At 35.6% G+C, this 72,089-nt stretch overlaps 2 protein-coding genes across 8 annotated transcripts; both read left to right on the top strand.

Moving 5' to 3' along the window:
* The first annotated feature begins 4,291 nt into the window (after positions 1–4,291).
* PRXL2C (peroxiredoxin like 2C) lies at positions 4,292–10,861 on the top strand. Its single transcript, XM_070935652.1, has 6 exons — positions 4,292–4,540; positions 5,303–5,371; positions 7,181–7,234; positions 7,659–7,764; positions 8,728–8,859; positions 10,534–10,861. Exons 1-6 carry the CDS (start codon positions 4,316–4,318, stop codon positions 10,659–10,661), a joined length of 714 nt encoding a protein of 237 aa, XP_070791753.1. The 5' UTR covers positions 4,292–4,315; the 3' UTR covers positions 10,662–10,861.
* Positions 10,862–14,657: 3,796 nt separating this feature from the next.
* Positions 14,658–67,785, top strand: CDC14B (cell division cycle 14B). Of its 7 annotated transcripts, none has more exons than XM_070935645.1 (15): positions 14,658–15,247; positions 30,632–30,725; positions 35,132–35,207; positions 37,008–37,100; positions 47,930–48,006; positions 49,220–49,286; positions 49,772–49,834; positions 50,196–50,283; positions 50,509–50,739; positions 51,419–51,557; positions 52,970–53,123; positions 53,543–53,640; positions 58,343–58,459; positions 66,561–66,617; positions 66,888–67,785. In XM_070935645.1, the coding sequence occupies exons 1-15, from the start codon at positions 15,070–15,072 to the stop codon at positions 66,925–66,927; spliced, it is 1,572 nt and encodes a 523-aa protein (XP_070791746.1). In that variant the 5' UTR covers positions 14,658–15,069; the 3' UTR covers positions 66,928–67,785. The 7 variants fall into 7 exon arrangements, with proteins under 7 accessions (XP_070791746.1, XP_070791749.1, XP_070791747.1 ...); XM_070935649.1 differs by lacking the exon at positions 14,658–15,247 and adding an exon at positions 28,582–28,649; XM_070935648.1 differs by lacking the exon at positions 58,343–58,459.
* The last annotated feature ends 4,304 nt before the right edge of the window (positions 67,786–72,089 follow it).

The raw sequence follows: 72,089 nt of genomic DNA, 5'->3' as shown, positions 1-72,089 counted from the left end.
CAGACAATGAAAAGTGTTATTATCAACTCACTTGATCCATCATGGGACAATTATATGTCACATTTAGACACAATCAATCTAGGATACTTATCCATAGAAAGTCTATCCAATAAATTAATAGCAGAAGACAATTCAAGAAGGAATCGTTCTAACAATCACATAGAACACAAAACATATAGGAAAGTAGCTTTCCAAGAAAAATATAATGAAACATTTAAATGTCATAACTGTGGATCCAGGGAACACAATAGAAGGGATTGCCCCAAAATTTCAAAAGAAAGACATAGGTCAGAATATAGAAACAAATACAATTATAGACAGTCTTCCATGGATAGACATAGATACAGAAGCCCACCAAAGTACAAAGACAATAGAGGGGGCAGAGATAATTCAAAGGATAGAAAATCTGGTTCATTGAATGGATTAAATAAACAAGACAACACTAACACACAGCAGAATGAAAATAGTAATTGGCTTATTGATTCTGGAGCAACTAATCACACCACTAATAACAAAGATATATTGTCTTCATTTATAGAAGATAAATTTGTAATAAAGGTAGCTAACCAAGAAAAGGTTCAAGTATTAGGCAGAGGGAATGTAATACTGCCAGGTCTAGGAAAAATAGAGGGGGTATTGCTAATACCTGAAATACCTCATAACATACTAAGTGCCATAAAACTAAGTAGAGATTCTGATATTAACATAGTTTTTTCTAAAGGAAAGGCGACTTTAGAGAAAAATAAAATAGATATAGGCACTGTAATGATTAAAGGAGGCCTACCTTATCTGATAACAAAGGAAAAATGGTTACACAACATTGATTCAAATATGGAAGATTGTATTGAAGTAGATGATGGAAACATTAGCAACAGTGACAATGATGAATGTAAAATATCTCATGATCACAAAGATGTACACAATGAAAAAAAACCAAAAATAGGTAAGCCAATTCATGATGAGTGTGCTCACATCTTACATAGGAAGTTAGGACATGCCAGTTTTCCTGTAGTACAAAAAATGACTGAACACGCAGAAGGTGTCAAAATAAAAAATTGTGAAAACTATTTGGAATGCTCAGTATGTAAATCTACAAAACTAAAAACTAGCCCTAGACCAAGAAAATCCACCAGATCAACCAACCAAATTTTTGATTTAGTACACATGGACTTAGTTGGTCCACTAACTCCATCAATCACTTATAGAAAACGTTACTTCTTAACCATAGTAGACGATTATAGCCGTTATGGATTTGTCTATACATTAAAACACAAAGACGAAACCTTCCAAAAATTTAAAGAATTTTATAAACGCATAGAAACACAACACAATATCAGAATAAAACAAATTATGACAGATAGGGGATGTGAATTCATGTCTAAAGAATTCTCCCAATGGTTAAAGGACAGAGGAATGTTACATTACACGTCTAGTCCATTTTCTGCGTTCCAGAACGGGATTGCAGAGAGGAAGAACTCAACATTACAAACCATGATTAGATGCACATTGGAAGATGCTGGCTTAAGCAAACAATTCTGGTCAGAAGCCTTACATTATTCCAATTACACACAGAATAGAACCTGGTCCAGCATTGTAAATAAAACACCATATGAAGTAATGTATAATAGAAAACCAAAATTGGCACACATGCACATATTTGGGGTCACTGCAGACGTACACATACCTAAGCAACTGAGAAGAAAGGGAGAAAACGTGTCCAGAAGACTCAGATTTATGGGATATGAGACAGGTACTAAAGGGTACAGATTCATTGATAGTAATAACAAATTTATAGTCTCCAGAACAGCTGTATTCCATGAACAGGCCAACTGGTCTAAAATACATCTTAATGAAATATTTCCAAGTGACAACAAAGATACAAAATCTCAAGAGAAAGGGACCATAGAAAAGCAAAACATCAACAAATATAAAAACAAAACCAAAACATGGACAAATAGCCAACACAAAATAAAGACAGACACACTAACTAAAAAGGAAGCAAGATATTTGCATGATAACAATAGTAAACCTGAAAAAACAATTAGAAACACCAGAAATCAGATGCCAAATAAATATAAAGACTATATAATGCATATGGATGATGAGTCAAAGACACCTAATACATATGAGGAAGTGTTAAAACTCCCTCGTGAAGAAAAAGAAAAATGGGAATTAGCAATGAAAAAAGAAATGGAAAGCTTACAAGGACTAAATGTATTTACACCTGCAATTGCACCAAAGGATAAAACAATTATTGGTACCAGGTGGATATATAAAATTAAGAACTTAGAGGGAGGCAATACCCTATACAAAGCTAGACTAGTTGCACAAGGTTATGCACAGAAATATCCGGAGGATTACACTGACACGTATTCCCCCACAGTAAGAACCGAGAGTGTCAAAACAGCTCTAGTGGTAGCATCAGCACTTAATCTCGATGTATTCCAATATGACATACAGACAGCGTACCTACACGCAAAACTAGATAAGGAAATATATGTAAGAGCACCCCACAGTCAATACACAAACAGAAATGAGACTTGGTTGTTAAACAAGAGTTTATACGGGTTAAAACAATCTGGTAAACGATGGTATGATTGCTTAGTAAAAGTACTTAAAACCATGGACTTCAATGCCACCACTGCTGATAACTGTTTTTTCGTTAAAAAGGGTGATGATTACATGGAATTTGTATTGATCTATGTGGATGACATTTTATACATAGGAAAACATAAAGAGAGAAGAGAAACCTTTGTAACTAAGCTAAATGAACATTTCTCATTGAAATCTTTAGGCAAAGTAAACAAATATCTTGGTGTTCAAATTAATAAAACAAAAAGAGGATTCAAACTTACTCAGAGAGATAAGATCATAGAGCTTTTAAATAAATGCAATCTAAGTAATGCCAAACCTTGTGATACTCCTATGCAAACTGACTTTCTAAGAAATACTGATGAATCATCCCCTGAATTCAAAGATAACACATTTTATAGATCAGTCATAGGTTCACTTCTTTATATATCTAATTGGACAAGACCAGATATCGCTTTACCCCTCAATTTATTATCCAGACATGTCAGCAAGCCAACAATGTACCACTGGGAAGCTGTTAAAAGAATATTAAGATATCTGAAAAGTACACTAGACTTTTGTTTAATGTTGGAACCTAACGATAATAAAGAACCAAAGCTTACATGTTATGCAAATGCAGACTGGGCTGGAGACACATCATGTAGAAAAAGTACATCTGGTTATATATTCCTCTTAAATGACTGTCCAGTTTACTGGTACACTGGTAAACAAGAATTAGTGGCCACTTCAACGACAGAAGCAGAATATGTTTGTTTATCTAAAGCTGCAAATAACCTTGTATGGTTTAATGATTTGATTTCAGATGTTTGGAAAAAACCTGCTTTACCTTTTATTATGTGTGAAGATAATAAAGCAGCTATTGAAATATCCAGATCTGACGCCATTGGACAAAGGTCCAGACACATAGATATAAAATTTAAACATGTGAGACAATTATCTCAGGATGGATTTATTAAAGCTGTGCATTGTGAAACTTCAGAACAATTAGCTGACATATTGACAAAGCCTTTACCTGCCAAGCAGCATAAATACTTAACTTCTAAATTGTATGTTTTGTACTGTCCTGAATCTGAATGTAATTGGTGTTGTATAACGAATCGGCATTTAGAGGGGGATTTGTCAGATGTAAATGCCTTATTCTATAATGTGTAAATAATATATAAACGGGGTATCAGGGGTTAACTTATTCTTCACTTCTTAATGTATTCATGATTCACCACTCCCACATCTAGCTCCACCCATTGCATATATAAGGAGCTGTTTGCCCCCATTTACTTGCTTCTACCTATGAATATTCAGTGAATATAGAATGCCTATTGTAAATAAAAGGAGATATATTTAAACCTTTAACTCTTACTAAATTTATTGAGTCTGATCCTGAAAAATATTGCAACAAACACGAAAGATTTTAAAGTTCCAATCTTGAGAAGTTTAAGACTTGTGAACTTCAACTCCCAGGATTCCCATGGCTGGCTAGGGAATTCTGGGAGTTGAAGTCCAGAAATCTTAAAAGTTACCAAGGCTGGATACCCCTGCTCTAAACAATAAAGCATCGCTGCTCGAAAGACCACCAGTATAGTCAGGCCCGATCTGACTTCTCCGACTGCTTTTCCGGCATCCAGGAAACTTCCAAATAACCCTCCTTTAAGCGCTTGTGCGGCTTCCACTGGAGGAGGAGCTCATCCCTCAACGGGAAAGAAAACCCCACCCTGGGAATCCGCACATGCCTCTTGGCTCCGTTAGCCGGGATCGGTTTGGGTTGGGGCGTTGCAGCATGGCAGATCCGGTCACGGAGCAAATCGGCGCTCGAACTGATTGGCAGCGCGCCCGGGAAGACCCCGCGGAATTGTCATTCGCAGCTCAGCGCTTGGTAGAGGACGCGGTGGGGAACAGGATCCCCTTCGGGACTCTTTACAAGGAACAGAAGACGATCGTGATCTTTTTGCGGGTGAGAGAGACCCCCCCCTTCTCCCTCCCCCCCTCCCCCGGCCAGCTGGGGATTGACATCTCAGTTGCAGCCTCCGAGTTGATTGAAGGGTTCCTGGCTAAGCTATAGCCTTATAGCTGTAGCTTTATGTAAACAGGTTTGTAAACAGGCTTTGGATTTCTATTATTAAAGTTTATGATTGACAACCCCGAGAGATCCGCCGGACAAGTACTGCAAATGGTAACCATAAAATGATGGTATTCTGCGTAGCTGTTTGGAGATTGAGCTGGGCTAAGCATTGGGGGGGGAGGGGTATTTCGCCCAGGGCGAGGGGCTTCCCGCAGCCGCCACCGATTTCTTTTTTAGGGATCGCGGCCTACTTCCGAATAAGCATGTGCAGGCTAGGATCATGGGTATCCGCCAAACGCGTGAGCCAATGCTAAGTAACTTAATATAAAAAATTAAACTTAATTCGGGAATGGTTCACACAAAAATGGAAGCAAAGCAATCACACCAAGGCTGTGCCTGTTGTGTGAACCGGCCACTGTAGCTTGTGGTTTAGGATGTTCTGTAAACACCCCTCTTCATAATTTAGACAGGAAAAAAGTTGGTAAACTAGATCAGTGCTGTGCCTGAAGGTTGTAGAACATTTATTTATTGCTTTCTGGTAACCTGATTTTTATGAATTCAACACACAGGAACAAATAAAACAGATTTCAATAAACAAAAGGTTATCTTGCAAATGTATGATTTGACACCCATTGTTTTTTCCCCCCACCCCAGCATTTTTTGTGCTATGTCTGTAAAGAATATGTGGAGGATCTGGGCAAAATTCCCAAGAAATTTTTGCAAGTAAGTGCAAGCAAAAGTTATATATGTTCTGGTTACTAACAAAGAAGTTTGCAGTCTCCCTAAAATTGCATAGTGTGAAGTTGTTTTCATATATGTGTTGTGTGTGTTTTAGAAAAAGAATGATTAGCTGGGGTTGTTTATTGATATGACTCCTAAGATAATGCATCTATATTTTAATCTTAGAATTGCGTGTTCAAGATCATTAGCCTTTGAAATACTGTGTCATTTTAAGATGTTGCTTAATACAGTACACTATAGAAGTAAATATTGTCAGATTATAGAGATCTGAAGAAAATCCATTGATGTGTGTTTTAGCTAATCATCCACTATGGAAATTTCATCTGCCCTCAGCTAATCTCTCCTTAAAGAATCATAATTGCCTATCTGAAGATTGTAGACCTTTGAGGTCACTAAACCCCAATAGATTTTGAAATATATAGAGCCCTTTGAAGATTGTATAGACTTTGAAATCAGGTATATGAAAGATACTTACAGTTACACTGGTCAGTTCATAGCACACTTAATTGTTAAGAGCCTAAATGATTTGGAAACCACTAGAGGGTTTAAAGACTGGATTTTCCCATAGGTAACTCAGATCTTTTTGAAAATTGCCCTGCCTTTGTGGTTAAATAAATGATGGGATAAGGGCATTTCAGTTTTGCCAGTTGGTTTTGAGATATTTTTCAAATTAGGTAAATTAGTTAAATTCCAGGCCTTTTAGATATTCTAACATGCTACATATTTGGAAACATTGCTTAGCCATTCCTATTATTTACAGTGATGATTTTAAATTCCTTGATAAGCCTCTAAGAATTCCTTTGAACAAAGAAAGCTGAGCTCCCCTCAGTATCTTAGACAGTCCTAGTTCTAATTTAATGCTTGTTGCATCAGGTTGCTTTTCAACAAGGAGTTAGGGCAGAAGTGGCAAAATGAACCCTGCAGAGGGCCTTATCCACTTTCTAAAGAGCTCTGTAATAAAAGTTGTTAATACTATCTCAAGTGTTTACAGCCTCTGGCATCAGCAAACAATGACTCATGGTGATGTTGATTTAATTATCACTAAATGGCTAACATTCAAATAACCATTCTAAAGTATTAATAGTGTAATCAGTAATATTATACCATTAACTCAGATAGGCTGCCTTAAATACTTTTAGATCACTATCTCCACTAATGGAAATTTATTGTAAATTCCTAGATGACCATTAATATTAGGGTGATAGGCTGGTCTCAACCCCATCCTGACACAGGTTATTGGGTTAACTTGAGTCTGGGTTTGCACAATTCATTGAATTATCAAATAACCACAGGAGATAAATTCATATACTCTGCTATGCCAAAACAAATATTCTACCCAAATTTAACTTAATATATTATGCAATGCAAACACTAGGTCTTTAATTACATGATACCTCAGCTGCTTGGAGTCCAGGTTTCTTGTATTGCTGTATAAAACAGAATGGTCCATACTGAGAAAGTAACTTGATCTGCTCTGTTATCAGGGTATAAATGTCGAGACCCATTGCTTTTGGTTAAAAGTTGCTTCCGATGCTTTTCTCAGTGGGAAAAGGGCTGCTGCATATGTACAGGAGCTCATTTCCTGTAGCTAAGCGATACAGTTGTTCCACTCGGTTATTTAAAAAGAGAGGTCATGCCATTTTATGAAGTTGTTTTAAAGAAGGCCAAGCCTTTGCTAAAACAAAAATTGTTCAAAGATTTACACGAATCTCATCTTTAGTTTGGCACAGAGATTGGGTTGTTAAGTATCGGCAAATTTAAAATCAATATTTATTTATTTTTTTGCTTTAGGATGCAAAAGTTAGACTTGTGGTTATTGGGCAATCAGCACATCATCACATTCGGGTAAGTGTAATTGAAAATCCAGTTTATTCTGTTAAGGTGGTTGTAAATGCAGCTCTTTTGTTTCAGGGTTTGCACCTCTAAGCTTGTCCATCCATAAACACAATCACACATATATACTATATATACATGTGTGCATATCCCGATATAAGTAAGACTGCTTAAATAAGATGGGATAAACTAAATCTGCTTTGAAGGCGTCTTTCCAAGTTCCTGGAAATTATCCCCATTCATTTTAGGAGGAGGTACTTTCATCATGTTTGCTTAGAGCTGCCAAAGCTCAGATTAAATATGTTTAATTGGAAGAAAATTCCGCTCAGTGGAATGGGACTTAATTAAAAGCAAGACTGACAGGATTGCACCATTTGCTTTCAAAAATAGAACTGCATTGTGTATTACATTGATACCTAACATATATTGTTTGCAGCCATTTTGTAATCTGACAGGTTACCCTCATGAAATATATGTAGATCCACAAAGAGAAATTTATAAAATTCTTGGCATGAAAAGAGGGGAATCCTCCGGCTCAGCAGGTGGGTTGTGCTACTGACTTACAGTATCAGAAACTACTAATATATCTTTATCTAATGATATGTAAACTGAAACTGAACTTTCATTGTACAAAGTACTGTACTTTGTTACATATATACAAAATCAGGAATACCATTCCCATCACATTTGATTATAGAATTGGGGAGGCCATTTTGGCCATTGTATAACCTCCTGCTCAGTGCAGGAATCCAAATGAAAGCATTTCTGTCAGGTGATTGTCTAGTCTGTCCTATAGCAACGTTAGCTGGGGAATTCTGGAAGTTGAAGTCCACCCACTTTAAAGCTGCCAAGGTTGAGAAACACTGATCTATAACAGCCATCAATTGAAGAAAAGTTCATCACATACCTTAGGAGTTTGTTACTTTGCCAAGCTGCATCTGATTTTGATTCAAACCTGAATGTATTCTCCAACCATGGAATATCCTAGACCAGGCCTGTAGGCCAGATGCGTCTCATGCAAGCCACACCCGCCCTGGCTCTGCAAAGGCAAAAACCATCGCGATACATCACAATACATCATATGACGCGATCGAGTTTGACACCCATGTATGTCCTAGACAGTGCAAAATCATGCAGAAATATTTCTCATGTAAGATGTGTTAGAATCCAAGGTACTTTGATCTAAAATAGGGGTCCTCAATCCCTGGGCCGTGGCATGCCAGAAACCAGGCCAGGCAAACAAGTGAAGCCCAATCCGCAGGATGCAGGCAGCACACAAAACTATACCCCCTCCAGTCTGCATCTCTTCACGGAACTGATCCCTGGTGCCTAAAAAGTTGGAGGCCGCTCATCTAAAGCACATTTCTTTCCTTTGAATTTAGTTCTGATCTTCCTGGAATTGGTAGTAACTGCCCAGAGGACTATAGCCTAATGTATTCATAATGACAACAGAGCTAATGTATGCTTTTTGCCAAATAAACTTCCTCTTCTGCTATCGTTTTCAGTGCACAGCCCTCATGTTAAATCCAGTTTGCTATCAGGAAGCATTAAAAGCATGTGGAGGGCAATGACGAGCCCTGCATTCGATTTTCAGGGTGATCCAGCTCAGCAGGGAGGCACTTTCATTTTAGGACCAGGTAAAGTAACTATAAATTTAGAGCTTTTTGTTGGCTAGGCCAGTGGTCCCCAACCCCCGGTCCGCGGACCGGTGCCGGGCCGTGGAGTACCTGGCACCGGGCCGCGCAGCGGCCGGGGGACATGAACGCTGCAGCGCAAAGGCTCCTGGGCCGTGCGCAATGGGCTGTGCGCAAAAGCTCCTGGGCTGTGCCCCCACCTCTGCGCGCGCTCAGCGGGCCGTGGCGATAAAAAGGTTGGGGACCACTGGGCTAGGCAATCTATTTTATAGTCATAAAAGCATAAGCCTCTTGAGTTTAAATCCTGATAAAAAGTTGATCATGCCACGTATAAGATCTGTCATGTCTGAAGAATCGGGACCACATATTAAGTTCCAGTTAAGATTTATTACTCAAATCTATACACAAGAATTTAGTTAACTAATCTTCAGCACTAAATTGGTGCTAGTTAACAGAATTTAAGGGGAGGCTGGACTTTTATCACTTGTGGGAACGTAACAACTCCAGAGTGGACTTGGCTTACTTGTGAGAACGTAAGGACTCTTCAGTCCACCCCCAGATTCTTACCCTAATGAGTTATTACAGAAGAAGCTGGTTATATTGGCACAAACACATTTGTAATGAAGGGAGGTTTGTGGTGGTGGTAGGCCTCTGCCTAACAAATTGCTTTCTCCTGGGTTTGCATGGCAAATGGACACAGTCCTCTTCCTGACTTGACTGATGAAGTTTCATCTATCAGAATTTTCTATTTTCATTCTTGGTCAATGCCCAAACAGATGACAACATAAATGATCTTGCTGATCTTAAAAATTTAAACAGACTATGATCTAGTTAGTACTTGGATAGGAGACTACTAGGAACCTCTTGGCCTGTAGGCTAAAAAGGGAAATTGGAAAGAAAAAAAAAAAAAATCCAGACGAAGGCAGTGGCAAATCAGCGCTCTCTCTCTCTTTTTCTCTGTGTGTATATATGTGTGTCTGTGCACACACACAAGAGAATTGCATATCACCAGTTATTGGATGACAAGCTCTATTTGACAGTTTTACTTTTTTAAAAAAAAAAAAAGTTTATCACAACCAATTCAATGATCTTTATACTGATGTAGCAACACCTCCTTTTTATTCTTATTCCCAAGCTTAATAGGATTTCTTGATGGAAAGGGTATTTTGTCCAGATGCAGTGCTCAGGGAAAATATGCAGGTAGTCCTCAACGTACAAATAGTCCAAAATTTCCATTGATAAGCAAGGCAGTTGTTAAGTGAGTCAGATCCCATTTTGCGACTTTTTTGGCACACTGGTTAAGCAAATCACAGCAGTTGTTAAAAGCACCGTGCGGTTGTTAACTGAATGTGGCTTCCCCCATTTTTTTGCTTCTTGGAAACCAGCTGGAAAGGTTACAAATGTGGAATACAGGACCCCAGGACAGTGCAACTCTCATAAGTACATGTGAATTGCCAAGTGCCCAAATTTTTATCACATGGCCATGGGGATGCTGCAATGGTTGTAAGCGTGAAAACTGATCGTGTGACTTTTTTTAGTGCCATTGTAACTTTGAACATTATGTTTGCAAATTGAGGACTATCTGTAGTAAATATTGGCTAGATGGCATGCTGCTGCTGCTGTACGTGTTTTGTGGAGATGAGAGTGTTAATATTATTTGTTTCCCATTTGTTCCAGGTGATGAGATTCACTTTGTGCACCTTGACCAAAACAGGTTGGACCATATCCCCATTAATAATGTTTTGCAGCTTGCTGGAGTTGAAACAGTAGATTTTACCTACAGATCTCAGATTATTGATATATGAATTTTAGAAGAAAAATACATCTGCCAAGACAAGTGATATATATATATCAGCAGACTATTGTGGCAATTCACATTTAATGAGGTTACTGTGAAATTAATAAAACAGAAATAGCTCCAGAATAGATTTTTACACCCAAAAAAATTAGCCTTTAAACTTAATATTGTGCTCAAGACACAATAACAAGAAAAAAAATCATTACACCTGCTGAACAAAAGTAATGATTTTATGGAGTCTGTGAGTTTATTTCAATCATACTATTCCACTTAAAATTTAACTGTTTTGTGTTAATGATTGAAACATATGGATAACAATTAATGTCCTTTTGCCTCTTCAGTGTTTAATTAAATCAAGACCTCAGATCAAAACAAAAATGCAAACTTTAATTGTCTATAATTGCTTCCTTGGAAGCCAAATTGGCGTGAATATTGTTCTGAAGTCTGTAAACTAGAAGATGAGAAAAAAGTGTTTAGAGAATTAATTTCATGGTAGACTACTGACTGGGTAACCTTTATTTTTAGTCTTGATGCCCCACTAATCTTGAATTAAAAGTTATCTGCAATTTTTTTCTGCAGTATTTTGTTAAGGTGCATGCAACAGAACAATCAGTGTTACACCCAACTAATGGTTTCAGATTATAGTTTTCACACTTTTGCTCACTTTGATCCCAAGAGTTCAGAAAAGGAAAGATCAATTATATAATGCAGAGGTGGTAAAATTATAATCATGCAAGTGTTGTTAACATACAGTTAACCAGAAGTCCTCAGCAACAATACAGGTAGTCCTTGATTTGCAACCATTTGTTTAGTGACCATTCAAAATTACAAATGCATTGAAAAAAGTGACTTATGACCAGTTTTCACATTTACAACCATTGCAGCATTAGTTTATTGTCATTGCACCTCATACAGTGAAATTAAATGCCATCCCCATGATCACATGATCAAAATTTGGGCACTTGGCAACTGGCATGTATTTATGATAGTTGCATTGTCTCCAGGTCATGTGATAACCATTTGTAACTTTCCCAGCTAGCTTCCAACAAGCAAAGTCAATGGAGAAAGCCAGATTCACTTAATAACCGTCTGATTCACTTAACAATGGTTATGTTTGCTTGACAACTGTGGCAAAAAAGGTCATAAAGTGGGATGTGACTCATTTAACAACTGCATTGCTTAACAACTGAAATGTTGGGTTCAATTGTGGTTGTAAGCCAAGGACTACTTATAATGCTCCTTGGTGCCACCAGGAGTTCTAGTTGAGAAATATTGGTTAAAACTGTTATAAAGAATTATAGAGAATGAGAGAGTCTCCAGCTTTGATACTTTAAGATTATTTATGAAGACAAAAATAAAAATTGAAAATGCAAAATGTATATAATACAGGGATTTAGTGTTTTATTTAGTCTGACATTGGAAATTATCTAAAAATCAATGCAGAATTGGAATATAATCATTGTTAAGACAAAACCCAAATAAGTGTTATATAAGTAGCAATTTTCATACCTGCCAACTACTTTAGCCATATATAAGATTTTATTTAAAAAGTATTTATGATATATTATAATCCTCTCCCCCCCCAAAAAAAAAAACTAGCAATAAACACATTTTACCGAGGACTTTTAGCCTATTTTTTCTAGCAATGTATTTTATGTATTTTATGTAATTTTAGCCTTTACCAAGTAGTAAATGTAAGGGATATGATCAGTTTTATAAATAATAAAAAAATGTTAGGGGTTTACCTAACAGTAAATCATTGGTTAATTTGATCTATGATTTACAATACCATTATTCCACATAGTCCTCAAATACTTTACCTAAAAATTTATTTCCATGAGGCTTGATACTGTATTTATTTCCTGGACATATATTCTGCTTTATATTTTCCCAATCACAACCCTATGCAGTAGATTGGGCTGAAACACTGTGACTTTCATGGTTGAAGATGCATTTCCCAGCTTCTGGTCCAGTTCTATAGCCATTCCGCCATATTAGCTCTTGTCTGATGTTTGAGCATTACAAATAAAGGTTTCATCTTTATTCCCTAAATATACACTGAAACATTTAATGTGTAATCCCATTCGGAACAAATATTTTTATCACTGATCAGTCATTTTCTGTCAATGGCATGTGAGCATATATATCTTAAAAGTATTAGTCTCTTTCTCCATAACAGTAATTTGTCTCTATTCTTCATTTCTTTTAACATTGTCAATTGATATCTATTCTTATGATCATATGGTTAGTCCATCTGACTTCACTGATGTCTAAGATGTCCATTTGTGATCATTTAATTTAATCATTCACTGGGTTGAGCTTTTCCATGTTCACACTTCTTACCTTCCATTTTCCCAGTGTAATTCTGTCCTTGCAACTTTGGATTTTCTTTTCCTGTGTGACAACATCAACAAATTGCAGCAACATTATGATATGGCTATATTATAATGGTATATACACAAAATTACATTGCAAGTACTGTTAACTTGACGATTCATTATGATTCCTTTTTGGTTTTCAGTTGAACAAATTAACAAGAGAGTTTTCAAAGTTTTTCAGGCCACAGAACCTGTTTTTTAAAAAATAAAAAATCCTGGAACCTCAATTCAGGTGGTAAAGTTTTAATTATAGAAAATTGGCTGTATTAAAGTGAATGTTTTTCCTCTTCATCTCTGACAAAACCTTATCAATATTCTTGGAATCCTAGGATTCCACAAAATATAGTTCAAAATCCCCTGGATTTGCCTATAAATAAGTTGGTGGAACAAAACCTGTCCTTTGAAGAATCTTGTTTGTGGCGTGACACTAGAAATGGCTGCTTTTCTAAGAACTTACCATGCTGACTTTCTTTGCCCATGAAAATTTGTAATGGACATAAGGGATTAAAAATGGCCTTTGAAATGTGAGAATGTGAATATCCAGCAGATGGCACACTTCCCCCAAAGGGAAGCCACAACAGTAAGTAGGGTAGCTGCACTATATGTGAATATTTCCACACGCCCCCAAAACAGGCAGGAAAATTGAGAATGAAGAGCACAGCTGGTAACATTTTATAGATGCACTATGCAAAAACTCCATGCATATTATGAGGTGTGTTCCAAAACAGTTTGCCTTATACTGTAATTTTATAATTGCTCTTTCCTCACATCTATGTAGTCATCAGCAGGTGTAGCCTCAAGCAAGGGAAACTAGAAGTGTTCAAATTTCCCCTCTAGTTTTATTGGACAGGCAGATTTTTTCAAACGGCAACTGCTGGAATTGTTTTCAGTAAATTCATAGAGGCTAATGTATTTGAGATTGAGCAAACATGGATATGTATGCATGTATCTTATCATTACTAGTCAATTTATTATGTTGTTGATTTTTAATCAGTTTTCAGTTGCCAGCCTGGTTCTCTGCCTATCTGCAAAATTTAAAGCAATTTTATAAATGTAAAATCAAGAAATTCACAGTAATGCTTATTTTAACTATTCAGTACAAGCATGCCAGGAATCAAGATATAAACCACTGAAAGCTCTTCTCTTGTGACAGCCATGGAATTCAACCATTTCCTGGAAATGGTTCATCAGTTCCATGCCAATTCCTGCTAAGTAACATGCATAAAATAAACCTATAATCCTTGTTCTCTATAGAAGTCACTTTTAATACACCGTCTTCTACCATGTGAAAGAGACTCATCTAGTGAATTGGGGCTTTCTTGATGTGTAAAAATGAAATATTAACTGCCTCCTCTATACTATGTTTAACTTTTTGCGTGGTATGTTTATTACAAAGGCTCAATATATTTTATCACTTTAGAAATGACACGCCACGGAAAGTAAAATTATTCAAAATTTTCCTCTTAAGTTTTAGTTGGTTTTTGAGACACGGGGCCAACAGTTCACAACCGAAGATATTACATATGTCAGGCGGGGAGGTTGCATCACCCTGATAAATTAAGTGATCCTTTTTTTTTTTTTTTGCAATTTCTTTTGGGGTGGGGGGAGAAGATTAGAGCCGCGGTGCAGGCACTCTTGGGACTAGTTCGCCTTTGTGACGCAGGTGTTCAGGTGTATCGCTATGACATCACTCTGTCAGAGGCTCTGCGATTGTGACCTCACACCGGCCCGGCCCAATGAGGAGCGAGCGTGAGGGGAGGCCGAAGAGGGAGCGCTGGCTGAGAGCGGGAGCCGCGGCGGCAAGTGGCAGGTTGGGAGCAGCTGGGGGGGAGGGGGCGGCGCTTCAGAAAGCGGCCGCAGTTGCCTTCCCTCCTCTTCCTCTTGCTGGTCCTGCTGCTGCTGCTGCTCCTCCTCCTGCTTTGGCTCCCGTTGGGCTGCTTGTACCCCTACTGGGGGCGAGGCGGCGGGGATGAGCCCCGGTGCCCTGCAGCCGCCGCCGCCGCCGCCTCCGTCGTCTCCTCCGCTACCGCCGCCGCCATGAAGCGGAAGACCTCGGGGGTGGGGAGCCGAAGACACTCGGCCCCGGCTACTCTGCCGGCCACGGCACCGCCGGCATCCAAGAAAACTCGAAGCTCCGCCACCCTGCAGGTCTTGGGCGAAGCAGAGGAGCAGACCCTCCAGACCCCCAGGCGCGAGATCTGCTTACAAATCTCCGGTGAGGAGTGGCAGAAGAAAGGGGCGCCGCGGGGAATCGGGGCGACTGAACCCCCCCAAGTAGCGGGGCGGTTCGTACGGGGCGTGTCTGCGGGCGGACGACTTCTCGGTCTCTTGAAGTGTGGGATTCGGGGGGCCCTTCCGAGCCTAATTGTAGTAAACAACTCCCGTGGAGTTAGTTTCTAGAAGTGTTTCTTGGTTCCTCCGATATGGGGCTTTGATGGTTGTTTGCAGTGCTTGGGGGTCGGGGACGACCCATAAACGGGCGCAAGCGTCTCTGGATCCGTTTCTCGTTTGAGGTGCCTCCCAGTCTCGAGTTAAAACTGGAGGAAAATCTCACTGAATGTATGTTTTGAGAGAAGGTTTCTAATCCCCGTGGCTGTCCCTCTGGGGGAAAAAATGCTGTAATTGTCTGAGGAAAACATAAGGTTACCGTAATACTCAGATCGTATCTTATCCAAATTGCAGGTCAAACCTTGGAAAATAACTTAAATGCTTCAAGCGTGAAGATGCAGTTTGAAAAAGACGAGCACTTCTTTCACTTTTTCTTGTGCTAGCTTCTGCAGGATTGGTAATACATACGAGTATAGAGGGAAACAATACTTTTTAATTTTTTGCTTAATGGATCTATTTTCCTGGCTCCTGTTTTGCAAAAATATTTTTATGATTCAATACTGTTTTGGTATTAAAAATAATGGATAAAAAGGACATCTAGATTGTTTTGCCAGTGGTTCCATTGTTGTGTTTTATTGTTGAGTTGTGTTAAAAATACGATGGAAAATATGATGGAAAGCATTGTACAGCTGCTTGGAGTTATAAATAGGCAACTTTAGTGGCTTCCTTCTCTTTCTCCTTTGCATTTTAAATTTTAAATTTTGTAGCCTGCATATTAACAAATATTTTGTGTTTTACATAAAATGAATGTACAATCTATGAAATACAATTCATCACAGTACAAATATTAATTTTAATTATTAATATTAAAAATTAAATCTAACTGCAAAATTATTTTCCTGTTAAATTTTTAAAAAATGGTGATGGGGAGAGATGGGAAAGGGACAGGATGAAATTTTGCCAGACCTCTTTAAGGCTTCCACTTGAATTGTCCTGTGCCCTTCTTTTTCCTCAAGAATTTGCATGGAGTTTTGTTATCTCTATTGAGACAAGAAAAGAGATGTCCAGAGGCAATTTCCTGAAAACTATGTTATGATGATTAGTGATGATTTCAGAACATTCATTTAGCCTGAGGAGATCTCCAGGAATTTTTTTTTGGGGGGGGGAGGGTTTGAGGGAACAATCCTACCTGGCATGTCAAAAGTAATTTCCTGTAGTTATGACTTTTCTCTGTAAAAGCTAAATGAAAAAAACAAAGTTGATGGATGTATAAGGCACAGATACTGTGAAAGACATGAGGTGACTAAACACCATAATGATTTCCAATCTATTATTCATTACCATGGATTGGGACCACAACCACCCCCCACCTGAATGAAAACAGCTTTGACTATTCAGATCATTTAAATTAAAACCTACAGTGGGTGTCTGCTGTCTATGTGTTACAATTGTGACAATGGGAGTTTATGTTGAGGAAACTCCAGCTAGAGTGTAGGAACTAGATTACCTTTTTCATTTGACTCTTACCCAGGGGCCCCATTCACTACTGGCATGTCCACCTTCTTGTCCACTACTGGCATGGTTCACCTTCTTGTCCAAGAAGGTGAACCAAAAGGCAGAGTAGGCCTCAAGTGAAAAGTTTTAAGCATTATAGGCCTATACTCTTACATGAAAATAGTTCATCTCATAAAAAGGGCTTACCTGAAGTTCCTCTTTCAGCAACAGGCCCCTTCACTAGATCTCAAGCCCTTCTAAAAGACAGAAATTCTCCAGGTTGTTATGAATGGTTAACTTAAAAAGCTGCTGAAAAAATAAGGGAAGGAGACAACTATGTTTAGTAACTGGTTTCTGTATGATTGTCTGGATTCAATTCCAGGGAAACGGTGACCATTGTGGCCAGACCCCCTACAGGATGATTATGGCTCTTTAGAGACTGGTTTTAGTTTCAGATTTCAAGTCAATCAACTTCCTTCTGATATGTTTACCCAAAAGAAAGACAAGCCTGAAATTTATATAACCCCACTTCCCAAGGGAATTAATCTGCCTGTTTTATTGCTATACTGTCACCAAAATTAAGTTTTGAGTAAATTATTTTTTATATGTCTAGAGCCAATTTGCAATTGTTTTTTTCTTAAAATATAAATTCCTTGTTGTAAAGTTTTGTAAACTACATTGCTGGAGGTTTTGAATTATGCATAAACTCTATAACTTGGAATGCTTTCAATTAGAATCACTATTTGTTAGAAAACGTACAAAATTGTCTGACATAAATTATTTGGTTCTTTTTTCTTGGTAATTTAAATTATTTAAACCAGCAGTTCAAGTTGCCTGGATTTAATCTGACCAGGGCACAATAGTAAACTCAGTATTGCTCTGAATCTTGACTTAAAAAGCATTATGTATACAGAAAAGCAGTCCAGACTAGATTATTACAATTGAACAGAAAAAAAAATACTCAAGAAAACATCATTGTTTTCGTATGGGGTTTTATGACACTTACCCTTGCCCCCTTGAAATCAGTCTTTTAACAGTTAATCTTTAACTTTTAATAAAATAAAAGGAATTATAACTGGCAATAATATAAAAGGATATATATATTATGAATATTATATGCAAATTCAACAGCTATATTACAGCTAATAAAGAAGGCAGCTAGCAAAACCCTAATTATATTTTAGTCTTGTTTTTCTTTTCCAAAGTTCTTAAAGCCTGTATGTATTGTAATTCTTGTCCACATATCAGCTTCATGTATTGGTTGTTAATGGGAATTATGTTTTTTCATAGTCATGCAACAGCTTCTTCATAGTGTAGCATGCCATCATGATTTTACTACTATAATTGAAAAATATATGCACCCTATTATTTACTATGAGTTAAGTAAAACAAGACTTGTATTCACAGTCAAATCAGGTCTGTTGTAAAACCTTTTAGTTCCAAGCTTTTGCAGTGGAAAATAAAACAGTTGCATCATAACAGTGTTGCCTTTTAACTTATTAAGCAAAAGCTGCATTTGGCTGCGCTCACACATCAGTGTCAGTGATTAGGTTCTTTTATCATTTAACCCCAAATCAAACTACAATTATGACTTACTTCAATGTGTGAAGCAGCCATTTCATCCCAGAAGTTACCAATTTTTTATTATTAAGTATTTCTCAAGTATCTCAAGGGGTAGTCCTTTACAAGCCCTTAATTTTTAAAAAGACATGATTGACTGTTGCTTCTTCTGCTATATTATGGTTGAAAAACCTCTGTTCAGATTTAAAAACTTTTAGTGACATGCAGCTTCACCATAGATATTTATACTGAAAGATTTACAATTGCTTTACAATAATTCTTAGAGAGAAATAGTGTATTTTCAGAATATAACCTGTTTTGACAAGGAGCTATCTATTCATATAAATGTCATAGTAGTCACTACCTCTGTAAAGATACTAGACAGAATTGTAATGCATGTTTGTGTGTTGAAATATACTTGGCAAATCTGTCCTATAAAAGATTAAATAATACATTCTGAAGGACTGCTTTGACAGAACAACTCTTCAGTCTGGATTAGTCTGGAGCTTGTCTGGAGTTTCAGTGCAGGAACTCAATATTTTAGTAGTGTAGTATTATATCCGTCATGGGGCCACAGAAATATTTACCATCAACAGCTGCTCACAATAATATATAAACTATTTTTAGAAAGACTGTGATAAATACAAATTGGCAGATCATCAACATCATATGTACTGTAATATGTGTACAATATATACTCCATGTACCCAAATTCAGTAATATTTGCTTTGAGAAACTATTATTTATTAAATTATTGTTGTAAGTCATTGAGAGTTGCATACAAGTTTAATACATTATTATCATTATTACTATTATTATAAATACAACAATGTGAAATAATAGCTAGTTCTTTATCTGGTGTTGACCTTCATACATATATTCTTCTCAAAAACCTAGGGAGTTGTAATTTATCCAAGCATTGTGGCCTTTTGTAATTGACAGTTGGAAATTTTGTCAAACGTACAAAAAACCACTAGGACCAACACAGCTAGTTTATGCCATAATCTTTTCGATTTTCAGTGCTTGATACTTTGTGATCTACTCCCATTCTTTGTCTTCTATTTTATTGTCTCCTGGTATTGCCACATCAATTATCCACACATTCTTCTTTTTATTATTATATGGACAGAAGTCTGAATCAGAAGCTTTGTGGTTTACTTATGCAGATTTGTAAAGCGGGAGACACAAAGCAGGAAAAATACAAAAGAGAAGCTATCTAAAAAAGGCATAATGTTAATTACAATGCAATATTAATTACAGTATTTGAGAAACATGTATAGCTTCAATGCTTCAATAGCATTGTATTATATATCCCTATTCTCTGAATAAGCATAAGCAACCTTGAGAAATAATACTACCATAAGCCATTACCATAGACTATTTATTTTCCATTTTATTTTAACAGTCATTTAAAAATACAACCAAATAGAAAAGAAATACATAAAAATAGATTTACAGGCTATATAAAATTGACAAGAATTTTCAAAGTAGCATTAGATTAATACTACATATAAAGATAAAATATCAGTTTTAACTATTACTGAAATTAAATCAATCATTAATTAGCAAAGGTATAATAAGAAGAATCATCAATCAGAATAAATAAGAGAAATTTCTATTATAATCAAGTCCTATCCTTACTAAAATATTTTAACAACTTACATAATACAAATCTGTGTGTAAAAATATAGTCCATAGTTTCCAGATTGAATTCTATATTAAATGTGTTTTTAACTACAAAGTCATTGTTTACATTGATGCATACTCCCATGCCTTAGTCTGCTGTTCTTCTAAAGAATTAATTTTGTATAATTTCTAGTAAAAAGCGTAACATTTCTTGACAGTTGTTATCATATAGAGAACTAATAGCTGTTACCATGTAGAGAACTAATATACTTTGTATACTTTGTAGAAATATAAGGCTAAGTAATATTTAGTAGAAAAATAGCTCTCAGGAAAGAAAAGTCAGTATTTCATTCTATGGTGAATCACCTTCTAGAATGATTGAGCTTGAAGTTTGCCATTAAGTGCAATGGAGCTATATAGGTGGTGGGGGGATCTTGTATCAGTTTTCTCTAATGTCATATTCACAATAAATTTGATACTTATCTTCCATGGGTATGCCTATTGTTATCAGTTGTCATGTAAGTAAGCCTCAACAGATATTCTTAATTTTGTTGGTAAGTTTTCCAAATTTAGTCAAATCCACCTTGTTTTTTTGCAATTCCTTTTGAACTATGCTATTCATTGAAGATGATGGAACCAATGAGTATTTTTGGCTATTCCAAAGAGAAAGCTACCCAAGATTTTGTTTTTGTTTTATCCAAAATTTAATATTGATGTCTATATGAATGATCTCTCCATGGAACAATTTTTTAATACATTCATTTTCATGAAAAATGATCATAGATTTTTCAAATTATAGCATCTTTGCCCATTTGGTTATAGAGAATACTCTGTGTGGCTAAGCAAATCATGACTATTTATAGAAGGGATATAATGGAACGTGCACCTGGAGGAACAGTGAGGGAAAGTATTGGCAACACACAGCTTTCCCAGAGAGAGGTCCGGATTAAGATACTGTGTAATCCCAAACTGATGGGAGGAGATGAGGATTCAGGATAGCCACACTTTATAATCCCTCTGGTTATATCTAGTAGGTTAGAAGGTTAAGTAGCTAGCTTTTGTTTAGCAAGAGTCTGTCTATTATCAGTAGGTGAAAACAAATGATTGAACTCGATTGGACTTGCAGAGTCATCTCTGGGCTTGGGACTTAATAGGGACCCAGATATTTTACAGAATGTATGATGGTGAAGTATTTCCAGGGAAGAAATGGTAACAGAGCTGACAATTGATAGAATTAAGAGCTGGTGAGTAGGCCAGCTCTTCCTAATTCTTGCCTGGACAAGGAAAAGACCTGAAGTTGCCCACAAATGCTCTAGACCAGGGAAGCCATCTTCACTCAAACCATGGTCAGCACCCGAATTTGCATGTTTCTTTTTTTAATGTTTTCAGAAATCGGTTGCTATCTGCTTTTTAGCTATTAGTAATCTTTGAATCAACAGGTTTTAAAGCGGTGAATGAGTTTTGTTCAATCAATCCTAAAGAAAAAAGTTTTAACTACAATTTTAAGAACTTTATTTTTTTTAATAAAAAACAAAAGGGTGATCAGAACATTGGTTTGAAAAGTTATAATGGACTAAAAGCCCAGATGGATTTGAAATAAATTATAAGAATCCTTCCTGTGGAAAAATGTTTTCGTTCTGAATTCTTAAAAAAAATGATAGGATGGAACTTTGAAGGTTGAACACCTGAGGGAATCAGAAGGAATGAAAGGTTACAATTAAAGAAGAATGACATTTAAATATGATTTACGAATACAGAATGATGCAAAATACATTGGATCTATTGAAGGATATTTGTGAACAATGGACCCAATTACTTTTAAGAATGTCTGCTGCTATAAATAGATTGTGCTTAAAAGATATTATGGGAGAGGAGCAGTTTGCTGTGTCAGAGAGACTGAGCTAAAAAGTGGGTTTTGAAATGATAAGCTATAAGAATGATATGGAAAAAGATGCTCTATACTGGATATACAAATGAAGCTGATTTCGTAATAATTTGTGGGAAATGGAACAGATTTAGGATAGCCACTCCCTAGAAATTCCCAAGGTATATTTGTTATGTTATGTTGTTATGTTATGTTGCACCTTCTATTTTTTATTGCTTTTACTTTGTTTTAGTTTCTGTCAGTGCAATTATAATTTTTAATAACATTACTATTTAAAACAAAGTGTGTATGGTATGTAATAGGTAAAGAGAATGACATGCATACATGGTCATATGCAGCCTCCAAAAATTTTAGCTGTGCCTCCTTATCACTTTCAAAACCTGTTACAAATTGTAACTGTTAATGTGATACTAGGAGAAAAGTGTTAATAATAGACAGTTTTTTAAAAAAACTTACCATGGATGTTTTAATATTTCTATATTAAGGTAAGATATCCATTTATTTTACAGCAGGTTATAAATTGATTAAATAATAAGTATTAACTAAACTATATACTTCAAATTATTTTTGGCTTTGCCTCGCCTTTTTTTTTTTTTTTTTTTTTTTTTAGAATTTCAAGCCTTTTTCCATACTTTTGAATAGTTTGTTGTTGTTGTTGTTTAGATTTTATGCTGCCCTTTACATACCTAATACTGCTGCCTTCTATTTTCTCCACAACAGCAATTCTGTGAAGTGGGTTGGACTGAGAAAATGACTGGCCCGAAGTCACCCAGCTGGCTTTCATGCCTAAGCCCTAGAACTCACCTGATTTCTAGCCCAGAACCTTAACAACTACACCATATTGGGCCTAAATTCATGATCTACTTCAGATTAAGCAACCAAAATCACTAGGGTATAAGTAGATGAGGTAGATAAAACAAGCTGGGGTCAGTTTCTGGAGCAAAGTAAGGTACTCAGAATGAGGGGAATTATAGAATTGGACTGTTTCTTGGTGGCCTGTTACATTAGAGAACTACATTGTTAGAACTTGGCACAAAAGATACCTTTTGTCCGAAAATCCAAATAGAGTAAGCCTGCTATTATACCAGAGCACTAATGCCATTTGTCCCAATCTGAAATACAACTATGTATTGAAATAAATAATGTTTTCACTAAATTTTATAGCTCTAACAGAAATCAGGGCAAGATAAGAGTGGGAGAATGGATTTTATTCCAGGTGATGGGGATTTTTTTTCAGCATCTTAAAAGTTGAGTGTGTGTGCATTGAACTAGCAATGCCTATTTAATAACAAAAGAAAATGGCTGAATTAAATTTGGTAAAGTTGCAAGCGAGCTGTAAAAGCTTGTGGTTCTTAAAATCATAGAATTAGAAGGGATGCTAGAGGTCTTCTAGTCCAGCGCCCTGCCCAAGGCAGGAGTCTTTATATCATCTGAGACAAATGGCTGTCCAGTCTTTTGAAAACCTGTAGCAATTGAACTAAAATTCCATTGATTTTAATTGTTCTTACTGTCAGGAGATTTCTCCTTATTTCCAGTTTGAATCTCCCTCTGATGAGTTTCACCCATTGCTTTTAGTCCTGTCCTCAGGTGCTGTAGAGAATAAATCTTCCCTCTTCCCTATGACAGCCATTCAAGTATTGAAAGACTGCTATCATGTCTCCCCTGGCCTTCTCTTCATTATGCCTAGTTCCCTTAGCTGTTCTTTGTATGATTTAGCCTCCAGACCTGTTACCATCTTTGTTGCTTTTCTCTGCACTCTTTGTAAGACCACATCCTCTTGTTTCATTCTGATGAATGCAGAATTTTTAAAACATCTAACAGCCATATTGGCCCTCAGGAAAACAAATATAAACAAGTAATCCCATGGATTGTTAATTCAGAAATAGGTCCCATAAACTCTTGTTTGCTTACTGTTAAGTGTACACAATATTGAGTCTAAGTTATGTTGTAAATGTACATTTCCCATTACTTAATACAAAGTATTCCATTATTCAAGGAAATTGTTCTGCATTGTCTGTTTTGATTATTGCAAAGCTTTTTCATGAAACATTAAACACACTCTAACTGCAGTTATTACTCTGCAAATATTGATAATTGATTTAGAAAGGTACAGCACTCTCTCTTTTTGTGTAGTAGTTTAAAGAAGTTAATTTTAAACTTGAATGATCTATTTTAGTAAAGAAGTAAACATATTACAAGAAAATAAAATATGCCTTGTCGGTAGGATTTCATCAATGTTTTAATTACAGATAATCCTCACTTAGCAACCAGCACAATTGGGTTCAGGGACTCTGTTGCTAAACACTATGATTGCTAAGCAAAGTATCATAGGCCCATGATGGATTTACTATCATTTACTAAATGCTACTAAGGCAGCATTTAACATCCAGCTGCCTGCAATTACTGCGAGTTCAATTCTCACCAGGCTCAAGGTCGACTCAGCCTTCCATCCTTTCTAAAGTGGGTAAAATGAGGACCCGGTTTGTGGGGGCAATAAGCTGACTTTGTATAAAATATACAAAATTATGAAGGCTATTGCTTAACGCACTGTAAGCCGCCCTGAGTCTCCGGAGAAGGGCAGCATATAAAAATAAATTAAAAAATTAAAAAAATTAAAAAATATATATCATTTCGCATTTGGTTATATTAAGCAAGTCACCCTGGGTTATTAAGTGAGACATCATCATGTGACTGCAGCTTATGATTTTAAATGCCCACTGGTTGCCAAACATCTGAATGTAGATCACATGACCATGGGCATGGTTGTAAATACGAGAAACATAACTGCAATAGTCATAAATGCGAGGACTGATCATAAAGTTACAGTGCAGTTGTAACTTCAGATGGTCCCTAAACAGAACAGTTGTTATGCTTTCAGAAGTCTACCTATATTTGACATATATACTATGGTTATAGCTATTAAAGCATTTAAATCAGACCTGTCAAACGCAGGCCGGATACGGCCCATGCAGGCCACACCCATCCCGGCTCCGCAAAGGCAAAAACATCCTGATATGTCATGATACTGCCTGCGATGCGATTGGGTTTGACACCTCTGATTTAAAACACTGATTTATAGCATTAACACAGTTCAAATACTAACTATAACAGGTTTGATTGATTTTTCCTTTGCATAATACATGTGCAGTGTCTAGTCATTGTACAGTGTAAACCAAGACTTAGCATTAAGTGTGTAACAGTCACTCTGGTTTAGTCAATAAGTCAGGAGTTAAACAATACTGTATATATCTTGACCATTGGCTGTGAATGTGATATGCAATTTAGAACAATTATTACGGTATATATAAACCATACTGAAGCTGTGAAACAAGAATAGTGATGTTAGTATTTAAGAAATACTGGTAGTTGAAAATATGGAAGAGACTAGGATGGTACCTTGCTTTAAGATGGAGTGCCCTATCTATGTCCAACTTAGGCAGTGAAGAACAAGCAGATATCCATGCTTATTATGGATTATTTCATTCTACTGACTAGCCCTCTGGGACAAAATTTCCAGATTCACAATATGTACCTTTGACTGCATGAGCTTAATCTTTAAGAAGTCTTTCAGGAATAATTGTATTTTAACACCTTGCCTTTTAAGGAAGCCAGGTATTCCCCTCAAATTATGCAGTATTCTTTCAGTCTGCAGTAGTAGCTTAGTCTTTTCTTTTTCTGAAAGAAAGGAGGTCAAAGATATAGTGATCACATTTCATGCTATTCTATATTGGCTGTCATCCCTGTGAAATTCAAAAGCTTTTCATTTAGTAGTGTCAAAGCTCATCCAACTGTTCATGTAACTGTCAAAGGACAACGCTTACTCAGAGTGGCTTTGCACAGACAAGTAACAGTCACCTAAACTATGACACAGCTTCTAACTTTTTTCTTCCTTGGATTGGTTGGCACTTTGGGGAACCAATGTGCCTAGCTGTGCCTTGCAGCATGTGCTTCATGCCTTGCTGTAGCTGGATGCAAACCTAGCCCTTAGTGGGAGGAGCAAGATTTTACTACTGAGAGGGGCAATATTTGTTCTTGTTGAAGAAATATGACATATCTGAGAAGTGCAGAACTTGGAAGTTTTCTGGAGCTCAACTGCAATGTTATGTTGTACTTTAAAAAGACAACAAAATTACTGAGTTTGTTTCAGGTGTATTAAGAGGTATATTAAGAGATTTTTAAAAATCTGAGTGTTTTTTTTTTAATTTGTACCCTGAAACTCCTTCACACTCTACACTTAGCATCTTAAGTATGCTGCAACTAACTTATTACCATATCTCTTGTTTGAAACAGAAGAGAGCCTTAGGCATACAAAATAAATATACAATATTTTTGTGTATTTAAGGACTATTGCCTACTAGACTATTAAAATAATGAGAAGTACATGATAAACTTATACAGAATTTTAAAAGCATTATTTTAAACAGTTTTATTTTGTGGAAATGGGACCACATCCAGTTTTCTTTTCCCATTACACGTAGTCTTTGACTTCAACAGTTTGTTTAGTGACCGTTCAAAGTTACAATGGCACTGACAAATACGATTTAGGACTTTTTTTTCAGAGTTATGACCTTTGCAGCATCCCCATGATCATGGGACCAAAATTCAGATGCTTGGCAACTGGTTCATATTTATGACCATTGCTGTGTCATGGAGTCATGTCACCTTTTGCAACCTTCTCACAAGCAAAGTTAATGGGGAAACCAGATTCATTTAACAATCAAGTTACTAACTTATCAACTGCAGTGATTCACTTAACTGTGGCAAGAAAGGTTGTAAAATGGGGCAAAACCCACTTAACAAATCTCTCACTTAACTACCGAAATTTTGGGCTCAATTCAGTGGTGGGCTGCTAACAGTTTAATAATCGGTTCGCCCAGCACCGAAAATGTGAGTGTGCGTGTGCCTTCAAAAACACAGCGATATAGGATTGTATAGTGCCAGGGTGGGTGGGCGGGCCCACCTGGCAGTCGCAACTACCAGTTTGCCCGAACTGGCAGCAGCCCACCACTGGCTCAATTGTGGTTGTAAGTCAAGGACTACCTTTATTACACAAAATGAAAACTTTTCTGCAAAAAATCAGATGACCACCAGATGGCAACAAACAGATTTTTAAAAAGCTAACACTATGCTGCCTTCTACTGGTCACTTTAATCTTTACATTGATAGCCTGGCCTGGCGGAACAACAAGGTTTTGAGGGCACAGTGAAATATACGGAGGTCGGAGATCTTACGCATTTCTGGGGGCAGTTCATTCCAAAGGGCAGGGGCTCCCACAGAGAAGGCCCTCCCCCTGGGTGTCGCCAGCAGACATAAGCTCATAATATGAGCTATCCTTTACAGTGACATTTGCACTGCAGTGCCAAATAATTATTTTGTACTATGGTCTTAATATGAACAGTTTAAAGCCCTTTGTGATGTAATTACAACTTTACCTGTAAGTTTAGGATGATTATTGACCTTATTCTGCAGATAGGGCTTGAGCCTGCCCATTGTTGGTTTACTAACAGTTCTTGATCAGATGTAATCTCAAATGCAAACAATAATTTACCCGTTTGATTAGTTAGTTGTTAAAGAGTTGTAAACAAACAAATTGCCCCATTTGTTTTCCCCCTATAAACGCTTCTGAAAAATAAGTGAGTTTTGAATAGAATATCTAGCGCTTTTTTATATCAGATGTACCAGTGCTTGTTCAACATTTGAAATCAACTTGGTGTCTTAGTATGACTAACCCCAAAAAAATGCAGCAAGTGCTTGTCGTGCGTGGGCCGGCACCACTTCCACACAGTGGAAGTTAAGATCATTTTTGTGATCCTTTTTCAAGCGCCTTTACAAGTGTTGCTAAACGTGTTTGCGGTGGAGCGGGTGTAGTTTTCTGCCAGAATGGCACGAGAAAAGACACAAAGCGGCCATGGGGTGGGGAAAAAAAAACCGGAGGCCAGGCAGTGACCAAAATCTTCCTTTCCTCCCACGAGGAAACTAGGCCAGGCCGAGGTTTCAGGGAGCTCCTAGCCTGGGCCAAGGCCCATGGTTGCAGTGCCAAGTGGCCAGCAGTTGGCAAGGAGGGGCTCTGCTTCCTTCGCCAGCCAATGGCCGCTTCTCGGTGCGAAGCTTTCGAGAGCTGCCTCCTTGACTGAAGGAAGGGGACGCGTTAATGATTGTTGGGAAAGTGTTAGTCGGCGCCTTTGGCAGAAGCGGAGGAGCTGGAGCCGCGTTCGGAAAAGCGAGCTGGGACGCTCTTGAGGCTCCTTTGCAGGCAAGCGCGGCGGGCCGGCATTTGGGAACTGCTCCTTGGGCCGAACAAATCAGTGACACGGGGAGGTCGAGAAAGCGCGCGGGAAGGACTGGCGGCCCTCTCAGGCTGCCTGTTGAAGGAGGGAGCTGCAGTAAACCCAGAAGGTTTAGGGGAAGAGGATTTTGTGGCGCCTTTTTTCAGAGCGCCCCCTCGCCCCGCCGTTCGAGTTGGCGCGGGGAAACGCTGCTTTCTCTCCCACCCACCGGGAAGCAAGAGTAGGGACTTTGCGGTTAGTACTCCGAGGAGGGAGGGAGGGAGAGATTAAGGAGTTTCTGACCGCGGCTGCAAAAGTCAGCAGCGACCTCCGCAAGCAGCCATTTCCAGCAAGCTCCGTGCCGCTGCTCGCCCAGTCCTTGGTTTCTCGGTTGAATGTTGAATAAACGGAGATGAACGCCGCCAAGCGTTTGCCCTTCGGCGCGGAGTTAGTTAAAGGTAAGCAAACAGCGGGGCTTTAAAGAAAATGCGGGGGTGGAGAATGGCTTTCCCCTGTTGGTGCTTTTAAAATTCCGACGGAAGTTTTCCGCCAAGTGGGGGGGAGAGGCCAACTTTTGCTCACTCGGTGCGGGGTTTCACGTTCTTTCTTTGATGCAGGGTAAGCGGTTTAAAACAAAACGCCAAAACAAGGTGCCGCAGGTATGTTGCACAAACAAAGAACTTTTCTGCCTCCCATGTCTTTGTCGGAGCTTAAGCCCTTTAAATCTTTGGAGTAAGTGGGATGATTGTATCTGTAGGGTTATTAGTCTGTTCCACAAAACTCCCCAAAATTGGGAATCACCACAGCAGTTGGTAATGTGTCTTACTGGCTTCCTTGCCCGCCCGTATACAACTTTTTTGGTGCCATTTTTATTAAAGTGTGGGCAACATTTTTGAATTTTGTTAGGATTTCCACATGTTGTGGTATGTAAGCTCACATGTTTTTCAATAAATACTTATTTTAGATAGTCTTATGCTTCTTTGTAGCAAAACCATATTTATTTGGAAATAATGTAACAAATCATGAAGCAGTTTGTTGAACTTTATTCAGAATAAATTAATTTACCCTTGTTCACAGTTTTGTTTTTTTGTGCAATTTGGGTGTACACTGTTATAATTTTAAACTTTTAATTGGGGAGTTGATTTTAATTTTTTATCTTGTTGAGATTTGTATTGGAAATTGTCATTTTGTAAGCCGCCTTGAGTCCCTCGGGAGAAAGGCGGCATATAAATCGCAATAATAAATAAATAAATAAATAAATAAATAAATAAATAAATAAATAAATAAATAAATAAATAAAGTTTCTTTGCTTTTAAGAGAGAGTTCTAAAAATATCTCTCATCTTTATGTTCTTTCCCCAGTTAGATTTCAGAGCTTTTCCAACCAATTAGAAATGAATTAGGTCTTAACCGCTACTGTTTAATCTGTATTTCCTGCCAGACTTTCCTCTGTTTAAGAAATCCTAATAATTGATAGTAATTTAATTCACTGATAGTAATTTGAAATCTCTTAGTCATGGGAAGGAAGACTTGCAAGGCTCTGCCCCTTCTGCAACTCTGCTTAGAGACCATGTTAACTTAGTTACATTGTAGTTAGTGTGTATGAGTAAGCAACATGAATATATCTGCAAGAGAAGTCTATACATGCAGTAGCTACCAACAGTGGATTTTCGTCATTCTCTGAAGCACTAAAAATTTTCAACATGGAAATTGCGAAGACTAGAAAACAATGTGTTGAGATTGATTGATTTATCTCCCCTTTTATTATTTTTTATAAATACCAAGACAGCAAACATATCTAATATAATAACATAATACTTCTTCCTCCTATTTCCCCCACAACAACCCGGTGAAGGAAGTTGGGCTGAGAGAGTGACAGGCCCAAGCTCACCCAGCTGGCTTTCATGCCTAAGGCGGGATTAGAAGTCATGCATTCTAACATCAATAGCATAATTAACAAAACAGTGCTTTCTTGATGAAAGAAACTTACAAACTTAAACGTTTCTAACCTGGTGATTTAACCATTGACCAAATTTTTCTTGCATAACTCTATTTCTAACGTGTTAAGAAGTGATGCCAATAATTTCAAAAGTAGCCCGTAAATACAATGTTCCTTCACATGATTCATTGTAATTACCTTAATGTTGCACAGAAAAGGATTGTAGTTTTAGTGAGGTAGGTAAGAGTTCTTTTTGACAACTCAGGTTATGAATTTGAATTTCTTATATCCAAATTTAACAGTTCATCCTCTATGCTATATTGAATAATTATTAATATTTATATTGCCAATTTTCTGAAAGCATCAAATTCTGAATGGAAGTTTTTATTTTTGCTGTTGTAACTTGGCTAAAAAGAAATAGATAAATCTATCAACCCATTTTCTACAATTGTCTTTGTGTTCATTATAAATACTATTTTGGTGTTTTTGTTTTCAATTTCAGATCGTCTTTATTTTGCCATTCTGTTCCATAAACCAAAAAGCGGTAGTACAAGTACACACTATTTCTGCATAGATGATGAATTTGTGTATGAAAAGTAAGTATAATATTATTCCCTTGTTCTGCAAGACAGAAATAAAAAATAAGAGCAACAGCATATATAAAAAATACATTGTGAAGCTTTCTGATAAAATAAATATAATAGGTATCTAGTCTTCTATCATTGGCCAATTTTGGCCAGTTAGAAACCTTTGATTCTAGAAGCGTTGTTTACTATACACATTATTTGTGTATAGTAATCTTACAACTTTATTCCTCATAAATTTTACTCACATAGTTTGTACTTCAGTGTGTGTGTGTGAATTTTATATATTTGATTCAAGTCAATCTTGACTCCTAGAAGTAGCCTAGACAGATCCATGCAATTTTCTCAATAACATTTTTTGCCATTGCGTTCTTCCCATACTGCTCAAAGTCACCTGGCTGTGGTTTCTAGCCTGATGCATTTAATCAAAAAATTGGGTCTCTAGAAAGAAATTGCTCCCTTTTTTAATCCTGAATTTTCCAGCATTCATCTTCTTAGGTGGCTATGGTATAGAACATCTTAGTCTATTCAAAATGGTTCAGTTCAGAAATTGAAATTGAAACTGAAACACAAAGTTTGGTTGATATTTTTTGCTTTGCAAAGATGTTTTATTGAATTTGGAATAAAGCAGTCAAGTCTGCCTTGAACTGAATATTCCTAGAGTCCAGTTTTCTAATAAGATAGGAAATGCTTATTGAAAAACTACTAAAATGTACTAAAGTAGATGGTTTTCATATTTTCAAATACATATTTTCAGAAATTCTGCATCTGTAGGTCCTTTATCAGTTAGATACAGTGAAAAAGTGGGTCAGTTAAAACACCAAGCCTATTGGCATATATAGAAAGGCAATGATTTACAGTGATTCATTTAGTGACCGTTCAAAATTAAAAGTGCACTGAAAATAGTGCACTTTCACACTTATGACTGTTGCAGCATCCCCCTGGTCACTTGATTTAAAACGGATGCTTCATATTTATGACAGTTGCAATGTTCCAGGATCATGTGATCAGCTTTTCAGTCTTCTGACAAGCCAAGTCAATGGGGAAGCCAGATTCACTTGGCAAATGTGACAAGAAAAATCATAAAATGAGCTAAAACTCACTTAACATATGTCTCACTTAGCGACATACATTTTGGGCTCAATTGTGGTTGTAAGTCAAGGACTACCTGTATCTGGGGTACTCAAAGCATCATTAAAGAAGTCTATCCCAGAGGGTGGCATTTTTTTGCATTTGCCTCCTTCCTAGGGTTGAGAGAAAGTGCCTGGCCCAAGGTCATCCAGCTGCTTTCATGCCCAGGATGGGATTAGAATGCAAGGTCTCCCATTTCTAGCCTGATGCCTTAACCACTACACCAATCTGGCTCTATCTTGAGGGGTTGCGTGGTTGCTAAGAATGGGGGGATAATATAGGAAGACAGTATGAGTATACTTTCTGTCTCAAAATATAGTAATGTGTTTACTGCAAAAATAACTTTAAGCTGATTGAATTTCTGAAAAACAATATCCAGCATATTTATTTCCTTTCCCAATTTTTAAATTAAAAAGCAAAGGTCAGAAGGACTTGGCAAATACTTAGGGAGTGCCATAGTGAATCATGTAGTTCAGAAGAAGTACTTTTATAAAATGCAGTTGGAACAATTAGCAGCTCAAATTAGTGGCAGTGGAAAGGGAAGAAGAAAAGATGTTAATAAATAAGGAAATGTATTTTTGCTTTATTTCTTTGAGAATAAATAAAAGGAACCATTGAGTACTAAATATTGGTACTAGTATTAAGTATTTGCACAACTTTATTGTGCAAATGTTATTTAATTTTTATAGTGAGATTGCTTGAAGCTTGTTTAAAGCTTTTGTAGTACTGTATGCATATTGTTTTTCTAAATGAACATTATATAGCAGTCAAGAAGGCTTATTTGAAACAGAACTCGTTATTGTAGAGTAAGAATCTGGCATTTGTATCCATCAGTGTTGTCCAAGAACTGAAAAATGGAATGCCAGAAGTGGGAAAGAGCATTTTAAGTTGTAGGTTTCTAACTTAATTATGTCCTTCCTAGAATACTAGGCAAAAAAAGAAGAAGAATTTCAAAGAGTTTAAGAATGGTTAAGATTTTTTCTAAGGTGTAAACCTGGAAGCAAATTGATACATTTCTTTCTTTAACTCTATAAATATTGTGATGTTTTAAAATTATTGTTTCTTTAACTCTATAAATATTGCGATGTTTTAAAATTATTGTTGTATTTGTTAACTGATTGGAAGCATGATTTATGTTGAAGAATCAAGTTTCATGTTAAATTAAAGAATAATGGTAAATATCCATCTCCACAGAGTCTCCATTGAGTTGAGCTTTTACTTCTGGTAACTTCATAAACTTTTCCATGTAGCTTTCTTAACAACAAAATGGAAATAATTTGCCACTGCATTCTTTTAGGATGTTTTTTTGACTTCCCAGTCTAGCTTATAACTTAATGGTATCCCATCCAAGTATTAATCAGATCCAGCCCTTCTTTGTTTCCAAAACCAGAAAGGTCAGTTGGAAATACATTTTCTACTACAGAGGCTAAACATGCTTCCTTGATTAGTTATTGTGACTAAAATACTTGAAAGAACTATGTTTCATAAATTTACACTGGGAAACTTGTGGCATATTCTAGAATTCTTACCTCCAGATAAAAGTTAATACTAATGGCAGTGGATATCCAGTACATCTGGAGAGTCCTGAGTAGGGAATTGTGGCTTGGATGGTGTATCCTTGAATGAAAAGCAGTTGAAAGAAAGATAAGATCTTATGTTGGAATACAGTATTCTCATTATTGGCCTCCAGAAATTACAAATATTAATCCAAAGAACTGAATATGGGAGTGTATAGCATTGTTTATTGCATTTATTACAAATGAAAATGGAGTTGCAGTGTTATTTTTCTTGATAGATTCAAAAATATTTCCTAACTTTCCATGGTATCTCACCATCCCTTTAAGGAGAGTTATTTTTACAGAAATCAAAAAGTTTGTATTTACCCCAGATGGTTGAAATTATTGACTGTGTTGAAGCTAGAGACTTCAATTCATTTTAATAATATGAATCAGTTGAATTGTATTAGAAAAGGCCTGCAGTCCAGAAAAATTGATAGAAAATAATTCTAGGTGTCAATTTTATGCAGATGAAACCTGTCTAAGTGGCTTTCTCATAACATTTCACTATGCTAAGAACAAACGGTTGTTCAGTTTTCAAGCTGTCAGAGAAATTGCCATCTATATGCCTGAAATGTTTAGATGCTGATTTGTCTTCCTCTAGTCTAGGGCACTATCCCTATTCTAGTTCCCTCCAGTTATTTGGAAATTGAACTCAACACATCTGAAGGAATACAATAGAAAATTCTATTCTAGGTTTAGGATTTTCTCAGTTGTGAAATGTTTTGCCCTAGATATCACTAGTTGACTAAGAATTTTCATGTTATCTCTTGCATATTATTCACAGAAGATACAGTATATCCATCATGGATGCGAAGCAAAATAGTTTGAATTTAGGTAGCTTGTTTGGACTGGCTTTGTTCCCAACTATCTTATGTGACTGAGTTGATTGCGGAATTCTGGAAAGAAAATCTACACTTACGCATCGTTCATCCATAAATTGATACATATCATTTGGGATATGTATACCCTGCATGACTCATGGATATGTTTCTTTGTATTCTCCTGGAGATCAGGATGGTACAAATGATGACCTGCCTTTATAATCTCACTTTTAGTACTGTCATACTAGTTATTTCTTTGGTGCCTCTCTGTCAGTATAACCTGCCATAAGATCCTCTAAATAGTATTTTCCCTATTTAGCCATGACGAACATTAGGATTTCTGCATCTGTAGGTCCTTTATCAGTTACATACAGTGAAGAAGTGGGTCAGTTAAAACACCAAGCCTATTGGCATATACAGAGAGGCAAGCTCAAATCAATGAATCACGCAGAGTTGAGTCAATTAGCTCTCTTTGTGGGTTGATACTTCAGGCTTACAAGTATCCTTAGTAGTGTAATCTATTTGCAGCATGTTACATGTTCTGTTGAATTAGGCACGTTTACATTTTAATCGAAGATATGCCTACAAAATATTGTATTGCCTATTCTAAAATGGTCTCACCATTTATTGACTTCATAATCTAGGAGGTATTGCTGACTTACTTGACAATATATGTAAAGCTTACAAGATTTCCCCCCCCCCTCCATTAATTAAATTGTGTTTCAGTGGTTATCTTGAAAGAGATGAGGGGAATGTGACAGTTATAATGTCTATTTATAAAAATTTAAAACGCTGCAGTGGGAATGTGTGGAGAGAATGTGGGATTTTTTAAAACAGACATTTCAATAAGGTCTTTTTTTTCCCTTCCCTGTCCTTCTCTTCTCCTTCCCCCTCCCCTTTTTCCAAGCTTCTATGCAGATTTTGGCCCTCTCAATCTGGCAATGATTTACAGATACTGTTGCAAGCTAAATAAAAAATTAAAGGTAACATCTAATAGTTTGGTCATTCTCAGTTTCTTTATAAAATGTTACAGGGAGTGAACATTCTTTTCTATTTGTCTTGTTTGCACTTTTTTATTATTGCATATTCCCCGCCCAGAAGAAATAATAAAATCAAGATTTATTTAGGCACTGTAGTTACTCTAGTGCAGGAGAATATGCCAGAAGAGTGGGAAAATACACGATCAGTTTTAGATTTTTATTTCAGAGTATAAATAATTTTGAATTCATAATGTGGCTAATGATTAAAGGCAGAAATGTAAACTTATAAAACTTGAAGCCCTAGTAATCAGGAGCAGAAGAAATTATTGAGAAACTGTTGGCTCTCTTCCCTGGAATACATTGGAGTGGTTGGTTATCAATATCTGGCTTTTAGTTACAGAAGGAAATTTCTTTAGTATATTTTTAACAGTTTATGCTTATTCATAGTTATTCACATTCTTGAATATTTTAGTCAACTTTATATAAAGCATAATACTGAAAATACAGTTCTTATATTTTATGGGAATGTACTTTAATGTATAAATAAATCACAGGAATGAAATCTGTTTCCCGTTTCATGATTCCTCTGAAAATGAAATAATTTTTAGTTACTATGTTTGTTTTCATCAGTTGTGTCATAGTACAAATAAATAGCTTGTAATTTATCTCTCTTTTTTCATTGTAAATAGTCACATGCAACAGCTGACAGAGCTGCATGGTAACTAGCCAGTTATTTTCATATGTGAAAGTAGTATCCATAGTGTCAGTAATAATTGACACTATTGCAATATGTGGCATTGTAAAAACCACTGGAACTTCTAAAATCAACAAAACATAATTCAAACTATTTTCCAGATGTTTTATGCAGCATCCAATTACTTACTATTAATCTATTAAAATATAATTTATATTAAAAATATCAAAAGTACTTCGTATTATTGTGTAACAGTATATTTTAATTCAGTTTTTGAAATTCCATTGAAATATGAAAATCTTTTATTCAACATATAGCTGTAGTTTTAAGATTTTCAGCAGATGAGTTACTATGGAATTCAAAATATGTGGTGGCCTAATTCTTGAATTCTCTTATTCAAATTACTCTGCAAAATTTGGTTTCATGGTAATTATGCTTTCAGTGATCTAGTATTCTTAAGAACTGGCCTTTTTATAGATACACATCTTTAAGGATATAATCTCTGTATGTTCTAGGTTATATCAGTATGTGTCTGTCCCTTTTCTGCTGTAAATGAATAATGATTTCTCACAGGCAGGAAAGTAATTAATGCATCTTAAATCACTTTGTAAATTAGTTGGACTTATTAAATCAGCAAAGCTGAGAAACATTGCTCTATAGTAACTTCATTCTATAATTGAGTCAAAAATATTGAACAAACCCACCACTGAAGCATGCTGGAACCTTCTAAATTATTTCATTAAGCTAGTGGTTGTTTAAAATTTTGTTTCTTATATTTTTTTCTCTCAGGACACCTTCCCAATATTAAAAATTATGAATGAAATAATGCTTGTATGGATTATATTTATTAATATTTGCCATATTAAAAATAAAATTGATACATTTGAAGACTATTTGGAATCCTTATATGGAATTATGTAAAAAAAAAATAAATGCATTAGATATTAGATATGCCACATTCTGTTTTTATAGTGGATGTTGTCATGGAACTACTACTTAAATGTAGCATCTCTGCATTTGACTATTTAAATTGTATTTGGAATATTTACATTCATTAATATATTTAAAATCCAAGGATTACAATTATAATTCTGTTCATTTCTTGATAGTCTTTTACCATGTTAAGGAAGAAGATTGTTCATTATTGTGGTTCGGATCAGAAAAAGCAAGCCAATGCAGCCTTCCTCATAGGCTGTTACACAGTAAGTATTTTAACATTTTAAACTGGCAAGGTTCACAAATTTGACTTCTATTCAGTGTCAGAATTGGAAATAACTTTCAGCTTATTTGCTTTTTTACATAGTATATGAGTAGAAACATATTCTTCTGTGTTTAAAGATTAAAGAGTTTTGTGATGCATTTTCTTTCATTAAGAGCACTTCAGTATAAATTCTCTAGATGTCACACAGAACTTATTTAAGTAAAACAAAAATTAAGTTGAAAAACAGAACACTTTGAAATGGCAATCACAAAGTGGACTCAATTTGAGTGACAGATAGTAAAGAAGGAGGGGAAAGGCTTGTTTGAAAACAAGGGTAAAGTCCAAAAAGTGCCCCTAAACCAGAAGTCTTCAAACCTGGCAGCTTTAAGACTTTTTGACTTCAACTCCCAGAATTCTCCAGCCAGAAGCCCACAAGTTTCAAAGCTGCCAAGTTTGAAGACCTCTGCCCTAAACAAACAAAGCTAAACTCCATTATAGTAAGCATCCCAGGGGCTAGAAAAAGTGGGAGAAAATGATCCATTTGGTTTCATGGCTCACTACTTTATAACATTCATTGTTTTAAAAAATGACATACTTTGTATCAGTACTTTTATCTTAGATGTAGTTTCTGCAAACATGACTCCTGCTGATTTTGATAGCTTTGAAGTTCGCAAGTTTGCGATTGCAGCTTTAATTTCCATCTTTATTAATTATACCCACTCCTTATTTAGCCACTATGTCAGTTAGCAATCATTTGCAAATACATTGATAATAAATTACAACAAAAATTCATTCTTTTGACCAATGCAGACATTTAGAATCAATGTTCCTATGCCTGACAAGGAACATTTTCAGTGTGAGACGGATTAAGGTCTGATTAGTTTCAGTTTCAAGCCACAGATGAGCCAGTGGAAGGGTTCTAATCACTACTTAAGGTCACAGAACAGAGCTTCTTGACCTGTGGTTAGCACTTTTTAAGGAAATACTGTGCTGCAAAGAAAAGCAGCTCAGGAAGAGATAGCTTGTTAAGCCATCTCTCCACCCCATAGAGGCAAAGAAAAGCGGGAATGGGTATGGCACGGGTCACTGTAGGAGAAAACTGAAAGAAGCCAGTAGTAACCAGTGATCTTTGCTCTCTTTCTCAATCATGAGTTTGCTTAGCAACCATTTTACTTAATGGCAAAGTCGCTAGAATGCTACCTGAGGATAGGGTGTACTTATAATTTTTATGTAAAAGGTGCTGTTGAGGGTAAAACTGCCGTCTGCAAAGTGGTGCAATGGACCAGAGAGCAAATAGATACGTTGCTTAGCAAAACACACAGATACTCACAGACTCTGAATGTTTAAAGAAAAATAAACAGTCTTTACTTGTAGTAGAAAAAACTTGGCTTCTCAAAACAAAGATAACACTTCTTCAAACAATCACGGTTCAACACAAAACATAGTTTGCTTACAATTCCAGTTCTCTTCAGTAACACAGACACAGTTCCTTTCAGCAGTTCAACCTTCTAATAGCAGGAGCAGAAGTGAATGAACTTCCTGCCTTCTTTTATATCTGCTTAGCACAGCCACTTAGTCATCTTGTAGCGGTTAAAGTTACAGAACATAGTTTTGTATATATTACCTACCCAACCGTAGGATAAGCATCCAACAGGTGCTTTCATTCATGTAATGAAGGAATCAACCAATGAGGACAGGGTGGAAATCCTTTCGCATGTTACCTGTACATGTTAAAGTATGCTTGCTTTATGAAGAGTAAGTGGCATGATCCACTGATTCTGATCTGATTATCCAAGAATAAGAGTCCTATTGAAAGTGACAGTCCTTCCTATTCTTAATAGCATTTGGAATTGTGATTTAATATTTTTCATAAAATCATTGTGCTATTCCTGTATTTGTTAATAGTGCACAAAAATCTGTTTTAAGTTATTCTTAAAGTAAGATCCAGGATAGTAGTCATAATTATTTTCTCCTATGCATGAGAGTGGATGAGTGTCATGGCTTTGAAGACTATGCCTGAGAGCCATATGGTCGATGTGCTTTGTTCAACTAACAGTTTATCATTGTGCAGTGTAACACAGAGCTTTTATTCAGAGAATCACACTGTTCACACTTGCTTATTTAATTGTGCTGAGGTACACATTCTTTTAATCCAATTCAGTTACTGCTAGCAACTGGGAAGGAAGGCATAATCCATTTTTTATTAATTATTTTTGGGCTCAGTGCTTGATCTGTGACATATTATCACCCAAGGGGCTAGTTTTGACTGATTTGGGTGGATTGTAAGATTTAAATAGCAGAAACTACACTATCATAAAACAGTATTTTTTATATGATCTGGGAATGCTCTGGGGCTCCGTTAGTGACAGCGGCATGCAGCCAATGTGCCACTACTTGTCATCTCCAATTTACAGCATTCAACATTGTCAAACTTGATTTATCTTTCTGTTGTTATAGCAGAAGAATGTGGGTAAAATCATCTTTATTTTAACACAAGTATAGCCTGATCTGTTTTCATTCTAATTCCAAATGTATCTTTACTGCAGATTTATCTAAATTAATATTCTAGAAGGAATTTAAATATTTAGTTTGCGCAATTACTTAATCAAAAAATAATATAGTTTAATCAAATTAATTATTGATATAAATTAATTGGATAGTTGTTAACATGAAAACTTCAGCTGTAGTTATCTTAGAGACTTTTCTACTTTTGTGCACACAATGAAATGCCTTTACTAGGATGTGTAATATATGTATTATAAGATATACAATGTTACCCATGTATGTAATTGTAAACAAAATACATTTGCTGAAAACCAGTGGTTTTATTCATATAAAATATCTTCATGTTTGTTTAGATGATTGAGAATATAATTAAAAACATGATTTTCTTGCTTATATAAAAATTATGATATATAATGTCTTTCAATCTAATAGGAATTTCTTCTTCTTTAAGATGTTTCAACAGATTTATTCCCTTCTATGATATGTGTGTGTGTGAGAGAGAGAGAGAGAGAGGGAGGGAGGGAGGGAGGGAGGGAGGGAGAGAGAGAGAGAGAGCTCAATTGATCTGGTCTTTTCAAGTTGAAACCCCAAATGCCTTGAACAGATTACACAGGATAAGAATGAATAGTCTGCATTATATTTTATTTTTGAATTGGCTTATGCCCTTAAGGATGAAAGTAGTTGTATTTAAGATAGAGAGATTTATATTGCTCAATGCTAAATTCCTTTTTCGAAGAACTTGTTATGGTTGTTAATAGCCTTTCTGTTCTGGTCTCTACTAGGGTTTGAAGTTGTATTAGATGTTTCTAGAGGACATGTTAAAAATATTTAGTAAGATTTGAAGGCATATTAAATATGAAGAGTTATAATAACTTTCTACTTGATGTGACAATTCTTAATCATTATTACAATGCAAGTTCTTGTGTTAATTAACTGGGTTACTATAGCTTAGAATTTAATGTATCTAATTATCATCAGAATGTTAATATTTTCAAGCATCTCTAATGTATTAATAGTAAATGCGTTTTTCTAATGGTTATTGTATTCCTCAAAATATAACTGACAAAATATTTTCAAATTTTACAGTGCATTGCAATTCTGAAATATATTTTCAGTCTTAGAAATAAAGTTATTTACAAAGTTGTCCTATGTAACACAATTCAGAGAAAGTTAGAAAAACTTTCAGGTCAGTGACTCTTATGTGCTTAATTGGTTCTGGGACCCAGTTCAGAATGTCATGTGCAAGCTTAGGCAAAGAAGAGGGAGCCTAAAATGTTCTTTTTCATAACTTTATCAGTAACACTTTCTGAAAATGTGTACTGTACACTGAATCAAGAGATTGCTGCTTGCTTCTTCTGCTCCATCAAGGTTACAAAACGTTGTAAGAACAGATTTTTCTCTTTATGGATGTTTTTCATCTGGTGATATACCTATTTTTGTTGTTGTTAAATCCTGTCAAGTCCTTTACTTTCCTACCATATTCAGTAAGAATTTCAAACACAAAGAATGATTAGCTATGTAAAGTTCTGCAGCAGAAGAAAGAGGGGTTTGAAATAACAAAAAGATTGCAAAATTCCTTAAGACCCCATATATATTCTTAGTAATCTAGTTTTTAGTCTTTTGTAATAATTTCTCATCTCTATATGCCTTCTTATTTCACTTCTTATATGCCAAGCAGTATTGAAGTAATTAGAATGTATAACCATGGACTTGTGCTGTTGGAAAAGCATGTAGGAAATGCTGAGGAAATGAAATAGCAATTAGAAATAAGATGCCGTTGTTTTTGCTTTGCTTAACTAAAGATTAATATGCCAATTTTGTCTTAAAAGGGAGCACTGTGTGGGAAGAAACATATTCATGTTATCACACTAAACTTCTACAGTAGATGCTTTCAGTCTACTAATATTACAAGAATTAACACAGAATGTCCTTTCTTCTGTTTCCTTCATGTGTCTTAATTTAGAAATAGCTTCTATATGTCTTGTCCTCCTTTCTTTGTCTTCTGCCTCCATCTCACTTCTTCCTTCCCAACCCTGCATTAACTTAGTAACAGTGTTTCTTTTTCTCAGGCTTGGCACTAATTATGTTTGGAGGGCTACCGTTCTTGGGTCCTACCCCCCAAGAATTGCTGTAATTCAGGTGATCTTCTCCAGGACTCATCTCTGTGTACTTTATTTTCTCATCTTCTTCCTTCAGGGTAAGCAGTTTCCTTCACCTCTTGTGCTCCCCCTCCCTTTTTTTTCTAAAAATCCTTCCTAGGTTTCAACATTTCTAGTTGTAACCCTGTTTTAGATGCCGCTGTTGAAGCAGACACATCATCTCTGATGTAGCTTTCAAACATGTAACTTCTTTCCCATTAGTAGTTTGAAACTAGATGAAATTAAATATATGCCAGTAAAATCAGTTTTAATTTCTAGGTTAATGCATAAAACATAATGCCAGAAGTATGTTTCATGTTCAGTGTGTAGATTTTCATAGGCATTTCCTTATTTTATTTTTTTAAAAAGTGTTCTTCAGATTTTATGTGGCTGCTGGTATTTTTCTTTTTGCTTTGTATAATGCTCTCCTTTTCTTTGAGTGTGTACTTCATACAGAACTCTTGTGTGTATTTTATCCAAGAGATGATATACTACCTTATCTTTTCCTATATTAGATGTCAAGGTTTACTTTCCACTGTACAAAGGTTTAAGAAATTTCTGCTGCTTTTATTTTTGCATTGTCAATTCATAAGTTTTATTTATGTACTGGTTTAGGATTATAATTTTGTAGGGATAGACTTTTTTTTTTTAACTTTATGAAAAGATACCTTTTAAATAAAAGATATAAACTGCTGGAGACTTGAAACTATCCTAAGACCATTTGTTTTTTCTAAAAATGTGCTTAACCTTACAGGTCTCCCTCTCTTCCAAACTTCGTGACAGCTGTTTTAACTTTGATTCAACTTCATTGCATGTTTTCAACTAGAAAATATGAGTAACAGTTTTGTATGCGTTCTATAAATAAGTTACTTTCGATGCTGCAGACATGCTGTTTCCCAACTGTTAACCTAGTTAAGAATGTTTCCTTCTTTCCTTTATTTGAGTTCAGGAACCTTCCTTCACAATAATTCAGTGTTAACATCTCCATCAATATTAAAAGTAATTGAACTAGAAGAATTCACTCCTAGGTTGGGGAAGAGAAAATGAAATCCATGACCTTAATTTTTTTTCCCAACATGATTGCAGCCAGCTCTATTGTGCCTTTATTGAATCTTTGAATAAATGTCAGAAGAAAATAAGGACTCTACTACTCAATGAGAATTGCAAATATATATAGATTTGTGTTGCAGGTTAATCCAGTTCTGTTATCGCAAAATGTATTCTGCAAATTGATACTCTTAACACCTAGCTGTCAATGATTAATTTGGTGGAATCAGTTCCTCTAAAGCATTGTTACAATTAAATAAATATGAACTAATCAGTTTCTAGGAAGGAGACTGAGACTATAGGGATAGAATAACTTCTTCATAGTAAATATTAGTTTACTAATATTTATTTATTAGTAAATATTTAGTTTTAAACCAGAGTTATAAAAGATATAAAATAATGGTTATTTTTTTAAAAAAAATCTAAAACATTTCAAAGAAGTTAATTGTTGAAAAGCAAAGGTATTTCAGTTATAATACATGTCTTTCTGGATTTATAGATAGACCTTGGGTTACAGTAATTTATTCAGTGACAGGCTGCCAGTTTGACATCCCTGTTCTAAGCAGTTGACAGACTCAGCATACTGCCCTCAACAATCTGGCTCCTCATTTTACCAATCTCAGAAGGATGGAAGGCTGAGTCAACCTTGAGTTGGTCAGGATCAACAGTGGCAGTGGAATGCAGAGTTAGCCTGCAGTACTGCATTCTAACCAGTGCGCCACCACAGCTACACATGTAGTGTCTTCCTTCCCAGGCTTCTTGAGCTCGAGCCACTCACACCATACCACCAATTTCTCAACCCATGCACTGCCTGCACTGGGTCTCAGGGCCTTCTCTACCCACCCACATTTAAGACCGTATTGCTTAGCGATGGCAATCCCAGTCCCAATTGTAGTCAAAAATTGAAGACTCCCTTAATGTACTGTACTATTCTCTCATATTTTCTTAACAGTAAATCTTCTCTGCCTTCCTCTCAGAAATTGTAATTCTCCTTGCAGAACTAAGATGAGAGTTTTTTGCTTGCTGCCTTTCTACTTCTGTCTGTTTAAAATTAGTTTTTACTGTTTTTTTAAAGTAAAATCCAGGGAACAAATTTTCTTAATTGCATCCATGGTATTTGCCTAAGTGTACAATATAGTACCGCTTGGTACAGCTTTTCTTTTTTTTTTTTTTTTTTTATTGAAAAAGTTTTCAAATACAAATTTTTCCCCCTTTTTCCCCCCCTCTCCCTCCCCCTCCCTAACCCCCCCTCCCCACCCATCCCCCCCTGTGACTTCTTCGTAACAAAAAAACCCCTAATTCATAACAGATTACTTACTCCCTCCTCAAAATACTGACCTTTACTTACTAAAAATATTATAAATATCATAACATCCCCCTTTATCCATACGTTTCAGAAAAGAAGAGAACAAAAAAAAAACAAAAAAACATTATACTATAACTATTATAAAATAACTTCTAATTTAACATAATAGTGTTTTATATCTATATATTATTACAACAATTCAAAACCACCTTCCACTTTAAAACTATACGATAAATCCTACTTTAATATTTAATCTTCTATATATATTACTATAACATTTCAAAGCGGCCTCCCCTTAAAATCTAATTTAACATTTATTCCACTCTATCCATTTCCTCCACTCCCCTAAATATATCACTTAAAAATCCCTTTTCTTAAACTAATCAGTCTGTAGTTAGCTTATTCACCCACTGTCCTGCAAATTTACCATACACAACAATTCTTAATATCTTTAATTCACTGCCCACACTACTTAAATATATATATATATATATTCCATTATATCTAAATAAAAAAAAAGAAAAGACAATAACTTTAAATTTATAGTCCATATAATATCTTCTTTGAGGTCTTTCCGCTGGATTGTTAAAACCAACATCCATAATAGGGTAACATAGCTTACTGATGCAACAGTTTATTCAAGATCTTCAATCATATCTGCCCCCATCAGTAATAAATATCTTCTTATATGTATAAAAGTAAAAACAACCACCCGAGTGACATTATAATTATATTCCATATAATAATAATTGTGGGTTTCATCAGGATTATTGATTTCCATCATCGTAGTGGGTAACAACCGGATCTTCTGCATGCCCCAGCATGATTCTCTTGCCTTATGATTCAAGATAATTATAATATATTTATCAACACAAAAAGAAATTTCAAAGTAGATAATTCAAATCCATCAGTTTGAGGTACAGCTTTTCTTGTCTCTAAGGGAAAAAAGCATAAGCCTGCATTTTGCAAGTTAATTGCGTTCATCCAGCATGGTAAATATGGCAAGATTGAGCAGCATCTTTGTCTATTTTGCGCCTGGCAGGAAAAGGAACAGCAAACATAATTCCATTACAGCCTGTTATATGTGAATATGTGCATTCACATTCTTCCTGTGTACAGATCACTCAAAATTCGTTGTGAAGTATAGGAGTTATGTGCGGTAGAAAGACCAAAAGTGTGAAAATGATACTCCATACAGGTTATATTTCTTACGAAAAATACAACATTCTGAAGAAAACAGAATTAAGCACTGTAGCAGGCATGTCCAACTCATGGCTTTGGACAGCTAGTAATGCAGCCCCACAAGATTGTAAATTTAAAAAAATAGTATGATTTTTAGTGATATTTATATACATTAACTATATTGACCAAAAATAATTCCTCTTCATGTAATTCTGCCCAGGTAAGCCAAACGTTTTGACACCCATGCACTATAAATTAATGGCTTTGTATAAATTTTCTAGAGCAGACATAGAACAGAGGTAAAGAACGATGGCCTCTTTATGACTTGTGGACTTCAACTCCCAGAGTTCCTGAGTCAGCAAGAATTCTGGGAGTTCAAGTCCACAAGTCATAAATGGGCCATCGTTCCCCACTCCTGTTGTAGAATGTGTTGCAATGTACCTACTTCAGGGGATAAGGCAATTATAAACACCGCCATTTTAGAAATCAACACTTTTTCTTAGAAATTTGTTAAATTTAAATTCCACCTTTTTTTCAAGAATTCAAGTGATATACTGTACATAATGCTTCCTGCATCTTTTCCCCCAGTGTGTAGGATAGGCCAAGGAATGTGACTGGCTCAAAGTCACCCAATGAGCTGCTCCAGATGAAGTTATTTCCCCATTTCTAGTGCAGCACTTTAACTATTACACCATACTAATTCTTCTTCATTTATGCTCCCGCTGGATCCAACATTAAAACCACTAATTCTAACAGAATTAAAAGGATTATCAAGTAGCTTTGGTTAGAGCAGGGGAACATATCATTTCTGGGCTATATGCGAAGTCAGAAAATATGTCCTTGCTTAATGACACTAATTGAAACTGGAATTTCTGTCATTAAGCAATGCAGTCATAAAGTGCAACATCACATGATCATACCATTTAACACTGCCGGGTTACTGTCATTAACTCAGGACTTCCTATGATGGCAATTTCTGGCTTCCTGCTGCTTCCCCGTTGACTTTGCTTGTGGGAAGCCAGCAGGGAAGGTTACAAATTGTGCCTGTGGGATGTTGCAGTAGTCAGAAATCCAGGCCAGCTGCCAGGCACCCTTATCATAGTCACATGACCACAAGGGCAATTTGACAGAACTTTGAAGACTGATCAAGAGTACTACTTGCTCAGTGCTATGTCAAGTTTGAATGGTTGTTGAATGATTGGTCATTAAATGAGGACCACCTGTAAAGTACAGTTGGAATGGAAGGTATATTTTCTTTTCATCTTAGGACAGCCTTAATCTAATCCTTGAATCTCCTAGCCAGGAGGTCAAATGAAACTATTAGTTTTGAAATTGGGTGTTTAGAAATGGTGCTAAATGTTATTTTATAAACATTTCCCCATTTTATATGAATGCACTTCTGCTTGTACAAAGTGTTTTACTTAATGTATATCTTCCTCATATTTGAAGTTCAAACTTAACATTTTGTAGTTATTGTCAGTATGACTTTTCACAGCAGTTTCTAATTAAGGTGTTGTTTTTTTTGAAGCTTACATTAACTACATTAATTAACATGGCCTGTGAATTTCCTCTTCAAGGTTTATGGTAATAGCTAGTTCTGCTCATGAGAATGTAGCGTCTATTCATCAAGAGATTTGGGTGTTCTTGAAACAGGACCTGCAATTTTAATCTGTGTAAAGGATAATTACTTTGTGTACAGCTATATTGTCTTGGGGATGCTAATTGGATAATAAAGAGTTGCAGCCATAGAATTATGTTTCACCTATAATTTTAGTCTTTACTTCATCTCCTAGGAGAACATTGCCAGTTTGGGAGACAGAAATTTTGTGTTATTTCGCTTTTAGAATGTTTTTAGTCTAAAACTGGGGTTGAAATTTATTAGAAATTGCTAATCGTTGAGGGGTCTTTTTCTTGCTTTCATTTTTTAATGATCAGAGTAGGTATCTATTTTATTAGTTATTACTGTTAACAGTTAAAATTAAATGGGTGATCTGAATACCTGGCTTGATGAGGAGCAATTAAATCACAGTACAATGTTAAATATTTAAGATGTTGCCAGAAATCCTCAGTTTATTGTTCTATTAAATAAACAATAGAGATAGAATTAATGGACCCAATTTTTTTAGGACTGGTGGGAGTTCTGTGTCACCATTGTGCTAAAATGATACAGTATGAGTATGATGCAGTTCCTCGAGTATTGAGGTATTGGTAAAAGCAATTTGTCTAAAATAGTTCCCAAATGGTTATATTAATAGTAACTGTATAACTACAACACAGAACAGAATAATGTTGTGCTTCTTTAAACATTGATTTAACAATTCTTACTCATGTATGAAATAAATGACCTTTTGAATCATATTATATGGCTTATGTTATGAAGCAAATATTACAATGAACGCATAATTAATTTTGAATTGTAGATTTCCTACAGTGGCTCTATATGGAACTTGAAAAGTACTCACATTTGTATGACTTTTTGTTCAGTTTCACTTACCTTATTACTGATTTCATGTTGGCTAGTATTTTTCATTTTTCAGTTCCATTCTCAAACTGCGTGTCTCATTTATTTAGCAGGTAAAAATACTAGATAATTTAATAATGAATTTCTTAAAACTTCCATAAGAATGTTTTTCCCTTTCTTTCTTGAAACAGATAATATACCTGAGAGAATCTCCAGAAAGTGTGTACAGGCATTTACTATTTGGGAATGTTTCATATCTTCCATTCAGGTAAATAAAAGCATGCAATTGAACAGTGTCTACTTTTAAAAAAAGATATTACACTGATCTCTAACCCTTTGGAATATGTAAATTGGTATTTTCCACTTTGGCAGTTTTGAAATAAGTGGACTCCCAACTCCTCGTATACTTAATTTAATTAATAAATAAATAAATACTTACCCCTAGCTATGTTAGGATTAGGGAGTTGAAGTCCATATATTGTGTCAAGGTTTTCTGTATAATGGCTACATTTCTTATTCTGTAATTGAGTAGTAACTGATTCATAAAATATGCAGCCTTGCAGATGAGAATAGTATTTATACCTTATTTGTGGTTAATTCTTACTTTGTGTGTGGTGGGAGGGGTTTGTTATGGTTGTTATTGTGCGTGTGTGTGTGTGTGTGTGTGTGTGTATGAATTTGGCAAGGAATTAAAGTGAATATCAAGGACGAGAAAGAGAATCATAAATAATCAGTGTTCCTAATTGCAGTTTGCAATGGTGGGTTAGCATAATGAATGAGGAAAATGTAAGCCATTATTTCAAAACGACTTATTGCTATAAAACAAGTAATGATTTGGCAACCCTCTCAGTACCTCATATTAAATTTAAAACATATCAAATACATTGTGACGATGTAATACCCGAACTCAGATCCATAAAAAGAGAGATTCTCTGTTCTCAGAGAAGGGAATGGGGTAGGAAAAGGAAAAGAGGAGTAGATATCTATTCTTAATATTACTATTGAGGCTACTAAATCTGTTCTCTTGCTGGTGGAATTGGTTTGGATAATGGAAAAGACTGATGGGACTGCTTGTCAAGATGATAGATGGTGTCTATTTTCTCTCTCTCTCTCCCACATCTTGGTGGAATGGAATTTATTTCTTGTTTTTGGATCAGCAGCCTTTAAAATGCCATGCGATAGAGATTATGCCCATCGTGTGCTCTGTTTCACTGCTGTGGCTATTTGATGTGTCAGATTTTATCTGTTTAACAACTTTATTTATAAGCCCTCACTAGCATAATATGTTGGTGTAAGTAGAGTCTGGAAAAGCAATAAATAGATGCTAAAGAACTGGAGAACATCTGGTGGGTTTTCAGTCCTTACTAGACCACTTAGTGCTGATGTAGTGAAAATGGGTATACAGAAATATAGGAAAATGAGAAACATCAGCTATTTTGTCTTGCAAACTGAATTTGAGCTCATATATGTATTCCTCACAGGGATGCTGCATTTGGTACCTGCACTTTTCATCTAACTTTGCTTGACTGTTTCCATGCCATAAATAAGGTTAGTATGTTCATGTAATATATGATGATTGTTGTTTATTTAAACTTGTTGGAATCCTAGGGAAATTTAATCTCTGAAATTAGATAAACCAGAGAAATAAGTTAAAACAAATTCTGAGATGGTTCCAGGAGTGAGTATGCAAGAAGACTCTCAAGAATTCTATGGTTGCCTTTCTATGTTATACTATTCATGCATTCTGACTTTCAAGATTGACTGCTTGTCTATGTTAACTTGAGCGATGAAAGCTTCATTATAAAGCTAAATAGCATTTAAGCAGTAATACCTGTTATATGGCACTTTTTAAGTATTCAAAGTCTCCAACTTTGATACGTTGGATTTGAATTTACCATGTCTGCTAGTTTACAGAAGTTGTGCAGCTAGTTTGGAAGGTTTCTGATGATTGGTAAATAAAGTGTTTAGAAAGAATGTTTATTATCAACTCTACTGGATTTCTACATGTTAAATTTATTTCTTATGGATTATAGGCATTGCAGTATGGCTTCCTTGATTTTAATACATTTGATGTAAATGAATATGAGCATTATGAAGTAAGTATCATTCACTTTTCTAGTAATTACTTAGTTACTGTTGAGACTATATTTGCATAAAATTGGCACCTATTATTTACATCTCTTGAATTTTTGAAAATATAAACGAGGTGGAAAAAATAAGTAACCAAATTAAACTTAAAATTGTCACATCACCATGTGAGATGGGTTCTCAAGTAAGATTAAAAGTGTGATAGCATGTGGGCTATGATCCCAGATAAAATTGATAGTATATATTCTTATATACAACAAGACCTTTACATTAACAATCCTTGTCTCCTTTGTTTCGTTCACTAAAACAAGTAGATTTGAATGCTATATATCAGAAATGAAGTTTTAAAAATGTGTTATTTCTTAACAGAGGGCAGAAAATGGAGACTTCAACTGGATAATACCCCAAAAAATCATGGCCTTCAGTGGACCTCACTCAAGAAGTAGAATTGAAAATGGTATGTATTAAATTATAAAGAATTTTATGACATTCCATAGGAAACTACCAGATACAGAATCAGACTGATGGTCAATCTGGTAGTTACAGCTGCTTCATATTTACAGCAGAATATTCCCTTATCAGATTGAATGTGGCGAAAAACACCTTTGTATAGATTTGGATGCTCTTTTACCAATGGGTTGTATCTGATATATTTTTCTGCATTTGTTTTTTTTCCTTCAAGGGTATCCACATCATGCTCCCGAAGCCTATTTTCCATACTTCAGAAGACATAATGTTACCACTGTAATCCGCCTGAATAAGAAGATGTATGACTCTAGAAGATTTAAAGATTCAGGGTTTGACCATTATGATCTCTTCTTTGCTGATGGAAGCATACCCAATGATGCTATCATCAAAGCATTTCTGAATATTTGTGAGAACGCTGAAGGTGCTATAGCAGTTCATTGCAAAGGTATTAAAAGTGATGAATTCAGATCATTAATGTCTCATTGCTTATAATTGTGTTCATAACATGCCTTACCACCCCCTGCAGAACTCATCAGACTTGGCTCTGCCTCAGGATGTATTTTTAATGAGTTTGATCAAAATTAGATCATTTCACTCAAAAAGTTGAAATTAATCATAGCAGAACATACTCTTTTTTCTCATTCTTAAAGAAGATAAGAGGTTATTTTGTCTTAGGCTAAACTATTGTGGCCTCTTGCTACAAATCTAATGACTCTGTCTTTGCCATTATCTGTATGGAAGCATGCTAATCTAATATGCTTGAAACGCAAGTTACGAAATGTTAATGTTTTCTGCTAAAAGCCCAATCTTACAGTAGATGCATGTAATTGTTCCAAGTATTTTCAATCAAAATTATTTGCACAAATGAGTAATAATGTAGAGTAGATCCAGGATACTATTTATACAAAACTTCAAACCCTCTCAAAGGTTGTATTATTGGTTTTGTTATCCTTGAATTGGTGTAATAAAGTTTTTAGGATTTTTTTTTTCCTAATAGCAAATTCAACCGCCTTAGGTTTTTGAAAAACAGCTTTCAAGATTTTCCTATTCTTAAAACTTTAAATTGAAGGTTCTTCAATTTCTTCAAACCCAAATAAAGTAAATTTCCTTATGTTTTTATTCAGCTGGACTTGGCAGAACTGGTACACTTATAGCATGTTACATTATGAAGCATTACAGGATGACTGCTGCTGAAACTATTGCCTGGATTAGAATTTGTAGACCTGGCTCTGTGATTGGAACTCAACAACATTTCTTGTTGGAGTATGTAAACATTTAAATAGTTATGCCTGTATTTATGTCTGTAGGCAATTCCAGGATGATTAAGTGTTAAATATAATAATTGTTTTTAGTACCAAATTGGACCTCTTTAATCTGGTGTCCTTCAGATATGTTATCTAGCCTGGCCATTGATGACAGTCCATTCATGTCTGGAAAGTACCAATTTTAAAGAAAGCTACACTTAAATGTATAATAGTTTTTCTTTTTTCAATACATATACATACATACATACATACATACATACATACATACATACATACATACGAAATAGGTGTTGATGTACTCACATACAGGTAGTCCTAGTTTAGTGACTACAGTTGGGATCAGCAACTTGATCACTAAATGAAGCGATCATAAACAGGTCGTAAACAGGGATTGATTGTAAAGTTTATTTTTCATCAGTGTTGTAACTGCAAATGGTCACTAAACAAGGACAACCTGCATATGTTGCAGTTATCATTGGATATTTGAACCATATAGCCATATAGAGAGTTACTAGTTATTTGCTTTTTAAGGAACTGGTCATTACTTTATGTTCTGAATGGGATAAGACACTGCATTATGAACAACCTGCAATTGTCACTGTTTGGTCAGAATTATCCATGTCTATTCAGTGGCTAAGTGTGTTTTACCACATTAGGATAAAATACTAGGTTCAGGCCTTTTAACCTAAAATACTGTTTATGTATTTGGTTTAACAAATTATATGAATCCAGTCATTGTTTTTTTAAAATTATGATTTATAGCAGTCCAATGTGGAAAATGACTTTATAATTAACAAATCTTGCATAACAAGATAATGGATTAATCAGGGTATTGTCCTAAACTATAACTATGATTGCAAGTGTATCATTCCATATGGTCAGTTTTGCTTATTAAATATGTTCTTTGACAATCATTCCATTAACGCTGAAAAATAAAGTTTAGCCTCCATTTTCAAAATCACATTTCATCAGATCTGACTCTCTTTTCTGGTAGGTCTTTATACTCAAAAAAGCCAAGCTTCTACTGTTTAGGGATGAAGATGGCTTTTGCTGAGCCTCTGCATCTCGCCAGGCTGCCTTTCAAACTGTCCCAGTAGCTCAACATTTTGGAAGAGGCACAGAGAACAATGCGGGGAAGAAGATTGAGTGACAGTTGTGGCCTTTTCCATTAGCAGACATTCTGTTAGAGCAAAATGGATGGAACCAGATAGAAGACAGAAATAGTTGCATGCAATTCAATAGTGGCATTGTATAATTTCTAGGAAACATACGATGCTAGAACTAGAACTGATGTTATAGATGTGTCCTTGCAACGATTAATGTCTGATACTGAAACAACTTCATTTTAATTATAAATATGGTCATACATTGAAATGAGCTGGTTTCTAACTTAGCTTCTTTCTATTATAGGAAACAGCCAGAACTTTGGCTGGAAGGTGATGTTTATCGTTCAAAGCTAAAGAAGACTCAAAAGCTTGCAGTGACAAAAATCCTTTCAGGAGTAGATGACATTTCAATTAACGATTCAAAAAATCAGAATGCCAGCAGAAAAGATTCTGAACCGGTAATCATCCGCATGGTGTGCTGTTGGAAACCTTAGGACTGGTTTTTGTTGTTGTTTTTTTTATGTGGGTATAATAAAGCAAAAGTGATTGTATTCATTTGTATGGCTGTTCTGTATTTCTGTTCCTATCAAGCATTCCAAAAAATAGAGAAAATAATGAACAGGACATTCTGCAAGACAAATATGGGCATAATAGTACTTTTTGCCAAAATACCTTTCTGTTGCTTGGAGTTACCTTTTGTCTTACTGATTTGACCTTCACAAAAACTAAAATAAAATGCTCAGAACACTTTTCATAAGAACTATTGGAACTGGGTTAAGCAATCACTCCTATAGTACTGTGGTAAATATGAATCTTCAGTAGTAGGACTTGGAAGCTTTGTTATAAATAACTTTAATGGCTTACCATTTATTTGCAGTACAGTGATGAAGAAGAAACACACACAGTAACACAAGGGGACAAGCTCCGTGCCCTTAAAAGTAAAAGGCAGGCAAAAGCATATTCAGTTCCATTAACGTAAGTTTAACTTTATTTTGATTTTGTAAATACAAACACTTTTTTCTTTGAAATTTGATTTGGTTATGTTCCGTGTTATTTTAAAAAACTTGTTGTAATTCTTTGTGATTGAATCACTTACAAGCCTGCTCGTGATTTTATTTTATTATCACCAAATTCTTTGGTCTGTCACTAAGGCGTTCATGTAACCTTTCTCAAATGCTTTTTTAAACTGAATGTTACACCAACATCTCAAAGCATTTTTACATTTTGCTATCAACGTCAGCAGTATTGAAAATGACTCCTGAATGAAAGGTCAGACTCATTGTTTTGGTCAGAATAATCTTGTTTTTAGGGACTTTTGCTTAGGAAGCTGTTGTCATTCATTGTGCTGGGATGGGTTGTGCTATATCTTTAAATGTGTACGGTAAGTTTGCTTTTATTAAGGTTAGGAAAAGAAGCATAACTGATTAAAATTGCCATGCTTTTAAGATACATATTTAAATATTGAAAAACAACAGTTTCCTCAGTGCTACATTTTGTGTGTACAGTATAGGTAAAATATAATATACATAGAACAGATTTAATCTGTTAATCATCCACAGAGTGCATGCGATATTGGGAGATCATTTTGTAAATAAGGGGGTGGTTGGGCATTTTTTTAAACAAAACAACAACAACAAAAAAAAAAACAGTACTTGAACCAGTCTAGGAATAATTCATACTTTAAGATGAAAGTGAGTTGCAGAATAATGGCAAAGGTACTCCTTAAAAAACAGCTAACCTTTGCCCGGTGAATGGAAAACATTTTCCATAGTGAAAATTAATGGACATTTCTTTTAAATGAAATGTACCACTCATCTGCAAAGTTCTTGATTTTCCCACCCCCTTTTGACTTCATGTTCATCTCTTCCTCCCCACCCTCACTCCTTTTTAGATGTCTCCTAGCTATACTGGCCTCTGCTCTGAGTAGCATTGTCATCTGGTGGATTGTGTGTGGCTCCCTTCTTCCCAACCTGCTATTCTGTCTAGATGGTTTAAGAACATAGGTCCATCAGAACCTCCCTTGGGAGAGCCACTGTGTAAGTGTCCCTATTACATTCTCTTCAGTAGCTCATTTTCTTGCCTTAATCATAAGCGCATTGCATCTAGCTTTTATTACCATCTCCCCCCTGCCCCTCCTTTATTTAACTTCTCTAGGTACTTTTAGAAGCAAAAAGGGATGTAGTACAAGGGGTGATTTACCGTATCTGCCTTAGAATTTTCTTTTGAGCTGTAAGTCTCTTCTTGTCTGTGTGCTGGTCCAGATATTTTGTGTAGAAAACGTATGTATGTGTGGTGCTGTTTTTATTGTATGATGAGATTGCTTCCTTTTATCTGCATGTACAAGGAATTTAGTCTCTTCCTGGAATCCTTTGGGGTTGGACCTGCTGACTTGTGTTTTCACTCCATAAGTGTGAAGAGCTGTAAACAAATAAGCCCGTAGTCTAGGCATTCAGTGCTATAGTTCTGTTATATACCCGCTTCTCATTTAGTGACCAAGTTCATTTCCAGTGACCAAATTGTTAAGTGAAATGATCACTAATTTAAATAGGTGACTGAAAGAGAGAGAGGGAGGGAAGGAGATGAAAGTCATAGGTTGTTTCCGTCTCATTCAACTAAGTTCTCTCTTGCAGCTCTGCCAGCATTACTCTTACTGGCATGCATTGTTGCCAAGCACATGAAATTTGGTGATAAATGCATGCATTGGTCAGAAAATGAATGATTTATTACAGTAGTATTTGCAAATGGTTGCTAAACAAGGAGTGGGTGTATGCCCTTTTCCTTTCCTTCCTCTCCTGTCTCCATGAATGCTTTGAAGTAATTGGAGCATTCCAATTAGTCAACATAGTATGTGGTTGTACACAAAGTAATTCAATTAATAAAAAAGGTTAACATTTTTTAGATTGTTGTTATTTTAGACCATCAGTGGGAGCAGTGTTTTAAGTCTTAAGAATACTGAATAGAATATTAAGAGAGGGGTCAAGTTCACAACTCTATTCATATTTATTTCTTGTTTGACTGACTGACTTTTCTCTGCTGCCAAATTCCCATAGGCTGTAAGAAGTTTACAAACCACCAAAACAAATTTTACGAATAAAAAAAAATCAAATATATAAGAATCCCGGAAAACAACAGGTAAAATGCCATCCCATGATGTTTGGCAAAATCTCCACATTCCCAAATATCTTCCTAAAGATCCAGATCTTCATAGCCTTTTGGAAGCCCAGTATTGGGAGGAGGACAGGTAAACTGTTCCAAAGGGGTCATCACTGAAAAAGTTTAACCCCAAAGTCAATAGCATCTGAAGGGATCTTCAGAAAGCTAGAATTACCTGATTTCATTGGATGTTCAGTCCGGAGAATGTGGTCTCATAAGTATCCATGTCTGAGCCATAAAGCTTTTAAAGTTGAAAAATAGAATCTTGAATAGCAATGAAAAGCTAATTGATACATGTTGCACCTGCTGAAGTACTGTCATGCTGTCACGGGGGCAAATTTTGATGCACCCACAACTATACAGGGAGATGCATGCTATACTAGTTGAACTTTTTGAATGTTCTTCTAAGACAGACCAAGCAGATGAAATTGCAGTAGTCCATCTGTAAGATGATTGACTGTGTGCAAAATTCCTTGATCCAGAAATGGCTGCATTTAATGCACAGGGTGCAATTGAAGAAAGAACCTGCTATCCACAGCCTCTAGGTGCTATTTTAACTGTAGCGGTGAATCCAGGACAATTCCCAGATTGTCAGCCAAATCTGTTCATGGCAGCGGAACCTAATCTAGTATTATAAACTTTCAAGTCATCAAATACATAACCCCTCATTCTTGGCTAAGATTCAGTCAGACCTTATTTTTCTCCATCTATATCTTTCCAGCTTTCCACATTGTTGTCACAAGCATACCCTTTCCTTCTGCAGTGTCCTGTGGCAGATAATTTGATAATTTGATAGTTTAATTTTTCAGCTACTTAGGGGGACAAGAGCCACATGTGACCTTCTAAATGTGGCCCCCCATTTCTCTCTCTTCCTAATATTGTTTGTTCTTTGCTCTTATTTTCTTATTTGGATAGTAATGAAATATGATTAACAGTACAGTAAAATTATTTGAATTACATTTAGGCATATTAATCATTGGACATTGTGCCTCCTAATAATTCTTTGGAATATTTCACGTTTTTCTATACTTGTCTTAGAATCTTGTATTGACCACCTTTTCTTTTGTTGTAGTATTTAGCTCAGAATTCTTCTGTTTTTCTGATTCTTACTGATAATATGCTATAATGCATAACCAGATTATATTCATCTTGAGAAAACTGCTCGTTTTATTTGAATTATTATTACTGAAAGATAGCACACTTTGTATTTTTATTTTTAAAATTGCAAAATATGTGACATTTTTACTGTATATATTGTGTAAGGTGTTTGAAACATTAATGCCAGGTTTCCTGGGGATGATTAATTCCATTTTTCATTTTTAACTATACCAATAATGAAATATTCACTCCAACTCAGTGAGATAAGTTATTGGATGGCAGCACGTTACCAAGAGGATGAGTCATTTAATCATTAACTATTCTTTACAATTTTCATTACAGTGGTAGTCATGAGTAGATGTTGCTCATTTAAAAATTAGCAGAATTTGTGGGATAAAAAATTGTAGTTCATTGTTGGACGAAAACTGTTACCATCTCCAATTTCCCTTCCAAGTGAGATTTTTGTTACTTTGTGGAGGAAAGTCTAATATCTAAGGCAGGTGTGTCCAAGCCATGGCTGGTCACCTGCAACCCTGGACAGCTAGTAATGTGACCCACAAGATTGTTAACTTTTGACATTATGTGATGTTAGAGATATTTATATATATTAACTGTATTATATACTTTATATATGGCCCAAGACAATTCCTCTTTGTTTCCTCAGGCAAACCAAAAGGTTGGGCATCCATGATTTAAACTATGCTTACTGAAATCTGACTATTTAAAAAAAATAAATTTAGAGATATTTCCATATATTTGAAGAGATTATCAGGATCTAGAAGTCAAATACATATCAGTGATTTTTTTTTCTTTTTTTGATACAACAGAATAAACACAGTTGGAAGGGACCTTGGAGGTCTTCTAATCCAACCTCCTCAACCCTATACCATTTCAGATAAATGGTTGATTATCCTACTTTCCACTGATATTGGGGGGAGGGGAGGGAATTTTTTGGGGGGGGAAATATAAACAGTACCCTCATAGCTTTGCAACTTTCAAGAGTACAGTACAGCAGCTCATTTTGTCTTTTCTGTAAAATACATAAGTGTACAATTAATATTTGGATATATTTGCCTTCTGGCATACTACTAAGATTCTAAGAGTTTTTTCTGTTCATCAGTTCATTTTGATAGTTGAAGGAGTATATGGATATGCATGTAGCTGATTCTTGATCTTCTGTAATCTTTCTTGACACATTTTTTTTTAAAAAATCTTATTTCTCTCTCTGAGAAGCCCTAAACCAGAAAAAAGGTGGAAATACTAACATTTTCACTGAAACCTATAAAAACTTAAAACGTGAAGACTAAATAAATCTGTCCACATTATCCCAATTTTCAGATCTGGAAACCACATAACATATCACTCTTATTGTGCATTATATGTTTTCAGCTTGTTTGATATAATATCTTTTTCCCACTCTTTTCAGAGTAATTCTGCAATCCAGTGTTCAGAAAAGTAAACAGTCTGAACCTAGCATTTCTGACAGTGCAGGCCTTTCTAAAAGAACTACCAGGTCTACTGCAAGAAAAAGCAGTTTTAAAAGGTGAGAATTACTGTCCTGAATTCCAGAACCTATCAATTAATGAAGGCTGAATTTTTATATTTTCATGATTCATTTAAAATCATTTTTTTTTTTTTTTGGCTGTGGTGGTAAACCATAATTTAGACTGGTAAAAAGGAACCACAACCTTTCACATTTCATGTTAGGTACAAAAAAAAATAATTGGTAGGCATAAGATTGCTGGTATGAATGCAAAGCTAGAGTATGGTTTAATGTTATCTCTGAATCAGTTCAGCACATTCTTTGCATGTGATTGGAAAACTGAATTAATATCTGAACAATCTGAAATTAATTTGGAATTTCTGTCTCATGTTTTGTGAAATTTGTAGATTATCTTTTTTTTAAGTATTATATTAAGTTTGTAAAATACATTAAGTATCATTTCTATTTACATCGGAAGTGCAGTGTTTATACGTATATACATATACACAAGATATGCACCTGGTATTTCTTAAGCTACTTATTCCTTTTATTAGGCACATCTTTTTCTCCTTTTTTTATTTTATCGTTCATCCATTCATACCACCTTCCCCAAACAGTATGGTATTCTGAGTTTTCATCCTCATTTATTTCATGTGTTAGTTTGCTCATCTCTGCACACTCCAGTATTTTCCTAATTTTATATGTTCTTCTGTTGGCAGATCTTTCTCTTTCCAGTATTGTGCGTATGCCAGTCTCGCAGCAGTGGTGATATGTATAATTAAATAAATCTTTTTCCTTCCATAATTCCTCTTTACTATTCCCAGGAGAAATATTTCAGATGTCAATTCAATATCTTCTCCAATTATTTCTTGTAACCATCTCCAAATCTTGCTCCAATACCTTTTCGCATCAGGGCATGTCCACCACATGTGGAAGAAGGTGCCCTGCCCACGACCACATTTCCAACAGTTTGGGTTAATATTTGGATACATCTTTGCTAGCCTAGCAGGGGCTAGATGCCACCTGTGTAACATTTTATACTGGTTTTCCTTATAAGTCACTGCTCTGGTCAATTTATAATTCCTATTCCATGCCTCTTCCCACTCGTTAAAATTTATACTGCGTCCAATATTCTTCTCCCATGCTCCCATTTGGTTTTTAATTGTGTCCTCTGTTCTATCTTCATCTAGTAGGTAGTTATATAGTTTGGCCAAAATCTTTTTTTTTTTTTTTTGTTCCCATCAAGGATTCCCTTATCGAATCCACTAGATCCTAGTTCTAAGCCGCATTCTTCCTTGTCTTTCTGGTATCTAGACTTTATTTGTAGATAAGTCCACCAGTCTAAATTGATACCTTGATCTCTCAAGGCATCGTTAGACTTAAGGTTTCCTCCTTCATCTAGTATGTCTTTTTATCTACACATTTTCTTCATTCCCCATCTATTAGGATAAATCAGGGCCTCCATCGTGGAGAGCCACTTTGGGACTTTTTTTTAATATCGCTGTTTAATTGCGGTCCATGTTTGTATTAAAGTGTATCTAATTTTATGCTTATGAAAATATGTTTTCTTTTTCTTCTCTGTGTCCCATAAATATGCGTGCCACCCTTTCTCACTCTGTAGGTCGTGACCTTCCAACGTTAGAATCCTTTCATTTTCCAGAGTGGCCCACTCCCTTATCCATATTAGCTTGGCTGCCCTGTAATATCTTTCCAAATCTGGGAGTCCAAATCCTCCTAAATCCCGTTTTCCTTGTAGGATTTTAAGTGAAATCTTTGGTCTTTTCCCACCCCATATAAATTTCCTAATGTTTTTGTTAAGATCTAAAAAGAATTTCTTATCCAGATTTACAGGTATTGTTTGATACAAATACAATAATTTTGGGAGGATGTTCATCTTAATCGAGGCTATTTTGCCTAGAAGTGACAATTGTATTTTCTTCCATCTATCCAAATCTTGTTTTATTTTCTTAGTTAAGGGGATATAGTTTTCTTCCTTTAGAGATGAACACCTTGAAGTTATCCAGATTTGTAATAATTTGTAGATTATCATCCTCAATTACAAGAGCAAGTCCAATAAAAAAGGAATTAGAAAATATTTTTTCAAGGAGCAGCCTAGAAAATGAAGTAATTCCCTTTTCAGATTACATAGACTCAGCATTAAGTGTGTGTGTGTGTGTGTGTGTGTGTGTGTGTGTGTGTGTGTATAGTTGGATATTTTGAATGAGTGTCATAATATAATTCCTTATAAAGAAGTATTTCCACTGCTTTGTGATAAAATATTCGTGCAAAAGGAGTTTAGTCTCTCACCATATTCAGAGGTTTTGAGAATAGAGTTAATTGGGGGGGGAAAAACCATGGGTTTTTAATATGCAGCTTTTTTCAGTGGTTTTGAGTGGTTCATGAAAACGTTGTGTGGCTTCATAACTCAAGAAAGAAGAACATATTCCACCATCTTTAGTAATGGGCAACCTGTTCATAATTACAAGTTCCAATTTACATACAAATCAGAGTTAAAAACAGACTTAGGAACAGATCTCATTCTTAACCCAGAGATTATCTGTTACTAAGTGAGAAAGGATTTTACTTCTATTACTTTACTCGGCTGGCACTTCCCATGGTGCTAAGACATCAAATTTTCTTAATCATGAAACAAGTTTGGTAAAAATGTCTATATTCATGGAATTTATTATTATTTCAAAAAATCTTGCCTAACTGCATTTCAAATTCATAATCCATTATCATAGATCATGTTACCACTTAATCAGAAGATTGCCAGACATTTCTGGTAATCTTTCTGAATGCTTTCCTATTACCATTGAGGCTTCAGTGTGTGGAATTCTTTGCACTTTAATATTATTTGTTTCATTTCCATTATAATTTCAACTACACAGAATTGTCAGTTCTCACATTTTTTGCCTTTTTTAAATAGCATTTTAAAACTACACAGGTAGAGGAAGGTATTTTGGCCATCAAATCCAACCTCCTGCTCAGTGCAGGAATATAAATTAAATATCCCAGGCAGATTATTATGTAGATATACATCCAATGAAAAGGGACTCATGTCTTTATAATTTATTCTGTTGCTGAACCACTTCTATTTTTAATATTTTTATCTCTTGTAACCTAAATCCATGGTTCTACCTTTTGAATTATAAAGGGAAAAATAAGCATTGATATTTTGATGATAACCTTCAAATATTTGAACAGCACTATAGTGTCACCCTCAATTGTCCCTTCTGAAGATTATATATACGCAGCTACTTAAATCATTCTTCATAGGGCTTCATTTCTAGTCTCCTGGAGTCTTTGAATTTGTTGTTTTCATTGTCTTTCTTTGAACCTTTTCAATTTTCAATGAATCATTGAAGTGTGGTGGCCAGAACATGATACAGTACTTAACCATAACAGAATATAATAAAATAATTATGGAGCCACTGCTAGTCCATATTTATTTTATTGCACTTGAGTCTGTTAAGTTTCAGTCTGTTACCTTTTCTCCAAGCAGTTCTTTTCTACAAAAAATATTCTCAGATTTTATTTCTGTCTTCTAGGGTATTAACTATCCCACTCAATTTTGTATCTGCAAATTTGCTAAGCATACTATCCAGTTTATCACTCAAATAATTAGTGAAAATACTGAAGTTTCATTTATCTGATGCAGAACCAGTGATCAGCTTTTTCTGAGTACAATTTTTAAGCCAGTTAAGCATCAAATTAATTCTTGTATCATGCATAGCATGGCATGTTATCAAATGCTGTGCTGAAACAATGGTATATAATATCTGCAGCATAATCTGTTACAGGTTAAAAAAAATAAGATTCTGACATCTGAAAATTAACATATAGGTAGTCCTCGATTTACAACCACAATTGAGACCCGAATTTATGTTGCTAAGTGAGAAATTTGTTGTGAGTTTTGCCCCATTTTACAACTTTTCTTGCCACATTTGTTAAGTGAATAATTGCAGTTGTTAAATTAGTAACCCAGTTAAGTGAATCTGGCTTTGCTTGTCAAAAGGTCACAAAAGGTGTGACCTTTTGAACCAACAACCATATGTACCAGTTGTCAAACATCCAAATGTAAATCATATGACCATGGGATGCTGCAACAGCCATAAGTGTGAAAAATGGTCATAAGTCACTTTTTTCAGTGTCGTCGTAACTTTGAGCAATCACTAAATGAACTGTTGTAAATCGAGGACTACCTGTATTGTTTTTACAAATGGTCATTAACTTGTTTTTACAAATGGTCATTAACTTATGTTTTTGATTAAGTGCCTTAACAGAAGTCAATGTCAGACTCACTGGTTCGTGATTGGTTGAATCCTTCTTTTACTCTTTATGGAGATAATAAGGACATTTACGCAGTTCCACTCATCTGCCATTTGTCCAAAATATAACAAAGATAATACATGAGGTTCTACCAGAACCTTCATCTTGCTCCTCCACAATCTAGGATGTAATTCATCAGACCCTGCATATTTAAATGTTCACAGTTTCCTGGCAGAATGAAAAGTTACTTTGCTATTACTTAAGCCTGAAGCAAAACAAGTTAAAAAGGCTTTGTCTTTTATTATTGCTACTCTATGTGCTAATGTTTTTGCCTTCCTTTGTGGAGCAAAGACACTTTTCCATTTTGAACCTTTCCCCCCACACACACACCAAACCCCCCCCCTAACATTCTTGGTTCTTAGCACCCATTGCTAGCCTTAGTTCATCCTAAGCTTTTGGTTGCTGACAGCATCTGTACACATTTAGGCTATATATCTGTGATACAGTTTTTTCTATTTTCAATATACACTAAATTTGCCATGCTGGTTTCTTTTGTTTAATTTGACTTTTTCTCTGTGGACTGCTTCAGATACATCATGTAAGTTGCATTGTATACATATATTCTTCTTTTGACTGTTTCCAGTAGGTTTATATCCTACTGTAATTTGTTCTGACTGTAATAGCTGTCAGTATAATGGAAAATAACTAAGTAGTAGTAAGGTTTGACATTACCCATAATAGAGGAATGGTTGTTGAAGATGATGGAACTTGCAGAGATAGCTACATTGACTTTCTTGATTAGAGAAAAAAACAGCTTCTACATTTATGGTTGACTGGAAACCCCTTATAGACTTTTTATATGAAACAGGAAAAAATGCACTAATGACTTGTGGTTTTGATGATTAGGAAAAAAAATTGGGTAATAGAAAAAAAGTGAGCTTTTTGTAATTCTAAAGTAAGATAAGTTTAGTCATGCATACGTTTTGCTGCAGGAAAAATCAGGACCTTTCTATTTCTTTTCTTTCTGCACTTTTCTGTTTTTTCTTTTTCTTTATTCTATATGACTTTTTGTTGTTTTTTTATTTTTCTTTGAATGTTCAGTATGTATGTGTATTTGCTGTGTGTCTTTGTGAATTTAGTTACACACAAGAATTTAGATACAAGTAGCAGCCAAGAGAAATGCTACCCTTCACACACTTAGAACGAACGCTATGCCTGGGCACACTTCACGACTTTCTGAAAGGCTAGCAGGGTCAGGGCCATCCTAATCTCTGGAGGGAGTGGGATGTTCCAGAGTGCAGGGGCTACAGCAGAAAAGGCATGCCTTCCATTCCCTACCAGCCAAAATTCCTTGGCTGATGGGAACCAGGAATATACCTAATCTGCCAGACTGGATTGGATGGGTAGAAACAACTGGGAAAAGACAACCGCTCAGGAAACCCAGTCCCAAGCCATGAAGGTTTTTAAAAGGTGAAAAACAGTATCTTAAATTGGACTTGGAAACATTGGGGACCAATGCAGCCTAGTGTTATATGTGCAGAATAGCCATCATCATTTACAATCCCAGTTGAAGCCTCCGATTACTCCTCAAAGGCAGTCCGATGTAGACAGTGTTGCAATAGTCCAATTGGGAGCAGTGAGTAGAGCCTTGGTCCAGGAATGTGTAGAACTGGCACACACTTTGAAGATGTGCAAAGGCTGTCTTTGCCACAGCTACCACTCCTCTTCCAATAGGAGCTGAACCCAAGAGGACCCCCAGATTGTGCACCAGGTCCATCTGAGACAGTGCTACCACATCCAAGACCAGCAGCTGCAGTTTGGCTTCCAATCTTCTTTGGAGAGAAAAAGCAGTCCTGCTGTGGACAACTGATTGAAAATAGGCAGATCTGGTTTCACAAAACTTCTTTTTGGAATGCAGAAGTTTTTCCCATAGCGTTACAAGAATGTTTCTGAATAGGCAAAGCTCTCTGTAGGAGGAGGAGGGGGATCATCCTGGACCTTCTTATATAGGTTGTTTTTCTTCTGTGTAATCATCTCAGCTGATTCCATTATACAGAAAACCACTATTGCCGCCCAGATGCCAAGAACAGATTCCTTTACTCTTAGAAGGTATAATGGAGATTGGATTGTGTGCTTTACCTCTGTTTTGGCCAGTTAGGAATGTTCTATGCCCCTTAGCTCATCCTTCCAGACAGATTTCCTCAGTGCCTTCAACAATAGCAGAGTTTCTAATGAACTTGAAAAATTCTTAATTTTTTTCAGGAAGCTATTTAGAGATGTATCTGTCTTGAAAATGACCCATGTTGAACTGTATAACGTACTCAAACTTCCAGGAGTTGACCACAGTGGAAGTTTTATGAAATTTCTATTATATTATGAAAAGATTATCATAATTTTACCTCATAAAACATTTTATAAAATTTGCCAAATTTCAATCCCATGGGAGTCCTGGGTCGTGGGTTTCAGATACATTCTGTAACTTAGCTCATTTAAGCTATCGTGCTTGAAAACATTTTGCCGTATGATGCACCATTTCACCCATTTTATTATTTAAACAGACTTTTAAATAGTACAGTAGGTTACAGACTTGGACATTGCCATATTTTTTCTAGCAATAGTTTACCTGGAATACCAAATCAAGTAAGCAGCAGTCAACCATGGTTTTAAATGGGTTTACAGAACACTGTTTAAAATATAAAGGAGTTGAGAACTAGCACAAAAGCAAGTAACTTTGTGTTTGGAAAACTGTTGAAAAGTAATTATTTTTTGAGGCTTCTCTTCATTTCATCTACCCCTTACTGATATTCTCTCTCTCTCTCATTTAAAACTAAAGATTACCATTTCATTCTGTCTAGAAATGAGAAAGAATAGCCGTCCTCATTTTAAAATATATTATAGTTTATAAATGCATGTGCTTATATCATGCTAGTGCAAAAAGCTGTGATAATCCAAAGCATCCAGGCATTCTGAAATTATTCGTGTAGATTCCCATAAAGCAGATAAAAATGGATAAAGCATGGAAACATAGGCACTGAATGGGTATCATCACAAAGACATTCCATATATTATTGATTGAGCACGTGTCAAGCAACACTAAAGTCCCTAGAAAAACCTGGTGCATTTCTTTCAAAGCAGATAGTTGCCTTCTCTCCTGCCCAAACTAATTTATCAGTTTATTCATGGATAATCTTGAATGTTTTCCGATGCTTGGGAAAAGAGGTCACCCTTTTTGAAAGGGAAATGCTGTGTTAGGATAAGATAGTCTGGTTGATGTCAACCTAGATATTCTATTATCATTAGAGATAGATTAATGTAATAAAGCACTTTATAGATACAGTATGATTGCTGTAGGGGGTTATTCATAAATAGTACTAATGTAAGACAAAGCTCTCAGATGTATATAGATATATCAGTCGGCTTTAAAACTGGAATCTTAAGCTCATGGAACATAATTTTCAAGAGTATTTAAATAACTCCCTCCCCTCTTTCTCTTGAAATTGGCTGGAACTCTATACTACAAATGAAAGAGTCATCCCTTGTTGCTTCAGTTAGCACTTTAGGGAACGAGATATTATGTTGAGACGATGAGTGGAGAGAGGATGCATTTTAAGAGACTTGAAGAATAGGAGCGAAAACAGTAAGTGTTAACCCTATTATTCATATAGAGCTGTTTTTTCACTTATTCTAGTATTTTTAAAGTAACGGGTTTAAAAAGGTGTTTAAATTTTTTTTTAACCTTTCAAAGGCCACCACTTGCTTCTAACAATGTCAGTTGCGCTTGACTTCCAGATTTAAATTGGAAAATGAATGAAGTGACAGAGCATCATCTATTTAATCCTAACCACTTAAAATATATTTTTTTTTTACTTTTTTTCTACTTTTCCCACAGTCTCATGCCTCAGAGGGAAAGAAGGAAAGGGGATGCTTTACAACAAATACGCTTATGGTACTTTTATCCCACTGATTTTTCTTCACGAATCTGAGCTTGTTTTCTAACAATGTAACCTGAGTGACTGACCTTTGTTGTTGAGGTTATATTATTTTCAGAAATTTAGCCTTTCAATCACCCCTTCCCTCCTCTAAGATGTTTATTTATGGTTTATTTGCTGGTTTAGTCTTAACTGGTTGTTATGATGGTTAAAGCATTCATTTTTAACTGGTATTTATATACGTATCTTATATATCTTATCTCCCATATATCTCTTTATCATTTCAGCACTACCCCTAAGCCAAGGACGAGAAGTGTGCTGCGTTGAACAATGAAAATTCAAAAGAATGCAGAGAGAGAAAAAGAGACATTGTTTTCAATTAAAACATTGAAGATTGATTTTTTTCTTTTAAAAAGTCTATTTTAGCTCTTATACAAGAGTGTTAATTTATTATCACTACAACAATGATTTTTTTACTGCTTTAATAATGGCCTGTAAATTTTAGCCTTTTGTCTAATATCTCTTTTATCAAGAGAACTTTTTTTTGTACAATGCTTAGGGATAAAATGTGATGGCAATCATTTAATCTGTCCAACAACTGATAGGGGGAGTGCATATATTATTTGTTCAATGTATAAATTTTCATCCAAAAATGGTTTTCTCTTATGATGGAAACGGAGAAATTGGGAAAGCGTACTCTTCTTCCTTTCATTCCCCCAATAATATGATTGCTCTTTGCATACATTACCTATCCTAATTGTATTAGGACTTTTATCATATATTTCTAAATTACTATCCACCAAAGAGTGCTTTATTTTCATAGATTTAGTTCCTAGTCTTGCAAATTATACCACTGCCTAAAGTGTTACTTACTACTTTTAATTAACAGAAACAGCTGGGAAGAATTGTAACAAATTATGTGCTGTTGGAATATCACAGTTTTAATTGTTGAACTGCTAATGAATTAAAACCTGTTGTACAGTTACTTCAGATTATAATTGGACAAAATGCACTAGAAAAATATGGCTTTTCAAATGTTCTCTATGTAGTTTTACATTTATCCCTTTCTCATTAAAAGGAATGCTAACACTGCTTACAAATTGGCTCTCCTTACCCTGAGATCCTGTTCTCAGAAAACCATTCCTTCCTAGCATTAAATATTACATGGTAGTGATTCTACTAATAGTCGTGCATTCATTTTTGCTCAGTCTGCAGAAATAGGTGGTTGAATTTGTTCTGTATGCAAAATTAGTGGCATATCAATGTTGTGATTCCAATGACATGTCAATAGATTGGATAGGAAAAGAGTTTAATTTGCCATTTCTCCATGTCATTAAAATTCAAAGTTTATAATTACAGATAGTCTCGATTTACGACCACAATTCAGCCCAAATTTTCTGTTGCTAAGTGAAACTATTGTTAAGTGAGTTTTGCCCCATTGTACGACTTTTCTTGCCATGATTGTTAAATGAATCTGGCTTCCCCATTGACTTCGCTTATCAGAAGGTCACAAAAGGTGGTCACACATGACCTTGGGACACTGCAACCGTCATAAATATGAACCAGTTGCCAACTGGCCTAATTTTGATCAAGTAACCATGGGGATGTGGCAATGGTCATAAATCACTTTTTTCAGTGTCGTCGTAAGTTTGAATGGTCACTAAATGGTTGTAAATTGAGGACTACCTGTATTCACCTTTCAATGCAGAAGCAGCAGTAGATCTGTACTGAAATCTAAAGAAAGACAGTGGACTATAATTATTAACATTGTTCGTCTTCAAAAGCTAAGCAATAATTGTTATAACTATTCTCTTGTCTCATTTGGACTTCAAAGTCCTTGCAAGGAAAAATTAAGTTATGGATAATGCAGGTCATCCTGATGTTGGGTTGTGACTCTTGTTAGCCCTAGCCAACATGATTGAAGTTAAGATTTGTTGTCCAATATCTGTAAGGATAAGGGTTGCCCATCTCCGGTACAGAGGCTTTGCTGTACTGTAACCTACTCTACATTTCTCTAGTAAAGAATAATATGTTTTTTAAAAAATGCTTTCTGGACCTGAAGCTCAAAATATCTGTAGCTAATCATACCAGTAAGAATGTTGGGAGTCTGTCTTGAACAGCTGCCTTGTAGGAGTAAGGTTAAATTTTAGGAACGTGGCTTTGCTTAAAAAAATCTCATAGCATTAGTATTAAAGAGACCTGCGTCATGTTTTAGGCTGATTAGTCATTTTGATATTCAAGGCTACTTTAATAGATTTATACTCTTAAGTCTCTTATTGAATCCAACAGCCACTTCATGATGATTTGTCTACAACCTGGCTCTTCAGAAATTTTATTGAGCCATTCATTTCCATTGAAGAAGACGCTTTATCTATTTTTCTGATGATTGTCGTCCTTTTCTCTTTCCCCAGCATTATAAACTTCTCAAGATGACAAAGTCTTAGCATAATGTATCCAAAATATGATTATTTAAGTGTAGTCACTTCTGCTTCAATTGAAATTTCTGGATTTATTTTCTCTATGAACCATTTATTTGTTTTCTTGACTATCTAGGACATTCTCAGGAATTTTCCACCACCAAAATTCACAAGGATCAGTGCCCTTTTTATCCTGTTTTTTTTCAAGGTCCAATGTCTGCTTCTATAGAGTGTCAAGGCCTACATGATCTGAGCTTTGTAAGCGTAGACACAGCATCTGTTTTTCATAAGGACTTCATTGTTACTCCACCAAGTACTGTGTGCGATGTATTTCTCAACAGTTTGTTCCCTTATTATTGTCTATCCTAAAAAGCAAAAGCTATTCACCATTTCATTGCCTATATTCATTGTCAAGTTAAGGCTGTTTGTTCCATCTGTTGTCATTAGTTTAGTCTTCTTTAGTCTTATACCTTTCCACTGTGCTCATTAAGTTTCATTACTAGAATTCTCAGATCATTTGCATTTTCAGCAGAGGGCAAGTTATTGGCATTTCTTTTTCCAGTTTTAAAACCACACTCATCTTTTTCCAATCCAGCCTCCCTTATTCAACTTGTGGGTTGAATAAATGAGAAGAGAGTACACACCTTTGTCTGACTCTGGTACCAACCGGTTTCATCATATTATTTCCGGTTTCATCATATTATTTCATACTTGGCTTCCTATTCCATGAACAGATAGTCCTCGAGGTATGACCACAATTGAGCCAAAATTTATATTGCTAAGTGAAACATTTATTAGTGAATTTGCCCCATTTTATGACTTTTCTTGCTATGGTTGTTAAGTGAATCATTGCATTTGTGCATAAGTTAGTAACATGACTGTTAAGTGATTCTGGCTTCCCCCATTGACTCTGCGTTTCAGAAGGTCGCAAAAGGGATCACATGACCCCAGGACATTGCAACCGCCATAAATCTAAACCAGTTGCCAAGCATTTGAATTTTGAGCACATGACCACGGGGATGCTGCAATGGTTTCAAGTGTGAAAAATGGTTATATAAGTCACTTTTTTCAGTGCTGTTGTAACTTTGAATGGTCACTAAATGAACTGTTGTATATGCTTCATACAAGAACATTGAGGTATTCTAGGATTCCCTATTTACTAAGACCATTCTATATGCTAAGATGGTTGACACAATTGAAGAACTTTTTATAATCAATGAAATGTATATTAACATTTTTATGTTCTATAAGTTTCTGAATTACCTTGAGGATACCGACAACAATGTCCTTTGGTTTTTAGATTTTTCTAAAATCCACTTGAACATCTGTTATTTCTCTCTCCACATAGAGCTGTAATTTGTGCTGGAAGGTCCTAACAATACTGTATGACAGGTTTGTAGACTCTGTTAAGTCTACTCATGACCAGTCTGTTGCCCAATAATGTCATTCTCCAAATTTGTGGCACAGTTTGATTAGAATCTTGATTTATTCTTCTATTGCTTACCTTACTTCTATAAATATTCCATCAGTTCTGGTAGCCTTCCAACTTAATAGTGACTGGAATGTTAATCTAACTTCATCTGATTTTTGTAAATAAGATATGTCTCTAAAGTATCATGGATATTATCATCTCTACTGGATTATGGGAGCGACGGGGCGCTCCCATGTGATACCCCTCCTGCACAAGCTGCATTGGCTCCCGGTGGTCTTCCGGGTGCGCTTCAAGGTGTTGGTTACCACATTTAAAGCACTCCATGGCTTAGGGCCTGGGTACTTATGGGACCGCTTTCTGCCACAGATAGCTCCCACTGGCCAGTACGCTCCCACAGAGAGGGACTCCTCAGGGTGCCGTCGGCCAGACAATGTCGGCTGGCAACCCCCAGGGGGAGGGCCTTCTCTGTGGCAGCACCTGTCCTCTGGAACAACCCCGGAGAAATGTAGGATCCCAGATCTCTGTGCTTTTCGCCGTGCCCTTAAAACTTTTTTATTTCATCAAGCCGGGCTGGTTTGACCCCTCCCCCTAGATATTTTTAATTGTTAATTTGATTTTAGTTGGGGTGTTTTAAATTATTGGGCCAAAATTTGTTTAATTCTTTAAAAAAAATTAAATTTTGTATGCAATGTTTTTATTATTGGCTGTTCACCACCCTGAGTCCTGTGGGAGAAGGGCAGTATAAAAATCTAATAAAATAAATAAATAAATAAATAAATACATACATACATACATACATACATACATACATACATACATACATACATACATACATACTGTACAGAATTTCAGTATACTTCTTCCAGCTTTCTATGATCTTTTTTTATATTAGTTACTATCTCTTGGCATCTTTTAGCATCCCAGATTGGATCTTCCTTTTGAATTAAGAGATCTTTTGGAAGATCTCCTTGCTTTTCCTTGCTTTTCCTTGTCTGTGTCTATTGTTATATTGCTTGTCTCTTCTAACAGCTGTCCGAAATTTGTTAAGTTCTTCCTGAGTTTTCTATTTTTGGTTTTTTCTCTTGGCAGTTTCTGCTATTTGTTCTGACATCCGGTATAGTTTCCTCTATTTTATGATTTTTGACAGTCCCTTTTCACATTCATTCTTAACAACTTCCCTCTGGTGCCTTATCAATGAGGTTCAAAACTTCAAAGCAATTCTGATGATCTTGAAAATGGTGAGTATATGCTCAAGATTGTATTGTGGAAACTAGTCAGTTTTCTTCCACTTTAGCTTGACTGGAAACTTGCACATGAGCTGCTTGTTATCAGTTCCATAGATATCCTGACCATGATTTTGCTATTCTCACTTGGCTCTTTCACCATCTTGCACTAGTAACTTAGTCAAATTGATTTCTAGGTACTTCATCTGATAATGTCCATGTAAACTGGCATTGTTTTGATTATTGGAAAAATGTGTTAGCTTGAAGATGTTAATTAGATAGGCACAAATAATATATTTTTCTTATAATTTCAGTGTTCTAAACTATACAGTCCTGCTGTATTAGGTATTCCTCCTTAATGGTGGGGAAACTGATTGACTTTGTTGTTGCCTAACTCTCCCCAAAATAAATGAGCTG

The sequence above is a fragment of the Pituophis catenifer genome, unplaced genomic scaffold (assembly GCF_029215685.1).
Source record: "Pituophis catenifer annectens isolate HBS135680 unplaced genomic scaffold, rPitCat1.0.hap2 SCAF_2, whole genome shotgun sequence".
Lineage (NCBI taxonomy): Eukaryota > Metazoa > Chordata > Lepidosauria > Squamata > Colubridae > Pituophis > Pituophis catenifer.
This window is presented reverse-complemented; position numbering and strand designations above follow the sequence as displayed.

What these genes read in the sequence shown, in the direction of transcription:
- PRXL2C (XM_070935652.1), top strand. Translation starts at nt 4,316, where the DNA reads ATGCCTCTTGGCTCCGTTAGCCGGGATCGGTTTGGGTTGGGGCGTTGC. An exon ending in GGAATCCTCCGGCTCAGCAG is followed by an intron (nt 7,765 to 8,727) that starts GTGGGTTGTGCT and finishes TATCGTTTTCAG; the next exon opens with TGCACAGCCCTCATGTTAAA. An exon ending in CACTTTCATTTTAGGACCAG is followed by an intron (nt 8,860 to 10,533) that starts GTAAAGTAACTA and finishes CATTTGTTCCAG; the next exon opens with GTGATGAGATTCACTTTGTG.
- CDC14B (XM_070935645.1), top strand. Translation starts at nt 15,070, where the DNA reads ATGAAGCGGAAGACCTCGGGGGTGGGGAGCCGAAGACACTCGGCCCCG. An exon ending in GTTTCATATCTTCCATTCAG is followed by an intron (nt 48,007 to 49,219) that starts GTAAATAAAAGC and finishes TATTCCTCACAG; the next exon opens with GGATGCTGCATTTGGTACCT. An exon ending in GTTTCCATGCCATAAATAAG is followed by an intron (nt 49,287 to 49,771) that starts GTTAGTATGTTC and finishes TATGGATTATAG; the next exon opens with GCATTGCAGTATGGCTTCCT.